This window comes from Trifolium pratense, linkage group LG1 (assembly GCF_020283565.1).
Source record: "Trifolium pratense cultivar HEN17-A07 linkage group LG1, ARS_RC_1.1, whole genome shotgun sequence".
NCBI lineage: Eukaryota > Viridiplantae > Streptophyta > Magnoliopsida > Fabales > Fabaceae > Trifolium > Trifolium pratense.
The window spans coordinates 4,978,589-5,032,510 of NC_060059.1; the positions used below are offsets into that span (position 1 = coordinate 4,978,589).

Sequence of the window (53,922 nt, forward strand, 5' to 3'; positions counted from 1 at the left end):
CTTCATGGTCTTTTATGGTAAATCCAATATTTGATATGTTACATGTAGCAAATATTTTACCATTTTTACTTGAAGATTGAAAATTTGTACCTTCAGCTTTAGGCATAGGTACCCTATATCTATCATTATACATAGTAATCTTCATTAAATCAACATCAATTAGCAATGTGATTCCTTCAATAGGCCTTGCCCAAATATTTACTGATTTACCCCTATAGAAGCATGAAACTTTAAGGGCTCTCCTTGTGATTTTTTCTCCATACCAACCAATTGTAAATGGTACACAAGAAACTTGAGACAAATTCAAGGCTCTTTTGGTAATTGACTCTTTGAATTTTGAATATTTAAGAGGCAGTTTGCTAGCTTGAAAAAGTTCATTAAAGGTAAAAGGAGGGTATCCATCACCTTTATAGATTTTATCTGAGACAATTGAACCTTTTGTTATGTCAACAACAAGTTCATGTGTTTCATCTTTGGCTCTAACAACTACTTTGGCTTGTCTAGGAATAATAGGCTTTTGTTTTGTAGTTGAAGATAACCACTTTAGGACATTGTTTTTGTTTGGTTCTTCAACATCAACAAAATGATAGGTAATATTAGGAATAGCACCAAGGTATGATTGTTGAATTATGTGTCTTGTTTTGTTGATTTCTGTAGGTGAGAGAGGGTCTAAAGGATGAGACAAACTATTGATGAAGTTGATTTGAAGAAAAATTGTTAGAATTATAAATTGTGCAATCATGATGGGTGTAGCTTTATCAAACATTGATGATTTGATCATTTTTTGAATATTATTGATGAGACATATGTTATGGCCTCCATGTTCTATTTATATAGTCATAAATTGTGTCATGAAAATTAAGCTTAATTTTTTATTTGTTTCCGGTGGGTTCCACTCAAGAACGACTCAATATTGAGTCATTTTGAGAAATTTTCTCTCTTTCTTAAATCGACTCAATATGTTTAGAGACTTAAAATAAATTTTATAATGAAAACTTTTAAAATAAAAATAAATAATATATGGATTATAAAAAATAAAAAAAATTAAGTTTTACTCGGTGTATGGTTCAAACCTTAGTCATAACATATATATGCGTTTCTTATCTTGAGTAACTAAGCTAAAAATATCTCTAATTGATTTATTATAGGCGGTAAATATAATTGGTTTTACTTAATCATGAGTCATAAATGTCATAATAGTATTATTTTCTAAAATCTGTCCTATATACATTGTGATCATTGAGGCTTAATTTGTAGCCAAAAGATCAGTTTGAAACACATTGTGATTGTTGTGTTTGAGATGATGAAATAATTTTTTCAAAGAAAAAAAATGTTTAGTCTTTCACAAAAAATAAATGTTCAATGGTTAATAAATACAAATTAGAGAAGGGAATAATACAGTCTGTAATGTATATGTTTTTCCTTACGTTGACAACAAGAATACATGATTAATTTGATTGCTTAACTTCTACAGTGAACCAATGTGATCATTAGCGTGCTAATCATCTAATTATCTTTGACGACATAATGTTATTCTTCATTAGCTAGCGAACCACGTGATATATTAGAGTTTTTACTTCCAAGAATGATCAGTCAAAAACAATACTTTTAAGAATGCTAAGTAGCTTTCAATAAATAAAAAAAGAAAAGAATGTTAAGCAGCTCCTCTAGATTTCAATGTCTAATTTTTTCCTAATACAAATCGATTTTATATGATTGAAAGGATTATGGTGATGAAACGCCGCAATTATAAGGTTGTTATGAAAGTGGGTGTATATGCAAGACACCGATGTTGAATGTACCAAAAATGTGAAGTGTGAGATTTTAGAGAGAGAATAAATATTTGAGTCATTTGCATAAAAAGGAGTATATATAGGCCTCCAGCATGAAGCCACAACCACCAATGTGAAGACGAATGTGACAGCCTCGACATTGATGGGTGTCAGAATAACAGTCCTGAGTGCCATGTCAATCATTATGTTCTCAGCGGTTATATAAGTGTGGACTTTTGTGACCGTGGAGCAGATGAACTTGTCCTGGGCCAACATGCTTAATGGGCCAAGCAAAATGTATTAGGCTCCGACTAGGGCCTGTGAGTGTATGTGCTTTCACTAAGTTTTTGAATAAATATTTAGTATTGTCCTGGGTCTGCAACGCAACTACCGAGGGATTCGAAAATTTCTCAACCCACCTCAACATTTTTCCCCTACCCCCTAGCGCACCCAAAAAAATTCGGAAAATACATTCCGAACTGTTTTTCAGTGTAAAATTTACACTATAAAAAATTCGGAAAACGTTTTCTGAATTTTTTGGAGGGTAGGGGAGAAAGTGAGTGGGTAGGATGAGAAAATTTCGATGGATTTGTCTCCCTATCCTTAGGCCTTCATGGGGAACAGATTGTGCCCATGATTGGGAAAGCTGCGAAATTCGCTAGATAAAAAAATACATTATAAAAGTAACAACTGCATACCAATCAGTCAATCACCACCTAGTTTTCGTAAGTGTATTTTGAAAGCAAAACAAAATAAAAATATATAGAATCATAAAGAAAAGTTTGTACGTTTGATATATCATTTCATACATATCCAGCTAATTGCTAATAAGGATTGATTCAAAGCAGAAAATGACCAGATCAAACAAAAGAAAGAATGGATGGACATTGTTTCGGAAAATAAAATAAAATGAATGAACATCAACAGCTGTTATTTTAAAACATGCTAAAATAAATACTTATTTAATTACTTGGGCCTAAGTAACCCAATTCAACTCAGAACTCATATTAGTGTTGGGCCTAAGAGGCTTAATAGAGTTTGAATTTTTCTCCCCCTCCCCCCCAAGTATCTTTAATCCTCCCCAAACTTCCGTTTTGCCCCAAAAAATATTCCGCTCATGCTCAAGTTCGGAAAAAAATTTCCAAAATTTTCCTTTATAGAGACAGGATGTGTATCATTTCTTCATCTTCTTCATTACTCAATCAAAATCTCCCTCAAAGAACCTTGCATTTTTCCTTGGAGTGATTGACTAAAATCAACATTAGAGGTTGGCAAAGACTTTTTACACCCTCTGACACACATTTATATCAAAAAATATTTCCCGAAATTTGGCCCAGGAAAAATCAGAAAATACGTTCCGAAATTTCCCTTACTTGCAATATTTTTCTTGCAGGTTTTGTATATGTTGCATGGTTATTTTTTAAACATAAACCTAAGTTACGCTTAACTCTAACATAAAACTTACTTGTATGATAAAGAAGGAGATGAGAGGAACAAATTTATACTTGAAGTGAAGTAATACCACGAAAATGTGTTTGTGTATATGCATTTTTCGGGAAAAAAATTCTGAACCTGAACATGAGCGGAAAAAAAATTCCGAAATTTTTGACCAAGGACAAAAGCGTGATATTAGGGGGTATAAAAAAAATGTGGGAGGGGGATTCATAGAGTTTAAGACCATAATCACAAACAAATGAAATATTTTTCACCATATTATTATGGGGGAATATATTTCACCATACTCTATATATTTGTATGTACATAAGATTTATTCAATTCAAACGTGATCTATTGTAAACGTCAAAGTCTATTTTTAAACGTCACTTATAAAAAGGATCGTCGTCCTAGATAACAATTATGTTTTATATTTCGATTAAACATCTAACTCTCAAAAACCCGTCATTGACTTGAGCATCGAAATCTTTGCAAATACATCAACTACATCCAAGAGCATCCTATGTCCTCCTTCGCCTCCAAACAAGTCCTAGGTCAGGTTCAGATTAAGTTTAAATGTCTGTGAAGTGTTGACCCCCCAACCAAAATCAAGGGCTGCTATATATACATACTTTGAAGAGAATTGGTTCCATCCAATCCAATACACACGGGTTGACAATGTTGAATAGTACTATATAAGGTGAAATGAGAGAAGTTAGTAGCTGTGTATTTACTTCTGTGTCGTTATCATAATTGGAGGGCTCCAAAAAACCAAGAAAGGATAGGACAATGAGAAACACATAACAAAACAAAGAACATAATCCAAATACGGCACTAGGAAAACACACAGAGAAGCAGAGTTATTTATTGATGCAGCAGAATCTCGGGCTAAACTACAAAGCCCAGATTAGGGAGATGTGAAAGTTGAAATGAAACAACCCAACCCAACAAAAACAATTTAGCTAACATCATATCAATCAATAATCAATTTGAGTAACACAAACCTTGATTCCTAAACGACACTCACTATTCGACAAACTACCTCAATCTCCAACATACGACACCGTATCTATTCTATATATTTATTTTCCTTCCACTATGTTCATAATTCCCATTTACCAATTCAGTACACACCTCCAAGAACCTCCCTAACTATTCCAACTAAATGTATCTTTGGTATTACGGTGGATACTTAGAATCACGGAAATTCACCGTGATTTGCCAAAAGTTATACTCTATAACTTGTAAAATCACGGTGGATCACCCTGATTCTGTAATATTCACCATGATACCAAAATAGACTAAGTCTATGTTACAGTGATTTTTCAAAAGTTATAATCTGTAGCTTTTATAAAATCACATTGGATCACCCTGGTTCTGTAATATCCACCGTGATAGTAAAATACAGTAAGTCTATCTTTAATATCACTGTGGATGTATGTGACTCACCGTAATTTTGCAAAACATATATCGTCTAACCTTTAAAAATTAGGGTTATGAGATATGCAATGTCATACCAAACATATCATAAGCTAGCTAGCTTTGACTTCTCACTAAGACAACCAAACCCGACACATATTCCTACCAACTCTCACATCGTACAGCACAATTCAAACATAAACAACTATTATAGTCCAATTTAGCAAATAGTATCACACAACTATATGCAATAAACAAAGTTACATACATCTAAGTTTTTTAATTCAAATTCGTTCCTATATTTTAATTTCCTTATTACTACTAGTACGGAGTATTATATTTAAATAAACAAAGTCGCATCTAAGTTTATACAGAAAGATTCCTTTTCATCCTCCATTCCAATCCTCAAAATAATAAACACAAACCAAATAAAAAAAACAGAGTAAGTTACATAAATCAACGCTGTCCTTTTTCTTTGTTCATTTTCAACACTTTTATTATCTTGGTCTACTTGTAATCTATCTAGTACTAGTATGAGAAATTAAGTGATTCTAAGAATTAATAATCTAGAATTCCTTCCCCATCACAAAACAGTAAATATTTCCAATGTGAAGATGATGATTCACTCTCCGTTTCGACCACGCTCTCTTCTTTCCATGCCATTGCCAAAGATAAACTAAAATTACTATACACAGCACGCTATTTCACACCCCTTCTCTCACGTAGTCATTTTTTTAATACACATTCATCCATACTAGTATAGTATCAAGTGTTGACATTGAATTAAATTCAACCAAACCAAAGCACAAACACACACGAGTGAACTTGAAAATTGTAGCAATATTTCAGAATGAGTAAACAATTTAACCAATTCATATCAACCTTAATAGTACATTCATTCAATTATAATAATAATAATATATGTACTGGGAAAAAACAAGTAAACAAAATTAATAATAGTAATGTGTCTTGTGTTTTATGACGTTGATTGCGGTGGTGTTTTTGTTATTAGAAACGCTGAGAAACCGAAAGGTGAGTGTGGCGCCGTCTAAGATGAGGTGAAACAATGGAGACTAAGCCACCAAGTGGTGGCCTCATCTTTGACCTATAAACCATTTCATCGTACGGCCTTCTATAAAACTTCACATAGGCCAAAAAAGATTCTCTGCCTTTTTCCACCTTGGCATTGTCCCGCCGGAAAAATGTTGCCGGAGACTGAAGGAATGATGCGGTTGTCCGGTGAGGAGCAGTGACGCGCTGGGGTAGAGGAGTTGAAGGGAAGAGACCTTTCCTGCTTGCGGGTGGGCCTAGTGGGTTGCGCGCTATTGGAGAGGCGAATGAGAGTGAGCGGGCATTGAGTGGTGAGATTAGTGATGCTGGAGAGGGACTTGTGGGTCCTACTTTTGATGAGGATGTGTCTCCTAGGCTTAGGTACCATGGCTTGAGAGAGTCTAGTTGGGTAGAGACTGTGAAGGAGAAGCGCGATGATGAGCAGGAGCCAATTTTGGTTGACGATTTGATGGTTGATGGGTCAAATCGGAGGGAGGATGCTCGCGGGTATGTTGAGAAATCGTTGTAGTCCATTGATTCTTCGAAGTCCAATGATGATACAATTGTTGTGCATGTTGATAGCTCAACGAATGGACGCACACCCTACACATGCGTGCACACGTTATTATTACATTTTAATTCAATAACTTTCAATCTCCCAAAAACACAAATATCAATCAATAACAAATAATTAACTATATTTTACTCTGTCATTAGTCTTATAAGGCATTCGAGTCATATTTAAACCGTTTAAATTGAGACGAAATTGCTGTTGAGTGACTCAAATAACCGAACTATTGATAATTACAAACTCATGATTCAACCTATTGAATCAGGAGTAATTGAATGAATACATGTCTCTTTGAATTTCTTGCATTTTGATTATACAAGAAGGCTTCAAGGCAAAACAATAGTCTAAATCTAACTCAGAAACCTGTAATAGGTAATTTTTCAATTTGAATACACAATATTATGACATGTGAGTCACATAGCTAGTAAGTAAATGGTTGGTTGAGTTTGAATTTAAGATAATCTACTGAACTAGTTCTACCTAATCTTACACAATAAGTCAATATTTTATCAAACAAAATCCAAAAGAGAAATGTTCAGAAGTGGTACTTTTTTCTTACATATGCACATACATACATATTTAATTACAATTACAAGGACTTGGTTTAGATGTAACAAGAACAGCATACACATAGACATAGCCCTAGGTGGAATGGACCACCTTAAAGATGGAGAGTGGTCCAGGCACATAACATTTGTAGTTGTTTATACTTCATAGTCAAATAAAAGTAAACACATGCATGATGACAATAATAGAAAGAATGCATTGCATAGTGATAGTTCATACACAACACAACATACACAAGACAGCAAAGTAAAATGTATGTGGTCAAACACAAACAGTGTTGTTATTGGAGTTTAACTGACACTGTCTAAATAGTAGTAGTACTTGAAAAATATACTAAAAATAGTCAAATATAGAATTTGAATAGTGCTTGTTTAATTACCTTCCATAAGTAAGCAAAAAGAGAAGGAGGGTCTATCACAAAAGCTTTGCATAGCCGGCCTGGATAGTACTCACCCACAATTTTTAATGCTCCCAACAATAAGTTCATAAAACCAGATGCTGACCTGTAAAAGCCTGTGTTATCAATTAAACATTGTTAGTTAGTAGTTCAACTTAAATTAGGCTACTAATTAAGTAAATTTAAAAGGGTCATTGATCATAGCTTAATTGGTTGTATATTTTTAAATTTACAATGAATTTGATAAATTCACATTAGTCCACCATATCTGGTAGCCGAAAACACGTGAAGTTACGGAGTGTAGCTTCTGTAAAGTTACTCTGATTTACGGCGATTTTGTTAAATTCACACTTAGTACTACTATAGTAAATGCTACTAAAGGGTAGTGAGAAAAAGGTAAATATATAGGAGAATTATGGATTGTTGTTGTGATGCTATGCTACAATAGCATAATTTAAGGTAGCATTTAAAGATTGAAATAAACCAATTGAGATAGAGAATGTAACAATAATGACTACAATTCCCAATAATACCCTTTCTAACATGTACTAGTAGTATAGTATAGGAGTTCATTAATTGAAGACTGAATGAGTCTGTGACAGAGGCACAACAGGGGCACTCCGGACACATTCTGTGTGCTCCCTCAGGTCCTGCCTGCCGGTGTATCCTAACAAACAGAGTTTTCCAAATGCCTGCTCCACTTTCTCTCATTTATTGTTTCTGATCCCTCAAATCTTTTCTGTTGTTTCATTCACATTTCATTTCCCTATTTTCACTAATTTGTTTTTTTCTTAATTCAACTCTGTTTTTTCTAATGCCATTATAGAAAATTTTGGTAATGTATATGGACTTACTTGCATCGAAAAGCATAACAAATTGTTCAACATTTTTTGGCATACTTGAAATGGCTACTTCCATTGTGAAAGCCAGTAAACGAGTGAAGAACCTTCAATATTACAAGAAGAAAAAAACAACAACATTGTTAAGTTCCATGAATACTATAATGTAGTAATATGAAACTGTCCAAAACTAGTCTTTGTGTTTGGTATAATAACTTACAGTTTCTGAGAATGCAACTTCTGATAATCTTGTTTCATGCGGAAAATCTGTAAACAACCAAATTCAAAATCACAAACTTTTAACTCACTAAAAAACAAAATAGTACATTATTAATTTTTTTCAAAAAAAATAAGTAACAATAACAAAGAAATGAAATTTACCAAAACAGGTCTTGATTCATCGTCATGACCAGCCACATAAGCTAACCCTTCAGCTAATTCAGCTGAGAAATCATCTGCTATCAATTGATCTGCTTTTTTATAAATAAAAAGATTAAAATCTCATTATATTTAGTATCACGGTAAATATACCGATAGATACACCAGAATCAGAATCACAGTAATTTATCGTGATTTTTTAAAAGCTTAACTTTAAAGCTTCTGAAAAATTCACCTATCTTATACCAAAGATAGACTAATGAAGAAAAGAAAAAGATATTATTATTAGTATTATTAATGTTTGTGGGGTTTGTGAAATATGGATGGAGAGTGGAATAATGATTACATCTACTAGCATAGTATAGGGAGTGGGGTGTATATTTTGTTACTTTAACGCTTCATTCAAAGGAAGAAGAAAAAAGCAAGATTCTTTGGTGTGGGAGAGAGAGAGAGAGAAAACAAAAAGAGAAGTCGGCGTGGTTTTCACAACGGGTAAAAAACTTTTTTAGTTAGAACAAAAACAAAAACAAGTTGCAGAAGAAGAAGTAGAAGATGAAGAATCATGTTAAAAATAGTATACCAGTAACAATAGTTTCTCTCCATGAAAGACAAGCTCTAAGTTGTTTTGCGGCTTTTTTCACATTATCTCCTTTCACTTTCAGAAACCGTTTCACACAACCATAGTTGCAGAACTTTTCCTATACACAACACAACACAAAACAAAACAAAAATGAAGTTTAATTAGTTTATAATAACATAATGAAAAAGTAGTTAACAGAGAAAGTTAGATGAAAAACCAACCTGTTTAACAGTGAGAGGTGTTTGTTTTCTGATGAGTTGAAGAACAGCTTCAACCTTAGCTGTTTCTTTGTCTTTGATTTGATCTAGTTTCTTCCCCATTTCAAGAAAAAATGCTGAAGAGTGAAGACTAAGAAAGTATAATGAGTTTGCAATAATTACTCCAACAAGAGAACACAAGGACTAATATTCTAAACTTCTGTTTCACGCAACCATAAATATTGAGATTGTTTTGGTGAGCTGAGCTGAGCTGAGCTGAGAGAAGAGTGAGAGAATAATGTTAATTGCAGTGAATATGAAGGAACATATAAATGTGGAGACTTTATTTATAGTGAAACTATGGCTTATAACGCCGTTACATGTAAAGGTTTATTTGAACAACACTTGTTTTGTTACCATTGAATTTGAAGTGTTTCTTTCTCTCTCTCTCTTTGGGGGTCAATGTCAATGTCTTAAAATTGGTGGTCCCCACTTACCACCGTTATCATCTTTAGACAAGGATATGTAACGGGAAACGCCGACTTTATGCTAATTTAATTTAACTACTACTATGGTCTATGGGGCTATATGGGATTTTGGCTACATATTTCTACTTTACTAACTCCATAGAAATTAAACAAGTACTAATGGTATGAACTATGAATAGGTAATTATTCAAATACACATAAGATAAAACTAGATGTAGTATACTAGTATTTGCAAATAAAATAGGTTAATAGGTAGTGTTTTTGGACAAACAACTTTCATTAAACACTTACTTAGTGAACAACTATTTATTAACATTTATATACAAGTAATTAAAGAGAAAATTTAAACTCATTTCAATTGGAGTTTGAATTCTCTCTCAATGTGTCATTTCTATGTGTTTAAAACAAATTCTATCTTGGCAAAATTTGACTCTGAAAGAAGGGATCACACGTATAGAATTTTTTATTTATACGTTACAATTTCTTAAATAATACTTTAAGGGTTTTTATTACTATTTTCTCTCAAGAAAATGGAATCACTAAAAGAATTATTCTTAGATGGTTTTATGGTCACTTGATCATTTAAGAATATCTTTCACTAAACTCATACTTTTTTTCCTTATCATTACTACCATCAAGTCCTCAACATCATTTAGGGATGTTATTTTGCATTTGCAAGTAGGAAATCTTGATCCAAGTTTGATGAGTATGGTTAGGGATGTCATTTTGCATTTGCAAGTAGGGATCCTGGTAGAGAGGATGCAAATTCACTGCAGTAACATTATCATGCACTTATACGATGTAATAAATCTCGATGGTTGGATGTTCCATATAGCAAACACAAATTTATAAAGTAAAACAATTTCGACTGCTCATCAGTTACAACACCCTGCTCGAACTATGGAAAATCCAAATCCCTCGCAGAGACTACCACATTCAAAGTCTTGATGTTTGGGAACTTTTCTCGTGGAGACACGGGAAAATCTAATTGAGACGAAAAAACTAGACGAGTGGAGAGCATTTTGGTTGGTAGGAGAGTACCGCCCCGTTTTAGAGAGAAAAGGAATGAGCTATAACCTCGCATAATAATATAAGTTGTAAATCAACCATAGTCACATAATTCTCCAAAAAATGCGAAGAACCGCGAATTGGTTCGCGTGTACAGGTTCGCAGTACTTACAAGTTACAAATGCACAGCCAATCTTAACTCTTAATCCAAAAACACAAATGTTAATAGTACTATAATTCAGCTACCCATTTCCCCCCTCTGTTTTGATCCTCTTGTTTGAACAGGGCATGAGGAAATTATCATTATCACAAAGGCCAGATTATACAATTATTCCTTTTTCTGGGGCATTGAATTTTCATAGCGACAGTTCAATAATTATGTGGTAGACTATGAATAATGCTGTGTGCAGAAGAAGCATCAGCTCAGATAGAGGAAGGGAAATAAAAAGGCTGCAGTGAAGAATACATTAAGCTGCTGAATAGGAGAAGGACTGTAGAGAAGATGAACAAGTACATCATCACATCACATTTTTTGGAAAATGGGTTCATCAGAATTTAAGTGTATGTAATTTAGTAAAAGTCCAAAAAATACATAGCCATGTGAACGGATTTTGCGGGATAATATTATGATTAGTGTCATATTTTGTTTGTACCAACCAACTTTGTTACTCAATTGGAAAAATAATAGACCAAAACTATAGTTTCATATATTTTTCCAATTTACCTATCATAGACTATGTATTATTATTATTATTATACTAATAGTTAGTTGGCCCAGTGGTGATTGACGTTTGACTTGGTAGGGGAACTAGACTTGATAAGGAAGATCACGGTTCGATCCCCCGCAACTATAATCGGGAGGGGGGCTGGAACCACTTAATGTCAGAACTGACCTTCGAAACAGATTAGACGGTCCAGTGGACCAGATACCGGTAGTGAAAAAAAAAACTATGTATTATTATTCACCATTGTGTAATTACTTTGCGTGTGTGTGTAGTATTTCTGTTACATGTTGTTATGTTACCTTAGAAAGTAGAAGATGGTGAAACAACTTTTTCTAGTGTGACATTGTTGTTATTACATTGAGGGTTAAAGGGAATATTCATTTACCATCACTAGCTCTTTGATGTTTTAGATTTGAAAGGAGATTCTTCTTCTCTTCTTTTTATTAACATCTTTTTGTTCGTACCATGTTGGATGGTAAATTCTTTTTTTCTCTTCCTCTATATCTTGTTTTTTCCTCTGTCCTCAACTCTGTATATTTGTATGTAATGATTTCAATGCTATAGACTATAGTTGTTTGTTTATTGGATTATTTTTTGAATGCATAAGAATCTTTTAGTTAGTTTCCTTCAATTTCGTTATGAGTGATGCATCATGCATGCATCAGCAATGGAGTACTAGAAACATAAAGTCTAGATTTTACTATATACTGTAGTTTCTACTTAATATACCCTGCCTTCAATCTTCATGATACAATAATATGAGGATGAATTAAGTGGATAAGCAAAGGTAGGCCAAGATAATATGAGGCAAAAAGTTATATAAGAGAGTGAACAAATCATGAAAAGGACATAAATTTTTGTTGGATATTAAGAAACATTATTATTCAAGTGAAATTGTTTTAATATAAAGTGTAATTTGTTTTAATAAGCTTCCCTTAAAAGTTTATGAAAATAACCTAAATATAATTTTAAGGTCATGTTGATCATAAGTTATCACAAATCTTACGAATACTTGTGTTAATATACTTATATCAATAGATAAAATCAAATGAGTTAATACAACCGACCAAATGAATGACTATAAATCACATAATAATAAGGATTATGTTAACTAGTGTCTTTAGGGCATTGGTTAAGAAAATAAAAATAACATATTTTACCTTGAAATTTTTTAAATTATATTTTTAAAAATTTAATTATACAATTTTTATCTAGTGTCTCAGAGTTACTTAAAGATTTTTTATTATGGAAATTCCCATGTATGCATGCATACAAACAAAATGCATGCTGCACACTGAGGACTTAGACGACAAATTCATGCTTATGAAAACAGTGTTGGTAGACACACACGGATAACATTGTTCAAAACATACAAAATTAACTTATTTCCATAAGTCAAAACCTTGATACTTGTCCTTCCATGAGTATTTGAAAAACACAATTGCACATAATAAATGAAATACTAAATTAATCCCATGTTCATAGAAGTTCAACCTACGTTGTCCTTACGGCGATGACCCACCAACAACTAAATAAAATTAAAATAATAGAGATAATTAAATTGATGCTAAGACATTCTCTACATGTCAAAATTTTAAAATGCATCCATTTACTATTACCCATTTTTTATTTCTAATTTTGATTTTTTTAACCTTTCGATTTTCAGAAGAGGCTTTCATAGTTTAGAGTTTGACTATTAGATAAGTAAAATTCCATCAATAATTGTTCTTCGCATTAACTAAACACAGATCTTCTGAACTATATTCATCATATGAAAAGCTCGTTAATTAGTCTCATGAGAGGCCCTGATAATTTAGAGTTCGACACTGAGATAAGTAAAATTAGATAAAAGAAATTGTTTTTCTCATAAACCGAACTCATATTCTTCTGAACTATTCGATCTAGGGGAAACTCGTTAATCACTTGAATAATTTTTTTATATAATTTTATAGTATCTTTTTTATGAATCTATCTCTTAGAATTGAGTATTGAGTCTAACTTATCTTTACGAAACCGACTTTTAAGATAAAAATTGTACTTACTTTATAAACACATATTCAGACCATCTCACGATCGATGTGAAATTTCTTAACCCTATCAACTTTTAAATTGTTTAATTAACTGTGTGTCTAGAAGTATGTAGCCCAATTTCGAAAGCCAAAGTCAATATATATATATATATATATATATTGAAATAAGATTAGAGAAGCAAAAGAGGGATAAAATAAAACAAATATAGTAATTAATTAAAAGCATATACTCGTCTGCAACTGAAAGAATACAGTGCATTATGTGGGGATGAGGGAAAGCAATTAACCAAGCCAAAGCGTTATTTAAGCTGCTAAGTTGGGTTTTCCAAAGATAAAGTTGTAAGCATTGCCTTTCTACTTATATTAATACTACTAAAACTGGAATTTAGTGTGACATTTGTTTCCCTTGTCCTTATTCAAATATCCCAAAGATTCTGTTCTCTCTCATTATTTTTTTAACATTTTTATAAAGAAAAACTAACTAACAAAAATTGACACTTGGATTCTAGAAGTAAAAACTATTATTTGAAGTTGTACTAAAAAAAAGTTAACATTTGAAGTTTTGGCTAAGTATATATAATTATTTTAGTAATCTGGACTTAGGTTGGTAATTAGTTGAGCTACTAGTGAGACTCATGGGGAAGAGATTATATTATATAGTATGAATATTCATTCATAGTATATATATATAATATGATATGATTCTCTAGTTGAAATCTCTCCACCCACGTGACCAAATTTTCCAAAAGTGGTTTATCTTGTTCTCATCCATAATGTACCTATTCATACTCATGTAGTATAGTAAGAAAAATCTTTGGATCACTTTCTCTAATTTCAAAATTTGAAACACTACTTTTCTCCCTCCCTATTGCACTTGTGAACATAATGACCTGTGCATATATATCACAGCACACACATACACACACCACTTTTTTTCAACTAGGAAGTAGGCACCACATCATGATTGAATCATTAAAATTCAAAGGGTACATTTTCTATTAGGGTAAACTTTTATTTGAATATTTATCGGTATATCGTTAAGGTGGATAATTTTAATAGGTTCACAAATAATGTTTAATATAGAAAAATTAATAACCATTATTTATGAATATATCAAAATTGTTAATTTCAGCGAATATATTGATATATATACATTCAAATAAGATGTGTATAGAAGAATTCATCTACTATTAATTTGTTTATAATCTTTTTTCTCTCTCCCTATACAGTAACTTCCCTATGTTGAAGATTTTGTAACAGTGATTTTACTAAAATAATAGAGGTGACCATGTAATTTTGACCAAAATGTGTATGGTAGGGCCTAAATGTCTTCTTTTGTGAACTGAAATGGACAGAGATTATGAGGTTTCCCATTACACCTTCAGAGAATTATAGAATAAATAAGGAAGTGTAAAAGGATTCATTATGGGACATAGGGATAATTCCAAGGCTCATAAATTTTGTGCTCCCTAGTCCCCACCTCTTGCAAAACTATCATAATACCACTCAGAAAAATAAAAAACAGAGGAAAATTTAATATTTATTAATGTATAATTATACATTTAAATTTAACTTTTGTTTTGGATTGATGATGCATGGTAGGGTTTCTTGTTAATAAGTGTTATGCTAAACTGAGCAACAAGTTTATTTTGTATTTGATGTGTAAATGAATTTGAACATTTTCATCCTTTGAGTTAGTTTCTAGAATAAGATTCAAACTTATTTATTAAATATTTTTCGTTTTTTATTGACAAACTATCGATGCTCCTTCTTAATGCATCTTAAGTAATAAAAAGGTAAAAAGATGTTCTCTGATTTGGTCTTCTTGTCATCTCTATTTTCTACATTGTTAATAATTTGAACAGTTGAGTAGAGTTAAACTTCTTTAAGATGTTGGTCAAAATATTTACACTTCATTTGAAATGCAGTTTAGATTTAGATGTGTTAAGTATTATGAAATTGAAGAAATAAGTATGTATATTCTTTTACTTTTGTTTATTATTGTTAAGAGTTTTATATTAGATGTGAGATGACTAGAACATAGGTTTATAAGTAAAGAGTAAAGACAATTTTTATCTTACAAGTCAATTTTATAGGATTGAATTAGACTCAACCCAAACTACTATGGTATCACAGCTCCTCCAATATTCGTTGGGTCACATGCTATCATGCATCCACTATCAAGTCATCCATCATCTATATCTATAACAATTTTCACGTTATAAGTAGAGACAATTCTTAACTTCTATGCTGGTATTTTATAATTGAATTAAACTCAACCTAAAATTCCAAGAATTATACTCATCCTTGGACCATTAATTGTTTATTAACTTTAATTTGACCTATTGGATAAAGTTGAACTTTTTGGAGATGTCGGATCGGACCGTTTCTAACTAATAAAATATATATTATTTATATACTGAAATTATAATAAAAATAATTAATTTTAAGGAATTAATCTAAATATTTGATAGTCATAAACAAATAAAGAAAATAAAAACAAAAAAGGAAAGAAAATAAATGAGTGAGGTTGGAGTTGAACACAAGTCCCCCATGTGAGAAACAAATCACAGTGCCACTGGGCCAGGTTACGCGTTCTGTTTAAAATCATGCTTCCTTAATATATATATAGGCTTTTATTAAAATAACCTTAAAAACTACTGTTCATCATCTTCAACCTCTAGACCAAAATAAAAAAACGATATTTTTCATTCTTGCACTAAACTGGACAAGTAAATATACCATTTTGCTCAGAATTTCATGAGGATTATGAATATGCACTTAAATTTTATTAATTCTTACTCAAACATTCGAATTTTCAGATTAAAGTAAGAACCCTAAAAAAAAAATTATAGAATTGGGAGCCCAGGCACGTGCTGGGCATGCCTGGCGGCATAATCGCCCCTGTTGGACGCAGTAACTATTTCTGTGGTTTTGACTTATAGGAGGTGAAAATGGTTAATATAAATGTGGGATTATGTGGACGCAGTAACTATTTCTGACCGTCCTATCCAAATGAATGATGGAGATTAAATAGAGTGAAATTTGACTGCTTGTACAAGAATCGTCCGATCAACATTCTATGGCCAAGATCTTTTATTGCATGTAACTGTATGAAGTGGATCCAGATCCTAATAATGTGAATAGCTTAAGATGTAATTAGAGTTTTCTTTGGTGATTTATGAGTCTCTTAATTAGACTAGTTGTTTATTTCTAATTTTTTTTCAAAGTTATTTCTTGTTTAGTTCTTTATATTACTAATTTCTTTATTTTCTATACTTTGATCGCTCATGTTATAAATTAGAGTATTGGACTAAGAAATATTCTTCTATTTCAACAAAGCTCGAGATAGAATCATATCACATAAAGAAAATAAAATTAGAAAAATATTAATATGACTTTAAGGGAACAAACATAGAAGATCATCACAAGAACATGTAGAAAATGGCATAAATAACAATCCATAAGGTAAAAAGAATAGAAAAATAAAATCCTATAAATGAAAACCATTAAAGGTACCTTGAAGCTTAAAGGAAATTAAGTAAATTAGCGGGGGGAAATTACAATGTTACCTTCGATTGCAAGGGAGTAGAGATTTGAACGGCGTAAGACTTTCTATGGGCCGGGGTGATGGAAGCCTGAATGTAGGGCGATCTAGGAGATGACTAACTCTAACGCAATGAAAGGTCTATGTGATTAGCGGAGCGGCCGTGAAACCCTAGGAAGAAACTTGAATTTGGGTTGTGTATGTTGAAGTGAGTAGGAAATTAAAGCAACTATATATCATAGGCACGTGCCTTGTCTCGTTATCTATTAGTCTTGTGTTGTGTAATGTAGGCCCACTCGATTGATAGTACAAAAACCTAAGTTTATAGGCCCAATGCAAATCGTCTAGTGGATGGTGGTCCAATGGATAATATTCAACGTGTATTTGATTTGTCTAAGACCTCGAAATTTCTAGAAACAAACCTTGGGTAACTCAATTTTATTTCTAAAAGTCTCTCGCTTCTTACAAATGAATAGTGTTAAAGTTCAAACTTATAGAAATAGAAATATATGTAGCAAAATCTAATTCATTGTTGACAAAAAAAATTTAATTATAATTTTATTTTTCAATTTACGGATTCTAAAAAAATATTTTACCCTTATATCTTTGAAATAGATGAAAAAAATAAAATAATAAATTATTAAAATACTTAATAGGTAATAAAACATGTAGTAAACTATAATCCATTGGGGAAAAAAAATTAAATTTGTGTATTTTTCCATTTTGAAAATCTTTAAAATTAGCTTACAAAGGCGGACCCCTTATTAAACTTAGATGGTCCATGATATGGACCGAGTTTTTGGCACGGAACAAGTTCAATGTTACTTTTATTGGCCCAATATGTCTCATTTCTCATCCACCTCAAACTTATACTAAATTTTGAAATTCACACCGATCAACTATCCATGTGAATCTTTCTATTCTCTATAGATAAACTCTTAATTTTATTCGGAACAATTCATTTTATAATTTTTGTTCAAAAAATAAATATTGAAAACTATAAAAGAAAAAAAAAAAGTTGAAAATGGAAGTTTAAACTTGAAAGTTTATTTAAATCTAAAAGTGACGACCGCAAAGGCACAGAATAATTAATCAACGGTAACTACACTATTATTAGAACTTAAAAAGGTTGTCCAACTTTGAAGATTTAGACCAATTATTTGTTCCCGTTTTGAACTTAAACCATCATTTCCCTTCGTACTAGTACATTTTATTTTTCCATAATTAAAAAACTATGTTGATTTGTCAACCTTTTTTATTTATAATGATTTGTCAACTTTTATATGGGCTTGTTTGTTTGAGATTTAAAAAAAAAATTATTTTTTTGAAAAAAATCATTTTCAAGAAAATCATTTTTAACCCACTTGGGTTGGTGTATTGGTATTGGCTTGGGACTTAGGAGTGTGCTCCTCTTGAGGTCTGATGTTCGATTCTCTCTGGTGTCAATTTAAGTGGGCTAATTTAGAGATGTTAAAAAAAATCTAAAGTTATTTGCCGTTTGTTTACAATCATTAAAATCTATTTTTTTTAGATGGTGTGAGATGATGAATGATTAAAAAAATGGATTTTGATAAAACCTATCGAAAATAGATTCTCATTTTGATGAAAAAAATCTAAAACAAACACAAGTAACATAAAAAAAATAGATTTTTTTTTAAAAATAAATTTTTTTGATGAAAAATCTGAAACAAACATGCTCTATGTCTAACTAACTGGTTTTAATATGAGGGTTTTTTTTCCCAGTACCCTAAAATTAGGATTTGTGTTTTATGACAAAAGATTAAAGTAGATGGCGTGTGCTAAATATATGCTGACATCCTTGCATAAAGTTAAACAGTTAAATTTTTTTTTTTTTTTTTTTTAATATAAACTGTTAAACTTTGGTGCCATATCTAACGGAAAACTGAGGAGTTGACATTATGGTCAAAATTACTCTCCTAGGTAGTCTTAGTATTTTTTTTTTTTTTTGACAGAACTCCTAGTCCTAGTTTAAAATTATTATCTCCGTAACATATAAAATATTTCTAAAAATATAGTATTTTTTTAATTTTTGACAAAAATAAAATATTATTTTAATGTAAAATTAGTTTTTGTATTTCTTAATTAGTCATTATTTCTTTTCAAGGGCCATGAGGAGGTGTTTTATGCTCTCGGGAGGCTTCAGAATTTTAATTATATTGTATTGAGGGTCCGTTTGAATTCGCCTTATTTTTTAACTTATGAAAATAATTTATGCAAATAAATAAATTTTTATGTTAATTTATAAGTTTTCATTAACAAAAAATGTATTTTTATAAGTCATTTTATCATAAACTACTTTGAAAAGTTTGTAATGATACATAAAAACTTATTTATTTACATAAACTGTTTTACATAAGCTAAAAAATAAGTCAATCCAAACGTGCCCTGAGTCTATTAAGAGCAACAACGAAAAACTTATAGGGATTATTTTTAGGAGAAAAGATTTTTTTTTTATTTTTTTAAAATAGACACTATTCTTACAAAGTATAATATTATAGAAGACTAAACCATTATATTCTTTTATTTCACACTATGTTAAGAAATATTATCTTAAAAATTATGTCTATTAATGTATTTTTTTAAAAATATTATTTTTTGTGCCTTTAGCTTATCTCAATTGGCAGGACATTGCATTATATATGCAGAGAGTCATCCCACTTATCCACTTTATTATGCATGAAATTTTTAACCACAGACTACTTTACAAAAAAAAATTATTTTTTTAACTTGTGTACTTGTTTAATAGTATAATATCTATCGAAAGTTGATTTTTTGGCTTAAATATATTTTATCCTTTACTTTTTTTCTTTCTTAATATTCTTTTTTTTGAAGACTTCTTTCTTAATATTCATTTTGTTCTTTATCTTCTTTTTTGCAATTCATTTTAATCTTTTCTTTTTATTTTTCAAATATCGAACAGGTAGTCCTCTATTATCAAGCGTTATGTAATAAAGTTCAAGGGTTCGTTTGATCTGCTAAAAATAAGAGATTGGACAAGACAACTTCAGCTGTACTGTGTTTGATTTCAAAATTGTTCTTAAGACTGGACAAACTAGGGACCAAGGGACTGGACAAAAACCTAAATTATTGTCCTCACTGAACCACATAACAACTTTTTGTCCTCTGCACAAGTTGTCTAAAATACCAAAATAACATTTTTTCCACCAAACATCGTACAAAGACAAAAAAAATTAACACCTTAAACTTTGTCATGTGCTGTTGTATCTTATACTGTCATGTACTGTTCGGTACTTTTATTTTGCAGATCAAACGAACCCCAAGCGTTTAAGTTGTCTGAAAATATGTTCGATTATAAATGAGAATTTATAATCCATGGGATGTTGGGGCTGTCACTATGTTGTTCATGGGATGATGAGAAAATGGAGGAGTGAAGTTGGAATAATTCATGGGAGGTTTTGAAATTCATGGTATGAAAGCACCAATTGATAGAGAGTTCAAGCTCTATCAAGCTACAATTAAGCTACAACTATGAAAAACAATAAAATTACTCTAGTCTTCAAAAAAAAAAAAATCTAAGAAATAAAAGACAATAAAAGATAACTTCTTCATTTTTCATTCATTAAAAGGTTACAAACTCTACATTATACATATATATATATATATATATATTGGCTCCGTTTGGTAAAATAAAGCTATAAGCTAGCTTATAGCTGATAAGCTAGCTGATAGCTGAAAAGCTAGCTTATAGCTGATAGCTGAAAAGCTAGCTGATTGGAATTAAAGTGTTTGGTAAAATTAGCTTTTTAAATAATTGATAAATATAAAAAGACATAAAAGGACATTTATATGTAGTGGGTAGTTTTTGTTTTAGTGGGTAGTTTTTTATTTTATAAAAAATAATAAAATTAAAGTAAAGGTTAAAAATGGAAAAAACTGTAAAAAGCTATAAGCTATAAGCTCAAACGCTACTTGAAATAGCATCTCAAAAAAAGCTATAAGCTCGTGAGAAAAGCTCGTTACCAAACACTTCACATTTTTATCAAACAAGCTTATAAGCTCGTCCAATAAGCTATAAGCTAGCTTATTAGACTTACCAAACAGAGCCATAGTGTCAATAGTGGGTAGTAACTAAAATAGGCCAAAGGGCTAAAAGCCCAATAACTAAACAATAAAGTCCAACTAATAATATCTTACCACATTTTACTAATATCAAAATTACTTAATTAATTATTATCTTATATTCTATCAATTTGGCACAGATTTTGCAAAAAGAGAGAGAACTTTAAGGAGGTACTAATGAAATGTTATTGATTTGGGTAAAAAATGTTGTGAGTAAATGACATTATTATGTGCAAATCTATCTATGTATCTAATGACGGGAGTATTTTGTAATTAGGGTTCTTATAGTTTATGAACATTTTCTCATTGGGCACACAACATGAAAGAGTTGATAACCAAGTCCAACCGTTGCAAAAGATATATGTAAGGTAATTAGTATTGAGAACCCACCATTATCATATGCTGGCTGGATACAACTTTAATTATTACATTTTAATTCAGTGGTGTTGATAATGTAATTGGAGCAGGCCATAATTTTGTCCACAGAAAACTCAATTGATGAGCCAGAGAATGCAGCAAGTGTGGACTGGATTTTATATCCGATCCGGTCCCATGCCATTTGCTACTTCATCTCAAGCTCTGACCCGCTTTCAAAATCCATTTTTTTAATCACTATACTACTCCAATTTTGATTAGATGTAACTGTTCGATTAAGATCCAATTATCAATTTTTTTTAAAAAAAAGTTTAATTAATTTTAAATTTAAAAATTTAAAATTAGACTAAATGGCTGAGATATGTGCACGGCATGACATTCTAGCTGAGATATGTGGTTAATGTCTCCTTCCGATCGTAGTTGAGATATGGATATTGAGAATTTATTTGCACGCCCCTTCAATTCTATTTTTATCCCCTTATTTTCTAAATAGCGGACGTTGTAAAAATACAAATTTTGAAAGAAAAACAATTGTTCGCAACTTATCATGCGACAATGTTAGGTGTGAACGTGTTTGATACAAGAATTGGTACACAAAATTGTTGAGATATACCGAGTGTGAGTTAGGTCTTACATTAGTTAAAAGAGTCGTGTTGAACAACATATAAACCAAAAGACTCATAAACTGAATGCTTTAATGATTTGAGTAAAGATGTGGTGTCAAAGTCATTTGTGAGTTAAGTCACACATTCGTTGAAAAAGTTGATGTAGATCAACATATAAGTGAGATGACACGTAAACCTATTGTCTTAAAGTTTTGAATGAAGATGTGGTGTCAAAAACACTTGTGTTGTACGATTGCTCTTATTTCAATGTGTTGATTCAACCCAGTGAGACTCCTCGAACGGACCAACATATTTTACCTTTGCGTGGGGGGTTCAAACATTGAAGATAGTGAAAATAATTTTGCTGTTCACGATCGTTAATCAAGGTGCGAACTATTTTCGTAAGTTAGTTGCAAGCCGGATTTTTTCATAATTTTGCAGAATGTGTGATAAGATATAGGGACACGAAAACAAATTCTCATAGACATTTCTTGGTACATAAGTAAACTTTGGATGCTTGTAGCCTTGTAACATGCTTTAATTTTGGAATGGGAACAAACAACAAACACTCCTCTCTCTACACTTTTCATATATGCACAACATATTTAAATTGTATTATTATACTATTATTATCAAATTTTGATTTTAAATTTGTATGTCAAAATAACTCTTAATTAACACAAGGTTTCAACAAACTCAGCTAAGTAAAAAATTTTAAAAACCTGAGTTAAGTAATTAATGTGAGTGACATGCCAAATATGAGTCAGCAAGACAATCCAATTTTTTTTCACTCTTATAAGGCACCCTATACCAAACCGGTGGACTTATATGAAACAAAGCCTTGTGAGAGACCCTAAAAAAAGGAGGCATATACTTGCTTGAAATGCAAGAGGACTACCTAAATGTCACAACAAGAAACCTTCTCAACGTGTGCCTTTTACCACCAAGTTATATACTAAAATGATGGTGAAAAACATGGATAAATATCTTCAACAATAAGCCAATAGGAAAGGTAAAATAGGTACCAAGAGATGCTTCTATTTTGTTGTGAACAAAAGTATGAGATGGACACCTGATTGGTGGAACAACATCTTCTAATACAAGATTGAAAAGGGCACTGTACCAACAACAATTTTAATACATGATCATTATGCAATAGAATTTTAAAATGTCACAAAATATCCTTTTCAAAAATAAATGTCACAAAATATGAAGTGACATTTGCAAAATCTTCACCCTTGTCTAAGCAAAGCCTAGTGTTTGTTCTCCTCTTTATCTATCTTACCCTTCTTTTTATTTAGCTTCACATTACTTCATGTGCATGAGCCACACCACTTCACCAAATGGGGTGGCTTCAATCCATCTTCTCTCCAATCAAGAAGCTATGGTTCAAGATGAATTCAACTCAAAAGAAGAGTAAGTTAAATAACACTCTCTATAACTACATTATTATTGTTAACTCATGCATATAGTTAGTTTTTAATCAAGCAATGTTTGTAATTGTGTCCTTTTTTTTTTTACAATGTTTGTGCACTTTGCATAAAGCTTCTATTCTTGAACCATTCAACCAAAAATAGCACAAGTTTCTTTACCTTAAAGATATATTCCAAATTCTTTTCTTCCTGCCCTGAATTTCTTCCTTCCTTTCTTCTCACTCACATGACACTAAAATTTTCAAATATTTTCCTATCATTTCAGGAAGAGGGCTTTACATTTTATATGAAGATGTGAAATCTTGCCCTTACGAAGACGTTCACGTCCTCTGGTCAATACTCGTGGAATCACATTCACCTTCTTTACCATCGAAAAAATGAAGGTCATGGGCACAATACATAATTGAGAAAAAGCTTGTAATTAATGTACATAAAAATAACTATAATGTCCATAGTACCATAGTGTTTCTTTTCTCTTTTAACTTCTGTAGCACCAAAACATAATGAATCTCAAATTTTGTTTTTAAAACAATCACTCTAAGCTCTTATTATGCCTCAATTTTTATTTATTCTTGAATGCTTTTTTTTTTTTGTTTGTTTGATAAGCTATTCTTGAATGCTTTTGATTTCTGCACAATTTTTCAGCCAGTATTAAAACCTGCATACACAAGGTGGTTGTCACATAAGTATTTCTTGAGGTGTTTAGGCAGAGTAGGGGAAGGAAAGTGAAAGTTATAATTTTGAAATGTTGAAATGTCTATTACAAGCTGTTGAAATGTTTGTTTCTTACATTGATTTCCTTGTTGATATTGACTTGTGAAAGCTCAAGCTATTCTAACCTAGTCAATCATAAGTTATTAGGTTACATAAAATTGATAAATTAGGCCTCATTCAAATCACATAGCAAATTTGATAGAAAAAGTCTTACATGCCACCAGACAATAATGGAACAGTGACACTGACATGCATACCTTAGCAAAATAACTTGAAATCTAAATAATATAATTTGCACTTGATTGAGTAGAAATCACTTCTAGAAAAACAAGAGTAATCTGAAGAGAATAAACATTCATATCATAACACGTTCTTTAGTCAATCCCTTAAAAGTCTAAAATATGTTGTTTTTTCAACACAACTTTCTTAATAAAATTGTAGCATCTCACTCAACAATTTGTGTGTTTAAAACTTTTGTTCACTCTGTCATCTCTACATATAAGTGATTCTTAGCCAAAGTGTTATAATTTTTTGAGCATTTTTCAGTTTGAAGCTTTGTCGACTGAATAAACATATGAAGCCCCTCCTTCCTAACACTCCTTTCACCCTCCTTTCCGCTCCTCCTGACAAAACAGAGTTATGCCTCAAGTTTATCCACTTATTTAATGTGTTCCTTTCATAATTTTTTTGCTTATATGACAATTTTACAAATTTCATACTTTTGACAATTGTATTGCAAGAATACTTGTTACTTAAATAATTTTATCCTAAAGAATAACAGTGGCAATGCTCATATTCCGTGCGATTAAAATTTTACAAGTTTGGCTCCATCCATGGACACTTGTAGTTGAATTCGGGATATGTTTGTAGCACAAGTAAGAAAACAGTTCATAAGAGTTACATAAAAATCTTCTCAATCACGTAAACAATGTATGGAATAAAGTATCTAAGCTCCACACTTCATAGGATATCAGACAAATACTGCATGCACATTATAAATGATACTTTTGATAATGTACTAATTACCAAAGGTATCATTAAAGATATATGAGCTCCCAAAATGTCAAATTATAGTAATAATGTCATTAAAAATATGTGCAGGCTTGCTCCAATTTTTCATTCATCTTAGAGGTAACAATTGCTTCTTCTTTTTTCTTAACTGAGCAGAATATATAAATGTGAACTCTATCATTGGTAGCACTGCCAGTATTTTGAAATTGAGGATATCATACAAATCATGAACACGTGAAATGTCTTACAGCATTATAGAGCCGACGAAGAGGGACATTCTGAGACATTTTGTAGCCAATCCTTAAAATAGTTTTGACAATCTTCCCCCGCCTGAGAGATAGCAGCAAGAGGTGTGACAGTAATCTAAACAAAAAGTGAAATCATGTTAGCCACAATCCGCGTGTTTCCTGTCCAATAATATTTTATTTATATAACTCACATATCCTTCCTGCAAAGATTTGTGATCATTATTATCATCATGATCAAGTTGAGAACCTTTTACCTACAAAATAAAAATAGTATACTACATCATACTCCAGCACATGTCTAAGATATGTAGCATGGTTAAAACAAGAAGAATTCATCGAAAGATATTGGAAATAAACTGTTCAAATGAATAGAGATTTTCGAGTAAGAGAAATGAACCTACTTCTCTTGAAAATAAAAGACTTTCAGGTGATATAGATGACGTGTTAACATCTGCATGTGCTGGTATGTCTGCATTGGTCATATCAGATGACATTTTTCGTCCTTCCGCCTCAGAGGCGATTTGCTTCCATCCCATCTTGGTTAAAACTTTACCCTGCTTAGTTAGCTTGTACCCCTTTTTTGGGAGAATAGAAGAACCACAAATTAATTTTAAGTCATTGCATGGAAAACAATATAGTCTGATACCAAAATCAACAATGCCAATCCTCTGAACAACATAGGTATTTAAAGTTTCATTTGTTGGAAATGGGGAAAAACACGAGATATATTTGAAAGAATAACATTTTCAGAAAGACAAAGCAACATTACAGTGAATCGATTTGTATCAGAAGACCAAATATTCTTTTCAAGAAATCAGAGATCAGAAACCAACATTTTTGCTTTTACATATTCAGCTAACCATTTCTTTAGTATCCCAAGCATAAATCTGTGCATCATAATTGACAAGTAAACAATCGTCTACGATGTTACTGATCCATATTTTTACAAAAAACATGTTTATTATAACATAATTACCTTAAAATGACCTAAAATAATTAAAATCCCCAAAGCAACTCCTTAAGAAAACTATAACTAAATAATAAAAAAGCAAAATATTATAATCGACCCACACTTGTCCTGCATCATATATTAATTTCATCATAACAAGGTTTATCTGGCTATTTCATGTTAGTAATATATGTATAAGTTAAACATAAAAAAGGCAACATACTTTATGATTAGCAACATTGCTTGGCACATCTATATTCAAAAAGCACTTTTGAGGGTATCTTTGGTTCTTTATGTCAACCAGTAAAGCACTTATGATAGGTACGCATGCTTGCGCGGCAAGAGTGAAGTCATGTAGGTTACTCTTTTCTTTAACCCTGGATTGATCCCAAATAGTCAAATACAATAGTGATTAGCAGTTTCTGTACCAGTTGATAGATAATGATATAATATAGGCCCATTTGGATTTAGCTTATTTTTTAGCTTATGCAAATAAATAAACTTTCATGTTAATTTATAAGTTTTCACTAACAAAAAATGTATCTTTATAAGTTGTTTTCTCATAAACTACCTTGAAAAACATAATAATACATAAAAGCTTATTTATTTGCATAAGTTGTTTCACATAAGCTCAAAAAGGAGCCAATCCAAACGGGCCCGTCTATGAACCATATATTTACAAATAATTCTTTAAAAAATCAATTCAAAACAAACATTCAAGATAATCCAGCAATATGGCCACAAAAGTATTGAAACTATACCAGTCATATGAAATGGAGATAGAAGGTATATCATGGAAGAAAGCCTCTCGAGCTCCAGCAACTGTGCCCGAGTAAACACTGCATAAAAGGGAACCTGATTAGTACAGGTACAGTTATGAACACAAAAATGTTGTAGATTAATGACTACTGAAGTTGAGCATACTACAACTCTTTCAGTTTAAGAAGATGGCTTAAAGATGGGGAAAGAACGACAGTACTACTTACATGTGATAACCGCAATTGTTACCCATGTTTATGCCACTTACTACCTGTAAATTTGTATGACACATATTAGAAACCAGCTGGATGAATTTTTCATCTCGCGCAGCTTAGTCTAAAAGATCTTGTATATGAGAAATTTCTCAGAAAAAGAACATCTCAAAACAAAATAATGAAAAGTGAAAAACCAGTAGTGCAAATAAGGGACAAAATCCTAATGTTGTAGAAGTTTTACAAAAACTTTTCAAAGACTACCTAAATAACTAAAACGGCTCGCACTCGGTGATAAAGAAAAATAACCAAGAAGCAGATAGAGTGATGAAGTAAAAGAAAAAAGTCCATTCCAACAATGTAATTACTTAGAAAGCAAAACTAAAAACTCAAACGATTAGCATACCAGATCAGCTACGGAAGGAAAGAGTGATTTGGAAAGTCCCAGAGAAGTGCAATCAGCTGGAGTCCCTGCAAATAATTTGCACAAGGACATTCTATAAGACAGGAGAATATGTTCAACTAATGTATTTTAACGCAACTTAAAGAACAATTAAGAAGAAGAGTTGCACAATTTTTAGTACTTTGACCATTATTGTAGCTCACCGTATGTATGCTATGCCTCCTTATCCATACGACCATACCTAGCTACTGACTATGGTACACAACTCTCATTGTTCACACACCACATGTGGATTGGGGGATTTCTCATAGTTGGTGCTGCTGCACATGCAGCCATTTTTATGGTAAGAGGCTATGATCCAACTACTCGATACAACGATCTATTAGATCGTGTTTTTAGACATCGCGATGCAATCATATCACATCTCAACTGGGTGTGTATATTTTTAGGTTTTCACAGTTTTGGTTGTATATTCATAATGATAAGTTATTGGAAATTTACATTGAAGGGGAAGGACGTACTAGTAAAAAATAGCCAAAAAAATCTATAAAATGAGAACTCCAGTTGAAAATGCAAAAACACACAAAAACATGGATGCCTTTGATCGGCTAAAAAATATGGGACCGGATTGGACAACTTGAGTTGTCCTGTGTTTGATTTTAAAACCGTTCCTAGGATAGCATAACTTAGGGGCAAATGACAGGTCAAAAACTGAAATTTTAGTCCTGGCCACATGACAACATTATATCCTAGATACAAGAAAGATATATAAAATAACAATATAACATTTTGTCAACCAAACATCATACAAAACAAACCTTAAAAGTTTGTCGTGTGTTGTTTTAGTTTGTTCTGTCGGAAACATACTTTTTGTAAATCAAATGAACCCAATAGATTATTAATTATACGAAGGAAGAAGAAAATAGAGAAAACAAACCAGAAACTGCATAGGCTGTAGTTCCATCAATATGAACTTTCTTGGCCGCTATAGGGTGAAGCCAAGTAATACTGTGACTAACCGCTGATTTCTCACTGAAAATGATCCAATTATGAAATGAAAAAACTTAAGTAACACAATAAAACCAACAAGAGACGATATTTTGACACAAAAAATGTAGAAAATAAAAGAGGGTGATTTACGTACGAATCAGGAGCGCAAACTTGAATGTTGTAGAGATTGGTTGCAACGAGAGAATTAACCAAAGCTCTGAGACCAGGTGCATCGATTCCATCATCGTTTGTGATCATGATTGTGGTTCGGTTACCTTCCTCCGCCATGTTGAATTAGGATGAATGAATGAACGAAGAAGAATTAGAGAGAGAGAGAGAGAGAGAGAGAGAGAGAAGAAGAAGAAGAAGAAGATTGTTAGTTAGTTTGTGAAGTGGTACCGTACATACGAGTACGAAAATGGCGCTGCCAATTGCATAAATAAATTGTGGTGTGTAAGTAAACAACTTCAAATTACCACGGCCTTCCTGGATTTGGAGGGGTACCGAATAAATTCGTCAGTGTTTTCACATGGTCAGTTGTATCTTGCAATTTCAAGAGTTATTTTTAGAAAAAGATTAAAAATATTGATCATCGATGACGACGGTGAAGATACGACTAAGACTTCGAATGTGGTGTATAAGGAAGTCTTTCGAATATAACATAATTTTCTTTGTATGAATATTTATCCAAAATTATTGTTGAACTATCGTTTAATGTTACTCAACTTTTTTCATATCTTACAGTTAATCAGACCCGTGCACCGCATGGGTCGATGTTCTAGTTTATTTGAAAAAGCTTAATGTTTGGTAATTTTAAAAATCATTTTAAAACTTGACAAGTGAGGATTAGGTTAAGTAAAAAAATAATAATAATTGAGGATTAGGTTGATGATAGGATGTTAATCATTAGATTAGTTAATTTAACTAAATGATTGAATTTAAGTGGTTAATAAATTTTAAAAAATTGAATTTTTTTTTGTAGTCTTAGTGGATAGAAATTTCACTTTTAACGTGGATAAGTGAAATGATCGAGGTTCGAAATTCATTGGACGGAAAAGAAAAAAAATTGACTAATTGAATTTTAAGGATAAATTGAATATTTCATCAATTTTTCCTTTTTTTTTATAAGCTCATCAATTTTTCCTTGAATTTATGTGGGAGATTTAAAAAGTGAGAAAAAAAATATTTCTCTTCATTAAAATAAATTATATATATTTTTTTCTAAAATGAAAATATTCATTCATTCATTTAAATGGGTAGAATACATTTTATACAAATTCAACACCTCTAAAAACAAAAACCATAAATCTGCAAATAAATCCATACATCCAAATTGATAGCATAAAACGACATAATCATACCTACAAATAATGTGATCAAATTCAAATAACTGGAATACATATGTCCTCGAATCTGCATCGTTGACAAACTTAATCCCTTTGTAAATCAATAATTGACCAAAATCGATCTACCAATTCAATCAAATAAACACCACAAAAAGGCTATAAATCAAGCACTTCGGAAAATGAAACGAACACTGCACGAAGAAGACAAATCAAACAACATCGTAGTGAGACGAGTAATAAAATAATTTTCTTTATTTATCAATGAAAATTGAAAATTACTTATTTAGAAGAAAAAAATTAAAACAAATATTTCAAAATCACCCCTTTTGGTGAAATTTTATGGAAACGCAAATTTGTGTTTCTACCTTGGATCTGGATCCTCTCCTTCCCCAACTGTCTCCTTCTCTCTCCTTCCATAAATCGTGACTGTTGGATCAATCTCATGGTCTTAAATTTAAAAGTAAATAAAATTAGAAAATGAAGTTTAATCCCGATTGACCAAATCCCGTGAACGACACAACCACCACCACCACCAACTTAACGGTTCTCATTCTAGATTACCGGCGACGCAGTGGCGGACACACGGTGGTCAGGGACACGGCAGCAGGTGACATTGTGTACGGAAACGCAGCGAAAACACAGCGACGGTGAAGAGGCAGTCGACAACGCAGCGAAAACACAACAACAGTGAAGACGGCAGTTGACGCGTGAAAAAGGGTTGTCATATTGTTTGTAAAAGGGGTTCATGGATGACTGCTTTATTATCAAATTACTGTGTAAACCAGGAAAATCAATAAACAAGAAAAATCGATATTGATGTTGTATCATTAAACCAAAGCATATTGATATTGCTATTGCTATTGTACCACTGTTACTGGGAGCCTCATCTTGGAATTGCAGGTTTAGATGTGGAAGAGAAAGAGGAACAAGTTTACTGTTGGATGACATGTCTTTTTGTTTGTTAGTTTCTCATCCATTGGATTAATCTGATGGTCAAGATTTGGAGAAGGAGAGAGAAGGAGACAATTGGGGATGGAGAGAAGGAGACAATCTGATGTTCCTTCTACCTTGGTCACTCGTCAATCGTCATTCCTCTCGTCGACGTTCACGCCGCTGTTCTCACTATCTTCTTCCTGTATTGTTCCACAGCTTTCACTTTTTCTCGTCATTCTTATCATCTCTGCAAAGGTGTGTGTTTATATTCATTCATTCATTCATTTTTCTTTTTATTCTTTCTGCTCATCAATTCATGCTATTCCCTCACAATTTTTAATGTCATCATGTTCTACTCGAGACCTCACTGGTTTATTTAGTAACATTTTACTGCTTTGTATATTTTACTTGTTTATTATATAGTTTAAATGACATTTTTTGTAGTTTTGAATTAATCAAAATTGCTCTTTTTTTAGTTTTTTATGTTGTTATACCTTGTTTGAGGATCTACTTGAGGCTAGTATTTTTGTAGTTTTGAATTCCTAGCATTATGAAGCATGGACACAGACACGGACACGACAGGCACACTCTGACACGTCGACACCGATAATATTTTGAAAAAGTGATATAATTCAATGTAATCATAAGTGTCGGTGTCGTGTTGGTGTCCGACACCATAAACACCTAATCTGAGGAGTGTCCATGCTTCATACTAGCATCTAATAGCAGAATGAGAATCTCATGTCATGTGATACAGTTTGTTTATATCACAACTTTTGCAGTGCAAATGGAATTTTACTGTCATTGAAGAGAGTTAGTCTGGAAGTTTTTTTGGGGGGAAGGGTCTCGAAAACACTGATCGTTTAGATAGCTATTGGTTCAAATCCTCAAAGAAAAAACTAATGTCAGGCTCAAGGTATCTCGTCAGTAATGGCATCCTTTCACACACCTTAGATGTTCCTCCAGTCAAACTCTTACTTGAAGCTCATCCAGGTACTCGGATAAATTCAAACGTTTAGTAAAATTAACTCCTACAAAATATTTTGTAAATCATTTTCCTGGTTTGTTTCTGGTTCAGGTGCATACACGACTTCACGTACTCACAATAATGCTTCATGCTTGTTATTTTGGGAGAGACACGTGAAAAGACTTTCAGAATCTTTACAAATTCTGTCAAATTTGGCACCACAACTTTTATTTAAATCTAATAATGCTGCAAGTTTGCTGCCATTGTTACCAAATTTTCCAGTTTCGCAACCTGCATTGCAGATGCTTGTTGATGATTCATTGTGGAAGGTATTGCCCATTGCATTGAAAGAGAAGGTTGATTCCGTGGAGCTTGCCATTACAACTCTTGTTAGTGGAAATTTGGAGGAACTGAATGTATGTGACAGTGGGACAATAAGGGAGGAAAAAATGAGTAAAGTTTTTAATGTACATGTGCATATTGAGACTTATGTTCCTCCTCAATTTGGTATCCGGGGAAATGGTGCACATTTAGCCGTTGCAGGCTATGGGAGGAACGTTGCAGCTGCAAAATATTCAGATTGGGTAAGGTCAGTTTCTTATGCTACATGAATCTGAGTTAGAATACAAGTATTACTAAACTCTTCTATGCTTCCTTAAATCCCATATAAGAAAAAACCGGATATTGGAGAGTTAGGGTACAATGCTAAAAAGTTTGAATTCCCCTCCCCTGATTATTGTTTGCTTAAACTGGACTAATGAGTTGTATGTACTCTAGTAACAGCCTTTGACAGTATCAAATTGCTGTAATAACTTTTTTTGCTGCATGTAGTGCTGATGTTCCTTCAAATTACAAGTTGTAACTTTTTTCTACAATGCAGGATTAGGAAGACTCTGGAGAAACTCAGACCTCCATCAGTGACTGAACTGTTGCTTTCTCATGATGGTAATCAAATACTTGAAGGTTGTGTGACAAATTTTTTCGTTGTTTGCCGCAAGGTAAGCTTGTTTTATCTCTCAGCACAAATTATAAGCTTATTTGGTGCTAGAATTCTCTATACCCTTTAGTAACTAAATGTATCAATTACCGCCTAAGATTTGAACGTAAAGCTGATGAATAAATCAATAATCAACTTCTCATTGTGTTTCAAGACTTTATTGATCTTATAAGATATTATTGCTGTCTTGATTATTTGATGCTCAGTACATTCCCCAGACTCACAAGGTGTCATGGTTTCATTTCTCTTGCTTTTCTGCTTTGTGTGTGTGTGTGTTGAGACATTATATGAATTAATTCATGGATTTTACTCTATATTTCTTTATGTGGTACACATGCATGTACAAATTTTATTGATTATTTCCTATTTCATATTAGGATTGGGATTCAGATGATGGGAAGGTCCCATATGATTATGGAAATAAAAACTATTTTGAAGTGCAGACAGCTCCTATCAATGATGGTGTTCTTCCAGGAATTATACGCCAACTAGTGCTTGAGTATGGTTTGGTTATAAATCTAATTTTTTGCTGCTATATGTTTTTCAACCACAAAGAAACTATGCCACAGTGTAGAAATATTTAGCTGAACTTATATTATTTACAAAGACTATAACTCAAGAATAGTGTAAAATCAGGGCTTTATTTCAACATCTCAAATCGGTAACAATAAGAACAGTGGACTGTAACTTATGTTCTTTTGTTTGTTTTTGTTGCCAACAATAAGACTACTAATGTTGTTTTGTCAGGAAGATGTGAATGAGGGTGGAAGTCCAAAGTTATAGAAATAAATTAGACCAATGCCATATATGTATCTGATAGAAAGTTAAAAGCACACACTAACAGGTTGTTTATCATGTGACTGGGCATGATTTGCCCTTGTGCAGGGTATGCAGGGACGAAGGAATCCCATTTCGAGAAGTTGCACCGTCCTGGTCAAAACATGAAATCTGGGAGGAAGCATTCATCACAAGTATTTTTTTTTTTGTCTTTTCATTAATTCTTCAAGTGTTTTGAGGATAGAGCGCAACTTTGTAAAATAGTTCTTTTGGAAACTAGTGGCTAATGATTGATGAAGCATCATGAAAACTGTACTAAAATTACTCCTTGATCTAAATCAACGGCTTAGGGTTCTGATACGTTTAAACTGTCATTCACTCACCGCCAGGTGGTGGTCTTCTGTAATTACTTTTCCTCACGATCATAATACCAAACCGACTTGTAAAGGCTAGTTGCTTATTCTACATTGAAAATGAGTACCGACTTATCTACAAGTTTGGTTATTTAACATTGATATCGCACGTCAGTTCAAAATATCAAGCCTTATTTACAATCATTAACATTTATTTTAATTATTTGTTCTACACAAAATTATAAGATTTCGTACTCTTCTTTTCTGGTTTTCTTCTAAAACTACATGGGATCTGATATCATTGCAGGTAGCTTGAGGCTTTTGCAACATGTAGATAGTATTCAGGTTCCAACAGAATGGCAATCCGCCCATTCTAAAACGTGGAAGGATATATCATGGGCAAAAAAGCAATTTCAGGTGATAAATTTATACTGCTGCTGCATTTTTATTAATTTTTTTTTTTTTTAAATTTCTCAATTTGAGTAACTGCAGGGTGGACCTGGGATGATCACTACTTTAATCCAGGTAAATTTATTATTTATTATTTTCACATCTTGAATTGAGCTAGGGGGTTGTGGGGGGAGGGAAAGAAAAAAAAAATGCACTTATCTTCTACTATGTATATAGTCATTGAATTTTATTTTGAAGTTAAATTTAACTAATCACACTCATGAAGAGAAAAAAATCCTCAAAGCTGACTCATTCAAGCTTTTTCTTGTTTCTAAGTTATATTTCCCAACATTGCAATTATAAAACCAAAATTCCTATTTGTTTGAATCAGGAAAAGGTTGTGGAGAAAGCAATTTTGGAAGGGTACTCAATAAGTAACATATGTACAAGGTGAAGATCTTACTTCTTTGTTGGGATGAAATGGACAGTAAATGACTTTCTCTTTTTCCCCTCTTAGATTGGCCTATAACACCAACAATACGGTGATTTCTCAATGAGTAGATGAAAATGTAATCACTTGAAAGAAGTCCAATTTGCTGATATGGAGTTGAAAACTATATTCATATTTTTAAAATAAAAGTAGTCTGTTAACCATGTGTAAGAGAGCAGTTGATTTTATTTTTTTTTAAATTCTATTTTAGTAGTAATATTAACTAAGCATGGTCTCACATTACTTTATGACAACCCACTATGTTTCCACCTCTTTTGTTAGCCACTTATATTACATGCAAACTTGCAATATTCCTTCCACCTCTTCTTTAACCACTCCTATTCCATGTAATAATCAGTAAGTGATGTACCAAAAAAAAAAAATTAATCAGTAAGTGAATCAGATTTTTGGAAGCTTTTTCCCATCTCTCTCTCTCTCTCTCTCTCTCTCTCTCACGTGTTTGTTCATCAACAACAACACCATCTCCCTTTCACCAAACTCTTACCCAATCCCATTTCATGCAAATTAAGAAAAGGACAAGACCTCAGTTGTTTTGTTTATCAGAAACTCTGTATAAATACCCACTCATACAACAATCAGAATCATTCATTCTTAACATCACCAACACTTAGAAAATCCACTCTTTCTTCATCAAGCTTCAAGAACTCAGTTTGGGGTTTGAGTAGGAACTGAAGGGAGGAAATTTGTGGCTGTAGCTGAGCTCCAGAAGCAAGATCAGAGGAGTCTATTAGTACTCCGTTCAGTATCAGATTGTGAGCTCAGGCGGAAACGGATGTAAATTATTATCCAAAGTACACAGTAGCATACACTCCGAGACCGGCTTGCCTCGGAGTGTACTTGAGATTAAAATGAACAAAATAATTAATTGGTGATACACTTTTATTTCTATCTATGTCAATTCATTATTATGAGTTTATCAGAGTATGTTAGAAACTGACATTCAGGTATCCCCGGTATAGTCACTACTAGTTGGATAGTAGGACTCATTGAGGCTTAATATGTCTCATTCCACTCCTAAAAAAAAAATCAGATAAGCAAGCTATGGAGTAGATGTTGTCCTCAGTGGACTATTTTAGTTTCATTGTTGTATCTTGTTATAACTTTGGATTTATGTTTCAGTTTAGGCTTATGTCACTTGCTTTATTTCATGTATTCAGCACCTGCGTGTGTGCATTTTCGAACTAAGCCCGTATTGTAATTCTAATGAACTCAGTATCATATATTAATGAATCCATTCTCTGGTTGAAGCAGGAACATACTCTCCTACAAACTCCAGAGGATTCATTCTGCAGAACTCCTTGAATGCAGCACTTCCACCCACAGTCTGATTTTGTGGATTGTTCATATGCTGCTGAAACATCATCATCATCATTTCTTGATATTGCTGAGCTTGTTGAGCTTGGAGTTGTTGATGTTGGTGCATCATATGCGCCCACATATTAGCATTAGGATCTCCTGCAAACGCTTCGAGCTTCTTTTGCATTCCTCCTTGGCCTTCCATGTCCATGACCCCTTTGAGCTCCCGACATATTATTCTAACTGTCATAATCAAGTCAAGTTAGCTAGGTTCAAAATGATATAACGCCTAGAATAGATGTTAGGAATCCGACAGGCTCAAAAGGATATAACACCTAGAATAGATGTTATGAATCCAAATGGTACCTACGGATATCGTACTTCTAATGACCCCAAGGCACGATCTGAATCGATATCAATCCGTAGGGACCATTTGGATTCCTAACATCTATACTTGGTGTTATATCATTTTGAGCCTAACTAACTTGACTTGATTATGATAGTTAGAATACTATGTCAGGAGCTCAAAGGGGCCGTTGACGTGGATGGCCAAGGAGCAATGCGGAAGAAGAGCCTGAAGCATTTGCAGGAGATCATAATGCTAACATGTGGGTGCATATGATCCACCAACATCAACAATTTCAATCTCAGCAACATCAAGAAATGATGTTTCAGCAGCATATGAACAACCCACATAATTACAATATGGGTGGAAGTGCTGCTTTCAGGGAGTTATGCAAAATGAATCCTCTAGAGTTTGTAGGAGAGTATGTTCATGTTGCACCCGGAGAATGAATTCATTAATAATTGATATTGAGTTCATTAGAATTACAATACGGGCTTAGTTCGAAAATGCACACTGGATACATGAAATAAAGCAAGTGGCACATGCCTAAACTGAAACATGAAATCAAAAGTTATAACAAGGTACAACAATGAAACAAAAATAGTCCATTGAGGACAACATCTACTCCATAGCTTGCTTATCACGTGCCGCCTGCTTATCTGATTCTTTTTTTTTTACGGAGTGGGAGTACCTTCTGATAAACTCTTAATAATGAATTGACATAGATAGAAATAAAAGGTGCGGATAGTTCTTCATCACCTTTATAAATATGCCTTGCATCACCAACGGAGTTGGGTCAGGTTTGAGTCGCACAACATGGCGAATGGATTACCTCCGGTGTAAAGAACCTATGGAAATAAAATATGACTCGTCAAATTTTGTTACACAATCTAACCTCAAGTTGCTCTCCTATTTGCTCATTCATGTTTGCTCACATAGTCTCTCAAATTTCCCTCATTGAGTAAATCAATATTTTTTATACTCAAAATTGTTAATGTTAATCACTCAATTGTTAATATTAGTCACTCAAAATTGTTAATATATTAGTCAAATTGATAAGGTTAGAGTGCAAACATGCACCAAACTAGATTGATAAATGCTTTTTAATTTAAGAGATATATATATATTTTTTTTTTTAAACTTGGTATAGATGATTTTTTTTCTTCATTGGGAGAAATTGGTATTCTGTATAAATATTTTTAAAAATTAAACAATATCATAATTTTATAAAGTAGATAATTTTTTAAACTTGAGAGGCAAACACCAAATAGAGCAAAGGACATTTTTCTTGGTTCTACAGAAATTTCTCTTGATATCTCTCAAAAGCCTAAACAAACATTGTTTATATTTAAGGATTTAACTTTTATACACATTTTTACACATTCAATCAAATTACTTCATGTAGTTTTTTTTTGTTGTTAAATATAGCGAATGAACATATAGTTTATTGAGTGTGTTTGCGAGTTGAATTTCGGAAGGAAATACTTCGAAGGACTAAGTATATATTTTAATACATTTATTTTTGTTTTATGGAAAGAACATGATACATAAGCATATAATATCATGCTTTTTTTTCACTAAAAGGTTCCTACTAGAGATAATCTTATATTAAATACTAAATATGATTCCTCTTTCGGTTAGAATTTGAACCTTAGCTCACAAGATTTCTGTTTAGCCTTTTCCTTAATAATATGTCATGACTCTAATTGTCCAAAATGAATATAAGATTAATAAATTATGAATGATTAAAGGAGAAAACTTTGAGTACTATGTTCCATGTCCATGCCATGACTATAAGATTAATAAATTATGTTCAATAATAATATGTCCATGTCCAATGAAAACAATGACACCTAGATTTAACACTTCCGTCATCTCAACCACTCTCTAGTTCTACCCCTTCACTTGATCAAAAGAAAAGACACCATGTCTCATTCACATCTCTGCTTTCTGTGTCTGGTAAACTTCATCACTTATTTTCTACTCTTTCTTAGCTTTTTGCAACTATCTTTTTTCCTTAACTGCCCTTGTCATCATCTCATACCTTGTTTGAGTGTTTTAAATTTATTGTTACTTTCTCTCATCATATGGTACATATATTTTTTGTTGGTATTTAGAATTTGCAGCATCTAGTACTAGTTCAATGATAATCTAATGTGATATACTTTGTTTATATTACCATTTTTGCAGTGGAAGTTGAAAACGTTGCTCCTTTGACAAGCTATTGTTTCAAATCCTCAAAGATAATAAAATCAATGTCAGGTTCAAGGTATCTCTTCAGTAAGGGCATCCTTTCTCACACCTTAGATGTTCCTCTTGCTAAAGTGTTTCTTGAAGCTCATCCAGGTATCTATTGGCATAAGCACTTGTAATTAAGATTGTTTGACATAGTTTAAGAAAATAATTTATGACATGTCTATAAGCTGTTTTCAACTTATGGAGAGCTTACTTATTGAAATAGCTTATACAAGTATTTATATCAATAAGAACCGATACTATAAGCGCTTAATTAAGTTGTTTATCGGAGTAGGGCCTAAACATGTTTTTACTCCCTATAATTATCTCAACTTTTGTTTTTAGTCCCTGATCGGCTAACTGCTTTTCAGTTTCTACAAATTACGAAACTCCTAAAAATATGCACTTTTGTAAAATTTGTAAGGACTAAAAACAAAAGTGTAAACTTACTTTTAGGGACTAATAACATACATAACTAATAACTCTATTTATTTTAAAACTTATCAACTTGGTCTCTGATCCAGGTGCTTACACAACACCACGTACTCATGATAATGCTTCATGCTTGATGTTTTGGGAAAGACACATGAAAAGACTTTCAGAATCTATACAAATTCTGTCAAATTTGGCACCACAACTTTTATTTAAATCCGATAATGCTGCAACTGCAAGTTCGCAGCCAGTTTCACCAAATTTGCCGGTTTGGCAACCTGCATTGAAAATGCTTGTTAATGATTCATTGGAGAAAATCTTTCCGGTTGCATTGAAAGAGAAGTTTCATACTGAGGAGCTTATCATTACTACTCTTGTTAGTGGTAATTTGGAGAAACTGAATGCATGTGAGACTATATCTAAGGAAACAATGAGTAAATATTTTGATGTGCATGTGCATATTGAGACTTATGTTCCTTCTCAATTTGGTATCCGGGGAAATGGCGAACATTTGGCTGTTGGAGGCTATGGCAGGAACATTGCAGGTGCAAAATATTCAGATTGGGTGAGGTCAGTTTATTTTGCTATCTGAATTATTATACATGTATTACTAAGCTCTTCTATTCTATGCTTTTCCTTAAATTTCATATAAGTAAAAAGTAGGATATTGGTGTGTTAAGGTACAATATTGTGAACATGGACAATCCAACCGTGTTTAGCAACAGCTTGTAGTGTTGGCATTACTTCAAATTACTAGTTGCAACTTTTTTCTGCAATGCAGGATTAGGAAGAATCTGGAAAAGCTCAGACCTCCATCAGTGACAGAAATTTTGCTGTCTTATAATGGTGATCAAATACTTGAAGGTTCTGCTACAAATTTTTTCGTTGTTTGCCGCAAGGTGAGCTTATTTTATCTCTCAGCACAAATTATATGCTTATTTCTTACAAGCTTATTTGATGCTAGAATTCTCTGAGCTATTTTTGTTAGTAACTATATGATCCGTGTGTATGTTTATTGGGACATTATATGAAATAAGCTTATCATCATGGATTTTACTTAATATTTCTTTATGCGGCACACATGCATATATAAATTTTATTGTTCATTTCAAATTTCTTGTTAGGATCGGGATTCAGATGATGGGAAGTCCTCATTTGATTATGGAAATAAAAACTCTTTTGAAGTGCAGACAGCTCCTATCAATGATGGTGTTCTTCCAGGAATAATACGCCAACTAGTGCTCGAGTATGATATTATTAAATCTAATTTTTTTACCACTATGTTTTTCTTCAACCACAAAGGAACTAATACTATGCGCCTCTTCTAGAAATATTTAGCAGAATTCAGGTTATTTAGACACTATATATAGCTCAAGAATAGTATAAAATCGGCACTTTCTCTCAATATCTCAAACTGCTAACAATAAGACTCAGAACAATGCTCTTTTGCACTCGTGTAGGGTGTGCAAGAGCGAAGGAATCCCATTTCGAGAGGTTGCTCCATCATGGTCAAAACATGTAATCTGGGAGGAAGCATTCATCACAAGTATTTTCTTTTCATTTAATCTTTTTACTGTGATTAAGGATAGAGCTCAGCTTTGTTAACAATTTCTTTTTTTGCAATCATGAACAATTTCTTTTATATTTATTCTACACAAACTTACAAGATTTCGTACTCTCCTATTATGGTTTTCGTATATTCTAAAACTCACTTGGAATCTAATGCCTTTGCAGATAGCTTGAGGATTTTGCAACATGTAGAAAGCATTCAGGTTCCAACAGAATGGCAATCAGCCCATTCTAAAACCTGGAAAGATATATCATGGACAAAAAAACAATTTAAGGTGATAAATTTATACTGTTGCTGCATTTTATTATATAAAAAAAATAAAAAATAAAATAAAATCTCAATTTGAGTATATGCAGGATGGACCTGGGATGATCACAACTTTAATCCAGGTAAAATTATTTTTATTTTCTTAATTTAGATTGTCGTAGAATCTTCAAAGCTTTGACTCAATCAAGCTTTTTCTTGATTCTAAGTTATATTTCCCAACATTGCAATTATAAAACCAAATTGTTTTATTCAGGAAAAGGTTATGGAGAAAGCAATTTCGGAAGAGTATCCGATAAGTAACATATGGACAAGGTGAAGATCCTAATTCGTTATTGGGATGAAATGGACTGTAGTTATACTGAGAATGTCATAGTTTCTCAATGATTAGATGATGAAAATGTAATCACTTGGAACATGTCCATTTTACTGATATGAAATCTGAACAACTTAATAAGTCAGGACCAAAACAGAAACAAAATAGTATACATAAATCAACTTCTTAGGCCACCTCCAGAAGGTGCTTATGTCCATTTTGCTTAACAAATATTGTGGAAACAAACATTGATCCTTATTTGCATTGCATGTTGCAAGCACCTGGTCCTTGTCTCAAAATTGTGAGCTAGGGTTTTTACTTTGAAAAATAAAAGTAGAGAGCAGTTAGTTTCAAACCTCAAGTTTCTCTCATTTTTTGCTGTCTGGTATTGGAATACAATATCAAATTTTAGATTCTTAAAGAACATTATATTAAATAAATGCACACAGTAGTACTTTATATGACATAATTGGACTTTTTTGGGGAATAACCTCTATACATACTAGTTGCATCTTGCATGTTAGAACTCATTTCCTAATTGTTCACCCTATTTTTAAAAGTATGCCAAACTTTTTAGAGGCATTTACAGCATAAAGGAAATAATGAAGAGCTGTATCTAGTAGTAGCTATGCTTTGCATGTTGAGAGGCAAACACCAAACATCAAGAGCAAATAGAAAAGAAGAACAAAATAATCAATACTTTGTTATTTTGATACCCTTTCAAAAGCCAAGAGAAAACAGAATTTGGATCCTTTCCTTTTTTTTTTCTCTAATTCTCTCATATTGTTTTTTATGTGTCTTTCTCTCTCATCATTTTTTCTCTCTCATCTCATCATCACTTATTTATTTTTTATTTTCAATTTCTTCTCTCTTCACACTCACAAAACAAAAAAATTCACCCATGTGGCACATTAGAGGATCCAAATCCGAGAAAACATACTATTTAAATGTAAAATTGAGTTAGAAATTAAAACGAAGAGGTAATTACTAATTGTTAAGAATCTAGTAATTTTTTTAATAGATTGACGAAATGACAAATTATTAAACACTCACACACAAAAAGAAATGACCGGAGTTTGAATCTATCATAACGTCCGACACTAGCAATTCGGGTCGATACTTGATTTGGATCCGTTAAATGAAATAATCCACTTTATATAGTTAAATATCTATATATAAAGAGAATTCATGAGTTTTGGTGTGGACTTTTCATAATACCAACAATACCCTTGATTTTTGTTAGTAGTAACAAAAATCTTTTATTAAGAAACTCGCCATAACATATGACATTTTTTTAAAGCAAAAATATTTTATTAATAAACTCACCATAACATAAGACATATTTTTTTTTGGACATAAGTTAGACACATGCAGGCGTGGAACGCGTCTATCTGGCCCGCTGATAAATAATAATTTATTTATTTTTTGGTATATCTGATAAATAATAATTAACATCAATATTAGAGTATAATAAGATTAATAAAAATGCTCATGTGTCAAGCTCTCCACGTGAAAAAGTATTCCATTTAACTTTTATTGTATAATAATAATAACATTAATAAAAATACTGTCATTTTTTACTTTCGTATTCTTTTTAAGTCTTGATTTCACTAAACTATAGTAATAAAGCTGAATAAAAATAGTGTAATTATACATAAAGTTACAAAATTGTTTGCCATAATACACGATAGAAGATTCCAGTTTTAAGCTGCTAATGTCTTAAGTGATTATACAATTAGCCTAATTTATTTGTCACCGTCCATTTACACAATGGTAGGCACTGAACCCTTATTGGGGGCACCAAGCATGTGCATAGGCCTAGATAGATTGCACTTAAAAATGTATGTCCAAGTCCAACTCACTTGTTTTGTAATTTGTATCCTCATACATACCTGATGATGGAAGAACTTCTTCAAATTAATTATAAGACACTTCTCATTACATATTCTGAAAGACTACAAAAATCAAGATTTTTTTCAAATAGTTTTAAATGAGTTTTTTTTTTATATAAAACAAATTGCAAATGCATGTCCTATTCGAGTATATTCAGAAAGTATCATATCAAAATGAATGATCACCTATATTTTAAAACAATATAATTAATTTCTTTTATTTTATACAATAAAATAAAATTCCTATGAACCGACAATTAATATAAACATTTTTACGTATATTCAACCGGTTCATATCGTGAATTTTTTTTTTTGAAGACAACAAGTTCATAGCATTCCTTCAAAAAAAAAAAAAACAAGTTCATAGCATTTCTTTAATCAATAAGTGTTCAATACAATTTGGTTTGTCAACCAGTATTTTGGGACTAGCTACACATGTGGCCGTTTTAACTAAACTATGAGCAACATCATTTGCTTGCCTCACTTTGCTATGTTATTTTTAAAAGTATATTCACAAAATAATATCTATTTATATACACTATTTGATGTATGTGCACGTGTTAGTTTTTTTTATCATAAGTTTAAATATATTAGGTTTTGACATTGATTGGTGTCAAAAAAAAACTTCAAGACTTAATATTTATCGTAGCTACTATACGGGATGAGTCTACATCTTTACCACTAGAACAAATTTTCCTAGACTATATCAACTTTTATTTTGGAAAATATAAATGTACTTTATGAAAATAATTGAAAAGTTGCATATTAAGTGTATATCTAGACTTTTAGTAAAAAAAAAGTTTATGTTTAATTTAAATTCGCAGAATTTAAAAAATATAGTAAATGATCACTTTTTTTTTTTTATTTAATAGTCTACTGACTAGACTCACATACACTATGAGTGTGTTTGATTCACAATAAAGAACAGAACAAGCAGAATAGGACTGAACAAGTAGGTGAGTCACAACACAACTTATTGTTCTGTACATTATTTGATAATCGATGCACAAAACAAAACAAAAATGTGAAAAATTCGTATAATATCCTCTGTGTTGTGTAATCTTTGGAACTAGTATTAGGAATAATATATCAAAATTTCCAAACTTTTTTTCTCTCGTTATTTATAAAAAAAATCAGTTATGATATTATGAATTAAAAATTTGTTATTGAAATGCATAATTTTTTAAAGCATAAATAAAATTAAAATGTTAATGTGTTATAGAAAAATAAATATTATTATTTATTGGAGTTTGCTAACTTAGACCCACCTAAAAATATGAAGGTGTAAGTTAGCAAGGTGCACTTTTTAACTTTAGACCAAAACACCATTTTTTACTATTTTAATATAGTTTCAAGTCAATGATAGTTTAATAAAACTGATTTGATGTTTTAACATGAAGGTCTAAGTTAACAAGGTGCACATTGAAACATGCAATATCGAATGTGATAGCAAAATTACACAAAATTGATATTTAGAGGTTTCAAAGGGTTTTATTTGTCATAAAAAAATTAAAGATAAGCAAGTTGAAGCCTAATCCCCTAGTAATGGTCCCCACTCTATTATATCCTGTTGATGAGGCAAGAGAAAAGGGGGCCAGCCAAAACTACCAATTCACCCGATTCTTTAACTAAAAGAGCTTTTCTTTCGATCTTTCATGGTTTTTTTATATCCTAAAAAATTTCATTTTATCCTTGAAAAATTTGAAATGTAGAAATTGGAGTTTTTTTTGAAGTTTTTCTAGTGTAAACTCAGAAAAAAAATTCGGAAAATAAAAACCGAATTTTCTTCCCAAACAAAAAAAAATCGATAAATAAAAATCAAAATTTTTATTAAAAGACAAAAAAAAAATCTAGATGAAGAAAAAGAAACATATATGGGCCGGAAAATAATCTATCCTTAACCAATTACCTCCTCCAATCCAATCGTCCTCACATCAATGCTCCAAACTACCTACTTGTCCTACACACAGAAAATCCAAAAGGAATGATTAAAGAATCCACGTAGAAGCAACACCAAGGAGATAGACCAAACAAAGTAAATCAAAATTACCAAACTAGTGCAAACATGACTTTGACTTTAATTAGTTTTGTAAGGAATCTATTTTAACTTCATACACTAAGTGATTTTTAAATGTTATATATAATTCATACACATTCTTATCTTTTATTTTTTTTCAAGTTGTGTAGTTGCTAGAAAATTAAGTGGAATATTTGGGGTTCGAACTCTCACTCTTACACATATAATATGATGTCTCTGCTGACAACTGAACTAAGCTTAAAGGACTACCGGCTACCGCGGACATAACTAAATATTTATAAAATGTTTAGATATTTGATTTGATATGTGTATTTGTAATATTGTAATGAAAGTTTGAGATAAGATTTAGACATCTAGTATAAGATTTTCAATTACTTATTTTATTTTAAAATAAAATACAAAAATTATTTTGTACTTCATTTTTAGTAAAATCAAGATTTGATGAAAAATTATATTTTTTTCTCACAACAACCAAACATATGTATGATAAGTTTGGACGGGTTTTTGTGATTTTGTCCGATTATATGCTATGATTTCAGCTGGTTAGTCTTTTGTTTAGGTAAAGTACTATATGTACTTCTTCTATCTGAGGGTAGAGTACCTCTTGTATTTCTCCTCTTATTTATTAATAAAATCATTTGCCGTTTTAAAAAAAATATGTATGATAAGTAAAAGGATAATCACATTTTTATCGGAATAAAATCAATTTGATCAACTTTAGGTGAAACCGAGCATATAACAAAGGAGAAGTAAGACTCTCAACTGGAAAAGTTGGCTGATTCGGAAGACCTAACTAAAATGGTTTCATAACTTTTATATGCATTTTTAAATAACACACTACCTAAAAAATTTAGCATAAAAAAATGTCAATATATATTATTTAAAAATGATATTGGCTCTTTAAATGATACTAGTATGGTGATAAAAAGAAGGGAATTGTTAATATGGTCTTGGGACAATGATGGATCTCGTGAACTACCATGTTATAACAAGTTTTTATTTGTGTTATCCGAGATCATTTAGATGAGATGACGCTAGTCTTTTCCAACTTAATCAAGATCCTAGGTTTGATCTCTAATTTGGGCATGCAATAGTGTTAAAATTTTTAGAAAGAGTTTACCGTTCATTTGAGTCTCACAAGGCTCGAATGATTATTCTATGCAGTTGCACATATTGCAAGAAATCAGGGTTCAAATTTAAAATTTGCTACTTATTTAAGAGGTAAAATTCTAGCTACTATTCTACTTGAGAGAAAATAATTAAACTCTAGAATACACCTTTGAATTTGTTTTTCAAAAAAAATTATTTTGAAACTTGTGTGATTAATATTTATAAAATATAAATAATATTATTTTCAATGTAAAGTATACTATTTTTATTTTTTTAACAAATATCTCGGCGCACCGGTTACGAGTTAGGATCCTCTCCATTTCCAATTCTTTCCATTTCCTCCATTATTATATAGTTTTGGGAATATAAATGCAAAAATGTGACATCAAGTGAGTCCAAATATCATGTATACACCTCAAAATATTTAAAAACTTTGGTAATGGAAGAAATGGAAAACATAAGAAATGGAGAGGATCTCAACTCACCGGTTACTAGCATTACTTTTTTTGAAAAATCTAAAAGTCAATTAAAGAAATGTGATAAAGAGGCTCTTGTTAGTTTTAGCTCGTTATCAAAGTTTAATGATGCAAAGCTAATCTTACCATAAATGCAAAGGACCCAAATTCCTCTCTTGTGCAAGAACACCACATAAAATGTTTGATAAATAAGAAAGTAAGATACTACTTTTGTTGGTCCATGTAGTAGTGCAAGCTGTTGCATTGAGAGAGTGATAATGGTTTTACAGCTCGTGATGAGATGTAAAAAGCAAGTGACTTTGTTTTGTCAGATTTTGTCTAACAAGCTAAGCATGATGGTAGGGATGCATGAAATATCACTCTCCTACCTTGTGAAAATCTTTGCCTTGTTGTGTAGGGTACTTTCCCCTTTGCATCTATACTTGTTGTCCTTTTCATGGACCTTTATTTATTCTATATATCACTCTCTTACCTCCACATAAAACCAAATGCTCCCTCCCTTCATACAAATTGTGTTTTAAGAAAGTTTTTTTCTAAGCAATTGTATAATTTGAGATACTATACGTAATGAATTTAATTTATATGCACCGACCGTCAGTGTAAAATTATTTTGCACATGCATCCAATAATATACCGACACATCATGTATGGTAATTAAAAACACATGATGTGTCACATTCATTAAATGATGTGACAACGCGTCATTGAATGTATGTGTAAAAAATCTTTACACCGACAGTGCATAACAATTAAACTCATATGTAATATTCTATGTGGAGTATCTTTATTTCTTTTCAATTTTTTAATCTTTTATACTCATACCAATTTTTAAAGGAAAATAATAATATGATAAAATTAAAATATTCTTATACTTCATTTATTATTTGTCCATCCTATATTTATAACTACTTTAATAAATAAGGATAACATTGGTAATACAAAATAATAAATGTTTATTGATATTATATAATGATAAATTATTTTGGTACCAAAAAGATATAAATAATTTGAGTCAAATAAATATATCAAATGAGACTGTAGTAGTCAAGTTGAATATGACAATTTTAAGTTACACTTATTTTCTTCATTTATTTTTATTTCTTAAAATTTACTTAAAAAATCTTAAATCACCCTTATTTTAAAACGGGTGGATGAGTAGTTAGTTATCAAAAGTTTTCTCTAGATTTTTTTCTATTTACATTGAGAAAACTACTACTAACTTCTTTCTCTTTTCTGGTTTTCTTTATCTCTCTTTGTGCTTTCAAAAGAGCAAGGGAAAACCATATATAATATATATAGTGCATAGAAATATAAACAAAGAAAATAACAGATAATAATAATAAGAAGTAAAACATGAATAATGTTGCTGCAAGTTTTGATGCAGAGAACTCTGAGTTTATAGAAGTTGATCCTACTGGAAGATATGGAAGAGTAAATATACCTCACTCACTCTTCACCTTTGTTTACTTCTTTGAAACTCTCATCATATACATGTTCTTTGTTTTTGATTCTGTGTTTTGTTTTGAATTCCATGTTTTTTGCAGTACAATGAAATTCTTGGTAAAGGAGCTTCTAAGACAGTGTATGTGTCATATCCTTAATCACTTTGTTTTCATCTTATGATTTTACAAAACATAAATAATCTTAAACATATTCATTTGTTGCAGATATAGAGCTTTTGATGAGTATGAAGGAATAGAAGTAGCTTGGAATCAAGTAAAACTTTATGACTTTTTGAAAAATCCTCAAGACCTTGAGAGGTTATACTGTGAAATTCATCTTCTCAAGACATTGAAGCACAAGAACATCATGAAGTTTTACACTTCTTGGGTTGATACTGCCAACAGACACATTAACTTTGTCACTGAGATGTTCACATCTGGGACTCTTAGACAGTAAGCCTTATCCTCTAGTTTTTCTTATCAACAAAAATTTTCTTCAATGTTTTAGGGACCATTTGGATAAACATCTCAATTAAGCGCTTATAGCATAACCACTTGTCATATAAGTGCTTATGGACATGTCTCATAAGTTGTTTTCATCCCAAGCAGTCTTACAAGTGCTTATGAAGCCATGTTAGATAGCTTATATGAAATAGCATATACATAAGCACTTTTATGATAAGCGCTTAATTAAGAAGTTTATCCAAACAAACCCTGCATGGAAGTAATTTTAGCTCCTTCTTGTTTTTGGTTTGTCATGTGAGTGTGCTCATATTCATTGTCTTGTCTAAGCAGGTACAGACTCAAACATAAGAGAGTTAACATCAGAGCTGTTAAGCATTGGTGCAGACAGATTTTGGAAGGTCTCCTCTATCTCCATAGCCATGATCCTCCTGTGATTCATAGAGATCTCAAGTGTGATAATATTTTCATCAATGGTAACCAAGGAGAAGTCAAAATTGGTGATCTTGGCCTCGCTGCAATTCTCCGCAAATCTAATGCTGTTCATTGTGTTGGTGAGTAAACCAGAATCAAAGCCTTTAGTTTTGCTTTGATAATTCATTCTCTCTTATTTATATTTCATCTGAGGCCCTATTTGAATAAACAGTTTAATTAAGCACCTATAGCATAAGCTTTTATCAATATAAGTGCTTGTGTAAAAGCTATTTTTATAACAAAAAATGAATTAATATGAAAAAAATTCATTTAAGTTATAAGCAATTTTCATAAGCTATCCTGGAGGGTTTATAAGAATAAACTTAAAACAACTTATGGACATGTCATAAGTTGTTTTCATAAGTTCTCTCAAACAATCTGACAAGTGCTTATATCAGTAGACAAACTCAAATAAATTAATTCAAAATGGGACCTAAATTTAAATATATGCTTCAAGTATTTCATGTTGTTATCTGCAAAATAAATCAGTTTACTTGACTGGATTTGCTTATTTTTCTTCCTTGTTTCACTTCAGGAACACCTGAGTTTATGGCTCCAGAAGTGTATGAAGAAGATTACAATGAATTGGTTGACATATACTCTTTTGGAATGTGCATCTTGGAGATGGTCACCTTTGAATATCCTTATAGTGAATGCAACCATCCTGCTCAAATTTACAAAAAAGTTGTCTCTGTAAGAATCCCAAAGTAACCTATAAACCATGAATTTAGTTTCTGAAGTATCACTTTCTCTTGAACTTAGACTCTAAAGTATATAAATCTAATAAGTAGTTTTTAAATACATAAAACTTGTCAATTTAGTCTCTGCTATTAAGATGTAAGAGACTAAATTGATAAATTTTCATATACTATAGGGACTAAATTGACGGATTACATATATTTTAGGGACTAGTTATGTCTTTAATATATACTTTAAGGACTAAATTGAAGAGAGATACACTTTATGAACTAAATTGACGGTTTATTCTTTTTTTCTTCTTGATTTACTTTACTCTTTGTATTTTCTCTTTCTTTCTGCTCCACTTATTTGCATGCTTATTATGCAGGGTAAGATGCCAGAAGCACTTAACAAAGTAAATGACACAGAGGTTAAGCAGTTTATAGAGAAATGCTTGGCAACCGTATCCCTTAGACTTTCAGCTAAGGAACTCTTAGATGACCCTTTTCTCCAAATTGATGATTGTGCATCTGACTTGAAAGAATTTCAGTATCTAAGAGATTGCTATGAAGTAACACCAGCAATTAGACAACCTATGAATGAAAATTATAGCATTCACAATAGCTTAATGAGTGTATACACTGATAATATTGGTGGTTATCAAGATGATTTTGAAACAAATGATTTTGACTTCTTTGATTGTGAAGACGATGATAATTTGGATGAAGTTGACACCTCAATCAAAGGTAGGAAAAGAGATGATGGCATCTTTCTGAGAATCAGAATACCAGATAAGGAAGGTTGGTAATGGCATTTCTCTTTTCTTATTTTCCTATTGGTTGAACTTGTTTTAGTCTTTGATTATTCCATATTATGTTCATTTTGTTCTTCTCCTTTGGTTTATGACTTGCTACATGTAATCAAAGCAACCAAATTAACAATTCACTGCTGTAAATAGGTCGGGTACGAAACATCTACTTCCCGTTCGACGCGGAGACTGATACTGCATTGAGTGTTGCGCATGAAATGGTAGCTGAGCTTGACATAACTGACCAAGATGTAACAAAATTAGCAAACATGATAGATAATGAAATTGCGACTTTAGTACCAGGATGGAAAAAGGCATCAAAAATAGATGAAATTTCAGAAGCTTCAAGTGCAAGTTTCTGCCTCAATTGTGCTGCAAACAATACCTTAGTTGATTATGTATCATCAAATAACCCATGTGCCAAGAATCTTCAATTCTTTCATTGTTCTAAAAATGGATGTGCAGCAGTTCATGGCCGGTTCGAGGAGATCACATACCAATATGAAGGATCTGCAAACAGTGCTACAGAAAATGCACCACCAAGTCAATCCAACGGCATTCATTTTGCCGATATCTGTGCTCAACGAGACGAATGCGAGCCAAATCATGAAGAGTTGAAAGATATACATTGTGACAAATATCACGAGGTATCAAAACTATCAACCATAAAGGAAGAGGAGAGAAGTGTTGATGTGGATGTGGATGACCAAAGTGATTTTAATACCAAAAAGCCTCCTACTAGCCCTGCAGCATCAGAATGTTCATTACTCTTGGACTATGAAAATGAAATAAGGCAAGAATTGAGATGGCTCAAAGCAAGGTACCAAATGCAGCTACGAGAACTTAGAGACCGTCAAATAGGTAGTACTAGACCAAAATCTACTTGCACATCTCCTGAAACTTTAAAATTAGAGCATGGAAAAGATGGATTTCTGAGACTAGCAGCAAAATTGTCACACATGAATATACAAAACAATAATAACTCGTTATTGAGGTATATGGCTTATAAGAAACATTTTCCATTTGATGATGACAAATGCAACACTTTAGCTGACCAAAGGATTCCAAATTATGTTTGTGAGATGAGTCAGCCTAGCAATTCTGAGCAAATGGTCACAGCCAAGGATTTCTTGGCAGGAGCTTTGCTTCCAAACTCGCTTCAAAGGGCAACCTCGCTTCCAGTTGATGCAGTTGATGTCTAGATAGAATCTGCAAATACGTTTTCTCATCACATGAGGAAATTGGATCCAGCTGCGGTATGGTGTTGCAGTTTAGGAACTGTTCTCACCATACTGCAACTATAAAAGATCCAGGTCCAATGACAGATGTGATGGAGGTTTCAGGAATAAGGCTAGATGTAATTTAGCTTGTTGGCACCCTTTTTCTTGTAAGGTCTCACTTGGTATGAGAAAATGTCAGATGTAAATCATATAGTAGACTAACACAATCACATAAATGTAACTATAGTTTTCCCTTGAGTTGCTGAATTGCAGATCCATCTACTATATAGTATGATGTTTTCAAGTAGCTAGACTTGGTTGATTGATGATATCATATGCTTTATTTGATAGTATATTTTAAAATATGACAGGCTTCTCTGTAATATAATGTTTTTATCCATTTATTTATGTTAATTTTTCCCTCATGCCTACTGAGTAATGAGATATAAATCATATACTTGTGCAATTTGGAAACATCAAAAGATGATATTATCAAGATTTTGGTGTGATGATGATGAGTGTTCTGCAAAGCATGAACACTTGGAAATAACAGCTAGCTAGGGGCGCCATGTGGCTTTTCTGCTGCATAGAAATATCTCCTACTCGGTAGATATATTCAAGGGAGTGGTACCTATCAGTGGTAGGTATTGGCAAAATAAAAAAGATTGTAGATATTGTTATTTCTGATCAATCAATATATCTTCATTAACTCAGCACTGCACTGCAGAGATGGGTCCTCACTTTCTACTACCAACAAACTCCTATGTAGCATCAATTGAAAATGATAGGCCATACAAAATTACAAATTCAATGAATGTCATCATAAATGATCGCTAGCATGGAGGAAATAACATGAAGGCTAACATAAAGGTTAACCAAAAACCCTTTTGTACAACATTTGTACTTCCTTTTGTGCCTTTGTTTTTTCAAAATACCTAATGATTTATCATTTTATCATAGATAATGTTTTTTATTTCATCTCTGATGTGTGATGTTCAAACATAAAAGTAAATTAAACACAAGATTATTCCTTAATACACACTTATCTCATCTTTTCAAAATTCAAATTTTGAATGGCTCAAACCTTTGAATTTTATTTGCTGATATTTGATTATCATCCATCTCTCTTAACAGTTCTATAGTTTGATTTTGGAAATTTAAATGTCAAGCAATGCTTGGGCAATTGGTAATCCTATAGTTTTGATGCTTTTAAGCAGTTTTGGTTCAATCATTTAATCAATTTCTTTTAAAAAAAATTAGTTAGGTTGTTTCATTTTAGTTTCTCTTTTTTGAAAGGTAATTATTATGTTCTATTCTAATTTATAGAAGATATTCACATATTCACATTTCAATATCTCAGCAGTTGTAGCAATTGCAATATGTTGTGTAAATGTCTTTATTTTTTCTCTTTTAGTGGATATAGTAGATAAGATCAAAGAACACATAGTATATGAGTTTTCTCTTTTGTTAGATATCAGTTTAGTTTAGGCTTATTACGACATAAATTGAAATATAGAGAAAAGATGCAATGACTATAATTGGATTTGAGGATTACAAATATAGATGTTCTGAGATGAAGTGGAGATTAAGTGAAAAAGCCTATCTTAAAGCAGAATACTCCTTTGCCATGATTTAGAGGGATCCCATTGTTTATTTTTCTAAGTAGTATATTTGTTTACATCTGTTATTCATGAATAACAAACCAATTATATATTGCTCTCTTTCATAGTCATGTGTAACCAATGACTTCAAGGTATAACCTTAGATTAAATTTCATAGTCATGATT

The 53,922-nt window shown here is 31.9% G+C and overlaps 6 protein-coding genes and 1 long non-coding RNA gene across 12 annotated transcripts in view; 4 read left to right on the forward strand and 3 right to left on the reverse strand.

Moving 5' to 3' along the window:
- Positions 1–781, reverse strand: part of LOC123883146 (primary amine oxidase 1) — a 3,362-nt gene extending 2,581 nt beyond the window's left edge. Inside the window, exon 1 of the mRNA XM_045931875.1 lies at positions 4–781. Within this exon, the coding sequence (XP_045787831.1) occupies positions 4–781 (778 nt within the window). The remainder of the gene's footprint in view (positions 1–3) is intronic.
- A 4,644-nt stretch (positions 782–5,425) lies between these two features.
- Positions 5,426–9,581, reverse strand: LOC123883154 (phosphatidylinositol transfer protein 3). The gene is made up of 7 exons (XM_045931886.1): positions 9,229–9,581; positions 9,008–9,125; positions 8,431–8,519; positions 8,270–8,316; positions 8,065–8,156; positions 7,193–7,326; positions 5,426–6,278 (listed from the first exon to the last, which is right to left on the reverse strand). The coding sequence occupies exons 1-7, from the start codon at positions 9,325–9,327 to the stop codon at positions 5,634–5,636; spliced, it is 1,224 nt and encodes a 407-aa protein (XP_045787842.1). The 5' UTR covers positions 9,328–9,581; the 3' UTR covers positions 5,426–5,633.
- A 13,798-nt stretch (positions 9,582–23,379) lies between these two features.
- LOC123883186 lies at positions 23,380–24,051 on the forward strand. The gene is made up of 2 exons (XR_006800124.1): positions 23,380–23,499; positions 23,782–24,051. It is a non-coding gene; the product is annotated as an uncharacterized LOC123883186 (long non-coding RNA).
- On the reverse strand, positions 23,917–29,281 carry LOC123883164 (5'-nucleotidase SurE-like). 4 transcript variants are annotated; one of them, XR_006800121.1, is made up of 11 exons: positions 28,957–29,235; positions 28,750–28,844; positions 27,816–27,880; positions 27,425–27,468; positions 27,200–27,277; positions 26,662–26,815; positions 25,891–26,064; positions 25,681–25,743; positions 25,490–25,604; positions 24,307–24,355; positions 23,917–24,174 (listed from the first exon to the last, which is right to left on the reverse strand). XR_006800121.1 is itself a non-coding variant. In XM_045931911.1 (10 exons), the coding sequence occupies exons 1-9, from the start codon at positions 29,088–29,090 to the stop codon at positions 25,494–25,496; spliced, it is 918 nt and encodes a 305-aa protein (XP_045787867.1). In that variant the 5' UTR covers positions 29,091–29,236; the 3' UTR covers positions 24,370–24,568; positions 25,490–25,493. The 4 variants fall into 4 exon arrangements, 3 of the variants coding, with proteins under 3 accessions (XP_045787867.1, XP_045787874.1, XP_045787859.1); XM_045931911.1 differs by lacking the exons at positions 23,917–24,174; positions 24,307–24,355 and adding an exon at positions 24,370–24,568 and having other exon boundaries at positions 28,957–29,236; XM_045931918.1 differs by lacking the exons at positions 23,917–24,174; positions 24,307–24,355 and adding an exon at positions 24,571–24,853 and having other exon boundaries at positions 28,957–29,236.
- A 1,276-nt stretch (positions 29,282–30,557) lies between these two features.
- Positions 30,558–35,208, forward strand: LOC123883194. 2 transcript variants are annotated; one of them, XM_045931942.1, is made up of 9 exons: positions 30,558–31,336; positions 31,839–32,074; positions 32,160–32,637; positions 32,929–33,046; positions 33,423–33,544; positions 33,931–34,016; positions 34,483–34,592; positions 34,668–34,700; positions 34,957–35,208. In XM_045931942.1, exons 2-9 carry the CDS (start codon positions 31,984–31,986, stop codon positions 35,017–35,019), a joined length of 1,101 nt encoding a protein of 366 aa, XP_045787898.1. In that variant the 5' UTR covers positions 30,558–31,336; positions 31,839–31,983; the 3' UTR covers positions 35,020–35,208. The 2 variants fall into 2 exon arrangements, with proteins under 2 accessions (XP_045787898.1, XP_045787891.1); XM_045931935.1 differs by having other exon boundaries at positions 31,864–32,074.
- A 3,310-nt stretch (positions 35,209–38,518) lies between these two features.
- LOC123883209 lies at positions 38,519–41,793 on the forward strand. Of its 2 annotated transcripts, none has more exons than XM_045931953.1 (9): positions 38,519–38,677; positions 38,909–39,064; positions 39,478–39,955; positions 40,167–40,284; positions 40,510–40,631; positions 40,846–40,931; positions 41,120–41,229; positions 41,312–41,344; positions 41,476–41,793. In XM_045931953.1, exons 2-9 carry the CDS (start codon positions 38,974–38,976, stop codon positions 41,536–41,538), a joined length of 1,101 nt encoding a protein of 366 aa, XP_045787909.1. In that variant the 5' UTR covers positions 38,519–38,677; positions 38,909–38,973; the 3' UTR covers positions 41,539–41,793. The 2 variants fall into 2 exon arrangements, with proteins under 2 accessions (XP_045787909.1, XP_045787914.1); XM_045931958.1 differs by having other exon boundaries at positions 38,671–38,808.
- A 5,770-nt stretch (positions 41,794–47,563) lies between these two features.
- Positions 47,564–52,439, forward strand: LOC123883224 (probable serine/threonine-protein kinase WNK9). The gene is made up of 7 exons (XM_045931968.1): positions 47,564–48,482; positions 48,596–48,633; positions 48,719–48,946; positions 49,289–49,509; positions 49,965–50,122; positions 50,496–50,907; positions 51,066–52,439. The coding sequence occupies exons 1-7, from the start codon at positions 48,405–48,407 to the stop codon at positions 52,115–52,117; spliced, it is 2,187 nt and encodes a 728-aa protein (XP_045787924.1). The 5' UTR covers positions 47,564–48,404; the 3' UTR covers positions 52,118–52,439.
- Positions 52,440–53,922: the final 1,483 nt, after the last annotated feature.

Bases quoted from the DNA above. Each gene is read 5' to 3' on its own strand.
- LOC123883194 (XM_045931942.1), top strand. From the start codon at position 31,984: ATGTCAGGCTCAAGGTATCTCGTCAGTAATGGCATCCTTTCACACACC. The intron at 32,638-32,928 runs GTCAGTTTCTTA...TCTACAATGCAG, and splicing joins AAATATTCAGATTGGGTAAG to GATTAGGAAGACTCTGGAGA. The intron at 33,545-33,930 runs GTATGGTTTGGT...GCCCTTGTGCAG, and splicing joins ATACGCCAACTAGTGCTTGA to GGTATGCAGGGACGAAGGAA.
- LOC123883154 (XM_045931886.1), bottom strand. From the start codon at position 9,327: ATGGGGAAGAAACTAGATCAAATCAAAGACAAAGAAACAGCTAAGGTT. The intron at 8,317-8,430 runs GTAAATTTCATT...GGTTGTTTACAG, and splicing joins ATGAATCAAGACCTGTTTTG to ATTTTCCGCATGAAACAAGA. The intron at 8,157-8,269 runs GTAAGTTATTAT...GTAATATTGAAG, and splicing joins AAGTTGCATTCTCAGAAACT to GTTCTTCACTCGTTTACTGG.
- LOC123883164 (XM_045931911.1), bottom strand. From the start codon at position 29,090: ATGGCGGAGGAAGGTAACCGAACCACAATCATGATCACAAACGATGAT. The intron at 25,744-25,890 runs GTAGGTTCATTT...TTTATTTTGTAG, and splicing joins GTCTTTTATTTTCAAGAGAA to GTAAAAGGTTCTCAACTTGA. The intron at 25,605-25,680 runs GTGAGTTATATA...CTTTTTGTTTAG, and splicing joins AATCTTTGCAGGAAGGATAT to ATTACTGTCACACCTCTTGC.
- LOC123883224 (XM_045931968.1), top strand. From the start codon at position 48,405: ATGAATAATGTTGCTGCAAGTTTTGATGCAGAGAACTCTGAGTTTATA. The intron at 48,483-48,595 runs GTAAATATACCT...TGTTTTTTGCAG, and splicing joins CTACTGGAAGATATGGAAGA to TACAATGAAATTCTTGGTAA. The intron at 48,947-49,288 runs GTAAGCCTTATC...TTGTCTAAGCAG, and splicing joins ACATCTGGGACTCTTAGACA to GTACAGACTCAAACATAAGA.
- LOC123883209 (XM_045931953.1), top strand. From the start codon at position 38,974: ATGTCAGGTTCAAGGTATCTCTTCAGTAAGGGCATCCTTTCTCACACC. The intron at 40,285-40,509 runs GTGAGCTTATTT...ATTTCTTGTTAG, and splicing joins TTTTCGTTGTTTGCCGCAAG to GATCGGGATTCAGATGATGG. The intron at 40,932-41,119 runs GTATTTTCTTTT...ATGCCTTTGCAG, and splicing joins GGAGGAAGCATTCATCACAA to ATAGCTTGAGGATTTTGCAA.